At 32.2% G+C, this 72,089-nt stretch overlaps 1 protein-coding gene and 3 long non-coding RNA genes across 4 annotated transcripts; 1 reads left to right on the top strand and 3 right to left on the bottom strand.

The window, feature by feature from the left end:
* Window positions 1-36,138: 36,138 nt before the first annotated feature.
* LOC134706313 (uncharacterized) lies at window positions 36,139-42,084 on the top strand. Its single transcript, XM_063565145.1, has 4 exons — window positions 36,139-36,249; window positions 36,929-36,994; window positions 40,928-41,110; window positions 41,915-42,084. Exons 2-4 carry the CDS (start codon window positions 36,937-36,939, stop codon window positions 42,076-42,078), a joined length of 405 nt encoding a protein of 134 aa, XP_063421215.1. The 5' UTR covers window positions 36,139-36,249; window positions 36,929-36,936; the 3' UTR covers window positions 42,079-42,084.
* Window positions 42,085-42,768: 684 nt separating this feature from the next.
* Window positions 42,769-47,073, bottom strand: LOC134706315 (uncharacterized). The gene is made up of 2 exons (XR_010105609.1): window positions 44,055-47,073; window positions 42,769-43,120 (listed from the first exon to the last, which is right to left on the bottom strand). It is a non-coding gene; the product is annotated as an uncharacterized LOC134706315 (long non-coding RNA).
* A 7-nt stretch (window positions 47,074-47,080) lies between these two features.
* LOC134706314 (uncharacterized) lies at window positions 47,081-49,518 on the bottom strand. Its single transcript, XR_010105608.1, has 2 exons — window positions 49,342-49,518; window positions 47,081-47,433 (listed from the first exon to the last, which is right to left on the bottom strand). It is a non-coding gene; the product is annotated as an uncharacterized LOC134706314 (long non-coding RNA).
* An 8,426-nt stretch (window positions 49,519-57,944) lies between these two features.
* Window positions 57,945-60,517, bottom strand: LOC134704861 (uncharacterized). The gene is made up of 2 exons (XR_010105423.1): window positions 60,378-60,517; window positions 57,945-58,333 (listed from the first exon to the last, which is right to left on the bottom strand). It is a non-coding gene; the product is annotated as an uncharacterized LOC134704861 (long non-coding RNA).
* Between the last annotated feature and the right edge of the window lie 11,572 nt (window positions 60,518-72,089).

Raw genomic sequence — 72,089 nt, 5'->3', positions numbered from 1 at the left:
AATCGGGGTAACAAACTAAAACTGAGGGAAACGCATTAAATATAAGAGGAGAACAATGACACAACACTGAAACGCAACACACACAGAAACGGATCAAGCATCAGACAAAATCCCACGAGAATAACACATATAACATCTAAACCAAATACATGAATTTTGGATAAACAAGTACCGTGCCACGTCTTATCTTAATATCTCAAAAATAAGAGAAAACAAACGACACAACATTAAAATGCAACAAACACAGAAGCGAACAATAATATTACAATGGCCATCTTCCTGACTTGGTACAGGACATACAAATGGTGGGTTGAACCTGGTTTTGTGGCATGCCAAACCTCGCACTTTAATGGCCAAGTTAAATATGACATTGACATGACAACATAATATTACAGGACTACAATACAAATAAATAGGTTATCAATATTATTAAAGAACAAGGTTATTAATGTCTAAAAAAAAAGAGGCAACAGTAGTATACCGCTGTTTATTAATCGATTGAGAAATAAAAAAATCCGGGCTACAAACTAAACCCGAGGAAACGCATCAAATATAAGAGGAGAACAACGACAAAACAGAAACACGGCATTGAAAAGAAACACACACAGAACCGAACTATAATGTAACAATGGCCATTTTCTAAAAACACTTTTACCACAGATGCAAATGTTAAATGTTGCTACATAGAGATGGAAAGTCCGCAACTGGGAAGCTGAAATCATCTCTTTTGTCGCAAAGTTGTTTTGTCCTCAACCGATCTTCATTGTCAATATATTACTCTTTTATGGAACAGTTATTCAAAAGGCAAATAATATCATATAAACGACAATACGCAACAACAACAAAATATATTAACGATTTGAACAGTTTAAGTAAAGGGAGGAGTTTGATAAGAGCCATTAGTTTGCCCCTTAAGGTGCTTAATAGTACAAATATTCAAGCATTTTAAAACGATATTAATATTTTGGGTTTTTTTTCAACAAAAATTGATACATGTATAGACCAATTTTATCTGGACATCATAGTGCTGAAAGATCAATTTTGTGTAACAAATATTCTTTTTTTTTTTTTTTTAACATAAATTGATATTTAGACATGAACAACAGGTTTACCCTCAAAGATATTATACTACTATAAAAAAAATACAGATGCATTTTCAAAAGATAATAGTAAGACATTTACTCATATATAGAATCCGTCCATTATGAGTTCCATAAAGGCCCAATTATTAAGTTCAATGTTACAAAATACAAAATGCTTTAAATTGACTTAAAGACATGTTAGAATTTTATATAGAACTATTTCTATCAAAGTTTTTTTCTAAAGCGTTCATTTTTACATCCCAATAAGGTCAACATAAGGGATTTGAGCGATATTTGACAAAATCAGACAGATTTCAGCCAAATATAACAAAATATCATTACACACATTATTTTCCAAGATCTTGCCTTGCGGTCATAAAACTTTCGAGCACGATTTTTGTACTCAGACTCGGAAATCAACCAATCAAAATACTGAATTCGGTGTTTCGAGCACTATTTTTGTACTCTGAGTTCTGAGTAAAGTTTTATGACCGAGGACCCTGTTTTGTCGACGTATGCGTTTTAGCCATTTCCATTGTTTTTTCTTGGAAAATCAAAACAAGTGCTTATTCTTACGTCATAAATAAAACGTAAGTTGTCAACAAATAGACCTAGTTATACCTATGTAGTCATTGTATCAGCTATGATTCATTGTAATATTGGTCATAGAATCTAATTAAAAATTTAGCTAAATAAGGGGTCCATTTTAGAGTCTTATCGATCCAATGCCTTTATCATTTCATCACAAATATGGCAATTTCATCATATAATTGTTTAAACTACGAGATATAGATTGCCTAAGAATTTGTTTTGTATCATTGTTTTTTAATGTAAAATTTTTTGTTGTTGTAATTTGTATTTGATTTCGGAATTCCAACTGTTGATTCAAGGATCACTGACGAGTCTCATGCAGACGAAACTGCTTTTTTTTTATTCAACAACAGTATTGCTCGCTGTTAACAACTACTCCACTGACACAGCTATCTCAGTGAAGGTCCCTGTTTCATTAGTACCAGAAGTTCAGGGATTCTTCAGGTAGATAAACTGCATAATGTTAGTCTTTACAAAATATTATAAATATTACATCAAAAGATAAATAATGCTATTCTAACTATATTAAAATATCTATATCATCTGGCGTTATTTTCGGAATTTCATAGTTCATCCGAGTTTGGGATAACTTCTATCAAGTTCCATGTGTTTCCGGATAACGTTTTTTTTCAATCAATATCGAAACGAGTGTTATTATCTTTTATCTACATCATTATTCAGGTAATTTAGAAGTATAATAGTCGTACGTAATCAAAGAACAACTATGCTGTGGTTTTTTTTTGTAATGTATAATGCCTCGTACCAGATTATAATATGAATATTGTAATTAATGTCTATCAAGCATCATAAATAAATACAAAATTAGACAAAAAATTAATTAATACACAATGAAAATGTTACTAACCATGTTATCATTTCAAACAATTCAAATACAACTAAATATTTTTCCTAATATTCCTCTTCTTTCAACAATTTGTTTTGAAGAACAAACCTATTTCTAGGCTCAGTTTTGAATACAGAAAATACATTTATATTCTTTGTTCTAAACTCTGACAGATAGTGTTTTTAGTGAATTGAAAATATGATAACTGTAAAAAAAAAAATAATATCATAAAATGCTGTTCTTAGTCAAACGTACATTATAATAGTTGGTAGGTAAGTTCGAAACAACACATCATATTTACTTGATATGTTATATGTCATTTATTCATGTCCACGCTCTAGTTGTCATGCTTGTACAAAATGAAAAGAAATGTTAAAATAAATAGTCTTATTCGGTAGGTCACATTCATGAAAGGGAAGGGGATTGTAGTTACGACGTAAGGAACATATCCGATAGACAACTGTTGTTCTTAATGTCACAAATCAATCAGGAAAATACAGTTAAAAGCAAAGACCGAGGAGACCAAAGGGACCTCAAAAGGCCCGATGCTGTGTGCGAAGACATAGCAAGCAAACATAACAAGCTACCGATACAATTAAGTCGGCCTCATATCTTGGCTTACATCTAGAAATTGACAATGAGGGTCGGTTGAAAACAAAACTTTACAACAAAAGAGATGATTTCGGCTTTCCTATAGTGAACTCTATTTCTGAGTAGCTACATTCCAGCAGCACCTGCATACGGGGTATATATCTTCCAATTGATACGATATTCCCGTGCTTGCATTTCCAATCACGATTTTCTTGATAGAGGGTTGCTGCTTACAAGGAAGCTATTAAACCAAGAGTTACAAATGGTGAAGTTGAAATCATCCCTTGGTAAATTTTACAGACGCCATGACGAGTTGTTTGACCGTTATGGAATAGCCGTTTCACAAATGATATCGGATATGTTTCTTACGTCGTTACTACAATTCCCTTCCTTTTCATGAATGTGACCTACCACATTATACTGAAACACACATAATATATTAAATGTTCATTTATTTATGAGTTATTAACTTATTATAGAAACCTGGATTAACAATCGTGATTTCTAAACATTTTAGTCTTTTGCAGACTTTGATGTTTGTGAACATGTCTGTGTATGTTATTATTTAGAAATAAACCCAAATCAGGTTTACCATTAGATCAGACTTTGTTTTCTGATATTTCTGTACGAATGCACTTTTAAGATAGCACCTTCTAAAATAAATTGTTTTACAAAATGCTTAATTAGAGGAAAACAAAATAAAAAGAACAAAAGTTGCAATGCTACATAAACAAAACATTTTTCAAGAGTACTTTACTGTTTCAAATTGTACTTGTATCGTGCGTTGACAAATTAACTATCAAGATTTCATAATGATGTTTTAATATTCTCTAACAAGCTAATTCAACTTGACATGCAAATATGTGTATAAAAGTAGGCATAGGTTCACTCTTATAGCATCTGTATCAACGCAAATGTATTTACTGCATGTTGCAAGTTTAAAATGTTGATAAGTTATAAGAACATACATGTCAAAATGTCAAACAGCTTTGTAGATATATTACTCATGGATAAAGGGCGTTATTTCAGAGATAACCTAATTTCATTAGGATAAAGTTTTGAAACTTATTAAATGGTGTACTTTCCTTTGAAACACAAAAGACACCTTTATTGAGAGTTTCGTACATTTGATTGTGTCTCACTGCGTAGATTACCGTATTTTCCTCCATTCTTACATTTTTATTTATAGTTTATCGACTTTTTTTTTATTTTAAGTTCCTGGACATCACACATATTTGGCTATCCAGACTGTACGTTTTAACTGCATGTATATAATAGCTTTTTTTTTCTATCACTGGGTTTGGTACTGCATATGTTTGACTATTATTCTTCAACACTACAACCCGACAAGGAGTTATACGTATAACGTTGACTGGTCTGATTTAAATCATTAATATTGCATAACAAAAAATGATATGAACAATTCAACTTTTAAACAATTTGTATTGTAATTATCATGTATATGCTACCAAGATATTTTGTATGTCTAATGTTCAGTATTCCACAATCATTATACATTGTTCATATAAGAACCCTTATACAAGATATCAGTTTGTTTAAGACTTTTGAATGATTTAAATCATAACATTACCCATAACATTACAAAACTAAATATGTCGGAACGACACGATTGGCCCCGTTTCAAAAAGTTGAAAAAAATCTGCTATTTCACAAACAGCTCTCAAGACCAATATACTTGTTTGATGAAACATTTCCTTGATCAATAAGTAGTTTAATTTCAAACGTTTAGCAAATAGGAAGTGGATGTACTGCAGATATAACAAGTTGGTTGAAAAGAGTTGAAAATCAGCATAGCAGAACCAACCATAAACAATATCTGTAACTCAACAAGGTAGACTCGAATGTATTATGTATATAAAAAGGTACAAAATCTGAAGGTATATAGAAAAATAAGTCTGTATCATGTAAAATATTATGTTAAATACTCGAGCGTCACTGATGAGTCTATTGTAGATGAATTGCGCGTTTTACACAAATATAAAATTTCAATCCTGGTTTCTACGAGTTTATTACAACTACTTGTTCGATGCCACTGCTGGTGGAGTTTTAGTTCCCCGACGGTTTCACTAGCATAGTAGTCAGAACTTCTCTGTTGACTTGAGTTATCATTGAAATGTTCATAATTATAAATTAAAAAAATTAAATAAAAATTTTTGAAAAAAAACTAAGGCTATTCTACTTCAGGAATATTTTACGGATTTGGCTATACTTTTAGGACCTTTTGGATTATAGCTCTTCAACTTTTATATAAGCTTTGGATTTCAAAAATTTTGGCCACGTCATTGAAGAGACATGTATTGTCGAAATGCGCATCTGGTGCAAGAAAATTGGTACCGTTAATTTTATTCTGTTAGCTGTATTTGGCAAAACAATTTTGAAATTTTCGTTCCTAATAGCTCTTCAACTTCGTGCTTTATTTGGCCTTTTTAATTTGTTTTGAATCGACCCTTCACTGTTGATTCCTTTGTAGACGAAACGCACGTCTGGCTCAAATATGAAATTTCAATCCTGGTTTCTATGATGAGTTTATTTACTATGATTTTCAACAATTTTCAAAACAATACTTCGCAAAAACATCAACAGAGCCAATCGAAATTTTTACTTGATCAGTAACTCATCATGGTAGACTCACACACAAAAAAAACAGCCAAATATCTAAAGGCGTAGAACAGTCAGCCTAACTATGGGTTCAATCAATTAAGTCCAAAGCCCGTAATTTTAGCAAAAATATCAGAGCGGAACGAAACGTACACTTCATCTTTAACTTATCATGGTTAACTAACATACCAAAAACCAGCTCAACATCTGAAGGCGTTTAGTAAAAAAGTCCTTATAACCGTAATTTTCAACAATTCCTCTAAGTCCGAGGCCGATAATTGCAACAAAAATAAGCAGTCAAATATAAAAACTTTTTATTCATTCGATGATCCTGAGACATTTTGCACTTATAAAAATAATAAAACTGGGATTAAGTAAAGCAGACAATATCCAGACACTTTTTAAAAATGGCAAAAATTCACGTTTAGGCGTATTACAAAATGCATGTCAACCTTTGACTGATAAATAAAAGGGCATTGTAGTAACTAATACTGTTGTAAACCTTTTAGTGATTAAAAAAAAAAGAATTAAAGAATTGAGTAAATATAAAGTAGAACTAAAATTTTCTAAAAAAATCAAATATAACTAGTCCTTGTACGTGAAATAAAGGATATTATATCCCAGGCGCAAAATATCAAGAAACATGTATGAAAAAAGTAAAATCACAAAAATACTGAACTCGGAGGAAAATCAATTTGGAAAGTCCATAATCACATGGCAAAATCAAAAAACAAAACGCATCAAAAACGAATGGACAAGAACTGTCATATTCCTGACTTGGTACAGGCATTTTCAAATGTAGAAAATGGTGGATTAAACCTGGTTCTATAGCGCTTACCCTCTCACTTTAATAACAGTCATACCACATCTTCGTTTTTATATCAAAAATTCAAATATGATAGTTGGGATTTATATATACTAGTATGTTCTAGTCTTACCCATATTTTAAGCCATGTGTTCCAAGGAGTAGCGCCCTATCTTATGCGCATTCATTTTTTTTCAAAATAACATAAGCCCTTCTTATTGTGTCGTACCTTGTAAAATGAATACTGTAGTTCTAGTTTAAAACAGAGGAACTTATAAATCCTTGGAATTTAAACCCGTCATAACAAAGTTTGTATATCTGTTTTAAATTGATGTTCCATTGACAATTTCACTGTGCAGTTAATGGTTGTGTAATCATGCAGTATTTGATTTTTAAAATGTTTTTAACGAGTTAAAATCAGCATGTCCTTCTAACGATTCCGATTTCTGATGTAAAGTGCATAATCCTCACTCATATCGTCCTTATCAGAGAACATCTTGAAATACATATTTATAATACAAGGTTTTTTATTCTATATTTTTAGTTAAGTAATTTCACAAGTTTTATTTTTTTATACATATAAATTATATAGATGCAATCATATGAATTAGGGCGTAAATCCTACAAAAGATAACCTAGTTTTAACGAATCAAAACTGTGTTATTGTTGAAGTCTCGATTGTGACAAACTTTTAACACTTTTTCAAGAAAAAAACATCAAAGCTACCAGAAATATCATTTTGTACGCAATTCGCGCGTTTGGTCGACAAAAGACTTATCAGTGATGTTTGAATAAAAAACAAACACATAAATACACGGTCGAAGAGAATTTACGACCCAAGTTCCGGAAGGTTTTGTTACTGAACTTATTTTGTATGGGTCTTTTAAGATGAGATCCCCCTGACCCTTTAATTTTGGCACAAACGATACATTTATGAATACGTTCGTACTTTCATTCATGTTCCACTACATAGTTGAAATGATTTGCCTCGACTCTAACAGGTGTTAAATTTTATGCTCCTAGACGACGTTTGAAATTGGCTCTCAAACTTTTCTTTTCGATTGTATGTATATATTAGCTTGAATTTTCAATCACTGGTTGGATACTTCAGCTTTTAGTCTTCAAGGTTACAACAAAACGCTACGAAATTCCTTTTAAAAAATTATAACAGCACGTTTAATAATTACATGCGTCCGTAGCTCTTGTCTCGATTTACTTTCCTCAGGATCACTCAAAGCTAAATATTTGAAAGCCGAGGATGTATAAGTACCGAACCCGTTGCAGAGCTATATGACAAAAATACCAAAAACAAATAGCCAAATTGATCTTAAGTCAAGTTTGCCTAAGGGAGCTTAAAAATTAAATTCGAAATTATTCAAATATTTAGAAACGGACAATTTAAGAAAAGTTTTTTAAATTATGTTTGGAGTATAAATAATTGCTACATTGTATGGAAAAAAAAAAAAAAAAAAAATTTAAAGGGGCACTAGCTGTCAAATTCATGGTCACCGATTTGTTTCAAATTCTCATGTTTCATTTATAACAAAACGTAAAACATTTATCCAAACAACCAAAAGTCTCACAAATAAACAGTTTACAGAGCATGGGGTAGATAATATATAGGTTAGTTTCGTATGTATTTTAGTCCAGACGCCATCTAGTTAATTATCGATTTTTACCTCAGATGACCATATAAGCGATGTAAACATAATAAAGAAATGAATAGATAAAACCAACACATGCAATTGGATTTTTATAGGTCTGTTTGAGTTTATTTTATATATTAAACATATATGTTTCTCATTGTTTTTAACCATGTAAGAATGATTGTATATGGATCGAATCAGTAATCAAATCAATGACCGTATTTTCACTTTCATTGCTGACATTACTTTTCTTTAAATATCCAGTACATGTACAATGCATGCGTTGCCACTCTCTAGCTATAGGTTAAATTAAAGTTCACACGAATACGTATTTAATGAGGTCGGCTTATTCACTTGCAAGTGAATCAGTAATTATCAATGTTTCTTCGCTTAATTTGACAAAATTAAACTATTTTGGCTGCTAAAAGCGAACTTGTAGTTCACTATTTCACTTTCATTATTGATTGAACAAAACAAAAAAAAATCTTACATTAGAATATATCTCGTAGCTAGTGCCCCTTTAACTTATCATCTTTGAATTGTAATACAATTATATAATTAATCATGTATCTGCTTAAACGACTTTTGGTATGTGCGATATTGATTATTTAAAAAAAATTAATAATAATATTTTCTCGCGGTTCGAAGTAAAGCGGGAAAATATTGTAATGACGTTATGGGTAATATGCGTATGGTCCAATCAGAGGGGTTGATTTAGATCCGGGTATGTTGGTATGTTTGATTTGTTTGTCACTTTCTAGCCGCCGTTCGTACGTGCAATACTTAAAATGGACGCCGACATCAGAGAAATTATCCAAGCCGAAGTACAAAGTGCCATAGTAGGAACTCAAGATAAAATGTTAAACAGCTTTACTTCACTGCTCGACACACGGTTAAATGGTTTCCAGCAAAACTTCCAGGATAACCAGAAGGCATTGTCCGAGTCACAGATAGCCAAAATTGACAGTACCATGACAGAGACCTTCAAGTTCCGTAAAAGGGGAAATGAAGAACAGTATAAACACAACAAGAAGGTTTTCGTGAAGGTTCTCGAAGCTAGCAGCCAGTTAGAATAAGAAAATTTGAATAATGACAACATTCAAACCGCAAAGAGAAAGATTTACGAAGGTATGGAAATGATAAAGTCAAGACAAAAGCTCATAAAGTTAGCAGATTCGTCAGACGCGGGATGGCGAGTTGTCGACGAATATACCACAAATCCTTTGGCAGAAGATTCCGAAGATGAAAAAAGAATATATATAAGGCACAAAGTAGAGCCGAATCAAAGATAAAGAAGGAGATGGCAAAACGCAAGACCGACACTAGGCAAGCACCTTATAAGACTAAACCACTGGCTCCGGAAAATCCGATGCCAGTCAACACAAACAAGATGTTTCGCCCTGGGAGATGTTTCAATTGTAGTGAAACTGGTCATTGGAGGAGAGAGTGTCCTCATGCTACAGTGCAGCATACAAACAAGATAAGTACTAATATGTTTTTATGTAACGTTAGTAGTAGTTCGAGTACACATTTGTATACAAAACAAATGTTACGCAACACAACATTCCTTAGCAATACACATACTACGATTAGTAGTAATCTTGTTCACTCAGGTATATCACCTGTAGGTAGTCTATAAGACAATGTCAATAACTGGACAAAGATAGGCGCTAACGAACACGTTATTAGTGTTATACAGCAGGGGTATGTGATTCCTTTTTTAACAATTCCAGAGAGTGTGGTATTAGAAAATAATAAGTCGGCGTGCAACAGTAAGATTTTTGTTGCGCAAGAAATCGAAAAGTTGTTGAAAAAAGGGTGCATAAGCAAAGCAAATGAACAACCTCATGTTATAAACCCTCTAATAGTAGCTAATAATGGGTCAAAACTAAGATTGGTATTAGACGCCAGACATATAAATCCACATTTATTTAAATTTCGTCACAAATACGAAGACGCGGTCACAGCTAGACAACTGTTTAAAAAAGAGGATTACATTTTTTCATATGACTTGAAAAGTGCATATCACCATATTAAAATTGCACATTCTGACACTACATACCTTGGTTTCAAATGGGGGGAGACATTTTACGTATACAATGTGTTACCATTTGGCTTGGCAACTAGTGGTTATATTTTCAGTAAAGTAGTTCGAGAAGTCGTAAAATACTGGAGAAGTAAAGGGTTAAAAATAGTTATGTATTTAGACGATGGATAAGGGGGAGGCTCTTCTTATTCGGAGGCACTAACCGCTAGTGATGCGATTAGGAATGGTTTAGATCATTTTGGTTTCGAAATAGCACATGAAAAGTGTAATTGGTCTCCAGTACAAAAACTGGAGTGGTTAGGTTTTTGTTGGTGTTTAGAACAGGTTGTACTGAAAATCACTGAAAAAAGATTGAGCAAGTTAAAAAGCGCCTTGAGTGATCTGTTACAGCAATATGAAAAGGGAATAAAATATTTCAAAGTAAGGTCACTTGCTTGTATTGTTGGACAGATCATCTCAACTCAGGCTGTTTCAGGGGATCTTGCACGTTTAAGATCTAGATTCATGTATGATTGCATACTTTTTATTTGGTCGGGTTGTTGTCTCTTTGACACATTCCCCATTTCCATTCTCAATTTTATTTTTTACAGAGTTTGTCTTTAGTGCCGTGTGGAGGCAGTAGAGTGCCTCCCCGTGCTTCCATCTTCGCTAGCCAAGGGTTACGATCCACTCCCGCTCTCTTCACCCTTGGCAGATTGAGCCAACATTTGTGATATCAATGTTGCGCCATCTATCGGAAGTTTAAAGTCACGCCCATTCCGAATAAATTATTCTTGACCAATGGTAGCACTTGAACTCTTCAATTTGGAGATAAAAACACGGTAGCGTCTAGATTCTAACCACTTGGTAAAGCCGGAAACGAAAATATATGTCAATATTCATGCATTTGTGCATGAAACATACACAGAAACTTCTATAAGTTAATTAAAAACATTCAAGTTGTCACTAAATATAGTCCTATGTTTAGTAATGTAAAGACTTGTTGCACAATAAACACGTGGCAATTGTTTACAAACACTTTCAACATTTACACGTGATGATGTAATAGGCGCTCTTTGATTGGATGCAGCGAGTATCTACTGCAACCAATAAAAATCCTTACCTTGTGTCTCCGAAATATTATCTCAATCCGCCAAGGGTGAAGAGAGCGGGAGTGGATCGTAACCCTTGGCTAGCGAAGATGCGTGCTTCAGGTTCATGCTCTTATAATATACTAGATTATGGAATGTGTGTCCGAGCGAGAACTGCTCTAGTTCATTGATATACACTATCTTTTTCGGGTAATTTATACTGATAGCGTTTGACATTTTCAGCCGAACAAAAACTTATCAATTTTACATAACTTTAATTATTGTATGCTGGTTCATATTCTGGACGCCAATCTTTGCTCCTTTATTATGTAATTCACTAACAAAACAATTATGAAGCTTAGAAACGGAAAAATACTAAAAACTAAACTTGTTCAAAGGGTATCTACACGTCTCAATCTTCAAAATCGGTTATCTAAAAATACTACCATCGCTAACATTTTTAACAATAAAAATCGTGGTTACCCTTCTATCGATAAGTGTCATGCCAAAAAATGACTTACATGTCCCCGTCTTTCCACCAACAATACGTTAAGGTCCACGTTTAATGGTCGCACATTTTCTTTAAATTTTGAAACTGATATAACTTAAAAAACAAACAGTATTATTTATTTACTCACATGAAACAAACCGGCGTGTGGTATTCAGTACGTAGGAGAAACTGGACGATATTTATCTAAACGCACTCAAGAACATCTGTATCGTTTTAAAAGACCAAATAAATTCAAAAGTATCATTTACCAACACCTTAAGAAGCACAACCATCCGTTTAAATATTTAGCAGTTCAACCTTTAAAAGTAGGTAATAAGCAGCCTGGTGAATCGCATTCAAAGTTTGTACGATCACGGAAAATAATTGAATTAAATTGGATTAAAAAATTACAAACAGTTTACCCTCTCGGTCTAAATGATAATATCATGGGAATTGCTTATATATCTAGAACCAATTCCGTTAACATTTTGGATATAGTTTCTAAAACTGTTCGTAAAAACCGTTCTCACGGTCGTAGAACAAATCGCAATCAAAGAAAATTTCGGGCCAATCATACCAATATTTCGGACCTAATTTCTATTTCAAAAAACAACGGCAGACATTATCTGTTAACAAAACTCTGTTCGTTACCGGTTAATAAGTTAAATAAAATTTTGGAGGATTGCAACATAATTTCATATAGCAGTCCTAAGTATGAAATTGTTCAAATTATTATGGCATATTGTTATTCTAAATTATTTCCCAAAATTGATCGCCCTGAAGATCATAAAAAACATTTTATTAAAATTAAGTATGTCAATAAAGGCTTTGATTTTGTAAATATTGCCGGTATATTTAACGACCATTCTGTTAAAGAACAAATTCCTGGTTATTTTGACAATACTGAGCTACCTCTTATTTGTTATATTTACAAGAAATCTACCCGGAAATTTGTGTTTAATTATAGTCAATTGTGTAAAGATGTTAATATCAGTGATAATACACCTACTTCGTTTAATTGCAATAATTCCGCATATATTTATGGACCCATTGCCCATGTTATAACAGGAGATCTTAACATCGTTCAAGACCGAGAGTTAAAATCGTTCCTCAGTAAAGGACCTAAATATCGTCCCCCGTCAATCATTAATTGGAATGAGTGTCGTAATATCATCCACGACTCACTCCATACATACTGTATGAAATGGATAAAACGGGAAAAAGCTGACAAAAAATCTTTGGACTCTTTTTTAATTCAGTAATGAAGATAGTTGATATACGTATTCAACATTTTAAAGAACATTTTACTATTAACAATAACCACAATAAACCTATTTCTCGTATCAAACATAAATTTATATAGATTAGACCGTTGGTTTTCCCGTTTGAATGGTTTTACACTAGTAATTTTGGGGCCCTTTATAGCTTGTTGTTCGGTGTGAGCCAAGGCTCCGTGTTGAAGGCCGTACTTTAACCTATAATGGTTTAATTTTTAAATTGTTATTTGGATGGAGAGTTGTCTCATTGGCACTCACACCACATCTTCCTATATCTATATAGCCAAGGAATTTGTTTTTGTCCCGGCCGATAAAGCTGCTAATAATATTATTATTGTTTGACTTAAATTTTACATTGAGGTTCTGAAAAAGGAAATCACCAATTCACCAACATTCCAACTGACTCCATTTTCAGAAAACGAAATCTGTGACAAACATAAACTTTTAGCCACCGCTTTACAAGCAGAGCAAAATACAATGAAAGTCCCAACTATGTATTGGCTTCCGAAGCTACACAAAACCCCTTACAAATATAGATTTATTTCGTCTTCAAGCCATTGTTCAACTACTAAATTGTCTATTCTTCCTACCAGCACACTTGGTACAATTAAAAACCTTATAATAAATTGTTCAAATAAGGCCTTCGAAAATAGTGGAATAAATTACTTTTGGAGTGTCAAGAACTCGTTGGAAGTACTTGATAAATTGCATGCTCATATTGGTGATTTTGAATCTGTTCAAAGTTTTGATTTTTCTACCCTGTATACCACATTGCCTCACATTCTCATTAAGTAAAAATTCACACACCTAATTAAATGGGCATTCAAAAAATCAGAATGTGAATATATATGTTCAAACTTTTTTAGGTCATTTTTTAGTAGCAATAAACAAAAAAACTATGTTAATTGGACATGTTTTGATACTATATATGCCCTTGAATTTTTACTAGATAACATTTTTGTTCGCTTTGGGGATTCCGTATATCGTCAGATTATCGGAATTCCAATGGGGACTAACTGTGCACCACTTATTGCGGACCTCTTTTTGTATTGTTATGAGTTACAATTTATGACAAAAATAAGCAAAGACCCATCAAAACAACATCTGATAAACAAATTTAATAATACTTTTAGATATTTGGATGATATAATGACGACTTCAGTATGTATATTAATGAAATTTATCCTGCTGAACTTACTTTAAATAAAGCTAATACTAATAATGACCACTGCCCTTTCCTCGATCTTGATATCTATATCACTAACGGAAAGCTGAATACTAAAATTTATGATAATCGTTAATTATCCGTTTTTAGATGGTGACGTTCCCTTGTCACCATCTTACGGTGTTTATATATCTCAACTTGTACGATTCGCTCGTGTTTGTAACAATGTTTTAGATTTTAACGAGAGAAATTTATGTATTACTGAAAAATTATTACACCAGGGTTTTCGATATCACAAACTAGTCAAAACTTTTACTAAATTTTATCATCGGTATAAAGACATCATTCGTAAATATAGCTTAACATGCAGACTTTTTATACGTTCAGGTATTTCACATCCTATTTTTTATGGAAATATTCTTTATAAAGCAGAAAGGTGTCAGTATTCACCTCAGAAACTTGCAAAACCTTTAAATAGACTGATTAAGAAGGGATATAAATACGATACTGTTGTCAAGTCATTAAAGATTGCATATTTTGGCATTAATATTGAGTCACTGATAAGGTCTTTGCGTCGGAACTAAAGACATTTATTCTAAAAACTGTTGTTGGCATGGCACGGGTTATGTTCTTCTCATATATGTTATGATGGTATGATACTAAACCCCTAACGGGAAGGATTGTGCCTGATGTTCATATGATGAAATCATAATCTTTCAGTCAGTTTAATTGAAGTCTGGAGCTGGCATGTCAGTTAACTGCTAGTAGTCTGTTGTTATTTATGTATTATTGTCATTTTTTTTATTTTCTTTAGTTACATCTTCTGACATCAGACTCGGACTTCTCTTGAACTGAATTTTAATGTGCGTATTGTTATGCGTTTATTTTTCTACATTGGTTAGAGGTATAGGGGGAGGGTTGAGATCTCACAAACATGTTTAACCCCGCCGCATTTTTGCGCCTGTCCCAAGTCAGGAGCCTCTGGCCTTTGTAAGTCTTGTATTATTTTTATATTAGTTTCATGTGTACAATTTGGAAATTAGTATGGCGTTCATTATCACTGAACTAGTATATATTTGTTTAGGGGCCAGCTGAAGGACGCCTCCGGGTGCGGGAATTTCTCGCTACATTGAAGACCTATTGGTGACCTTCTGCTGTTGTTTTTTATTTGGTCGGGTTGTTGTCTCTTTGACACATTCCCCATTTCCATTCTCAATTTTATTACAAGAGAATGCTGGAATTCCAGCGTAGTGTTTAGTCTCGAAGCTGTAAATGAATGCAGGTTTTGGTTAGATTATATAGAAAAAATAAATGAGATAGGATCTCAGTTATGTCAGTTGACATACAATGAAGTACAAGACTTTCACGTCTTTTGTGACACTTCAGAAACAGGTTTCGGGGGTCATTTGACCACAGGTTCAGAGGACGAACCGATAGAGATATATGGAAGTTGGTCTTCCACTGAAAGAGTAAACAGCTCTAAATGGAGAGATCTTGAATCAGTAAAAAGGGTTTTAAGAAATCTTGTGATCAAATTGCACGGTGCGAGTATTAGAGTTTACACAGACAATAAAAATGTACCACACATTATGAAAGTCGGTAGTAAGAAAAAAGAATTACACAGAAGCGTTATGTCTGTTCATAAAATTTGTCAAGATAACAAGATCAAACTAAATTTAGTATGGATACCACGCGAGCATAACGATAAAGCAGAGAGTCTTAGTAGAAAATCAGATTGTGATGATTGGGAAATCGATGATTGGATTTTTAGTTATCTGAATAAGTTATGGGGTCCATATACTTTTGACCGCTTTGCACAAGATTACAATGCAAAATGCGACAAATTCAATTCGAAATTCTGGTGCACAGGAACATCAGGCATTAATGCTTTTTCTGTGTCATGGGATGGCGAGAATAATTGGTTAGTTCCACCACCTCGTTTGGTCCCACAGACAATTAACAAAATGATACAGGATAAAGGTAGTCATACTTTGATTGTTCCTGAGTGGACATCTGTCGCTTATTGGCCAATGTTAGTAGACCAAGAAGGTCGGTTTAAATCTTTCATAAGAGATTACAGGTTTTTTCAAGGTGAGAGTCTCACAAAACGAGGAAGGGGTCAAAACGGGATATTTGGCTCGCAGTTCTTAAAATTCAGATTAGTTGCTTTAAATGTTAAATGAAAAACATAGATATTTATAATTTTCATTTTATTAACAGGCATCAGTTTAGATCGTCATGTAAAAGTCGCAATAGAGGATAGTGGAGTAGAAACAGGAAGCCATTTGTATAGTTTATATCCGAAGATGTGTGAGTTATTATTGAGCAGTAAAAGTGACAATACAGTCAAGTCTTATTTCTACGCTTTTAGAAGGTGGAAAAAAATTATTACAGAACATGGACACGATGCTTTACCTGCACAACCGGTACACGTTGCTTTATATTCGACAAATTTATTGAACAATGGATCTCTAGTCATCCCGTTTCCAATGCTTTATACGGTATAAAATGGGCCCATGAAGTGAGTGGGTTACCAGATCCTACTATAAACTCTTTCGTTACTTCCATAGTTGAAGCTTCCAAAAGAACCACAACAAAAACCGCCAACAAAAAAGATCCGGTTTCAGCAGAGATACTAATTGAACTATGTACGCAATTTAAAGATTCAGATGATTTACTCATTATTAGAGATTTGACAATGATATTACTAAATTTTTCTGGTTTTCTAAGATATGATGAAATTAGTTCGTTAAGATTTAAAGATGTAGTTATACATGACAATTATTTGATTTTGTATATTAACAAAAAAACAAAAAACGATCAGTATCGTCAAGGAAACGAAATTCTCATTTCAAAAGGTTTATCCATAGCTTGTCTATATGTTATGCTCATAATGTATTAAGAATTGGCCAATTTTGATTTCGACTCCAATAAATATTTATTTAGACAGATTTGCAGATCAGGCAATAATTGTAAACTTATAGATAAAGATAAAAAGTTAAGCTATACGGCGGCTAGGGAGGCTTTATTAGATTAGTTTCACCAAATTGTAATATAGGCCTACATTCATTCAGAGCCGGTGGTGCAACGGCTGCTGCAAATGCAAACGTAAACGAGAGGTGTTTGAAAAAACACGGCCGGTGGAAGTCAGACTCAAGCAAAGATCGTTACATTGTTGACTCCACAGAGAAACGTTTGCAGGTCTCGAAGAAATTGGGTTTATAATATTTGTTTATCTCTTATAATTTATTCTGGCCCCCGTTCTTTGTGTTAGTTCTATCAAATACGGCGGGCTGACGGCAAATTGATATTTGCGTTTGTGGTGTTTTATGTATAGGCATATATAGTATAGATAATACTAATATTTACTCGCGGTTCGAAGTAAAGCGGGAACATATTGTATTGACGTTATGGGTAATATGCGTAGGGTCCAATCAGAGGGGTTGATTTAGATCCGGGTATGTTGGTATGTTTGATTTGTTTGTCACTTTCTAGCCGCCGTTCGTACGTGCATGACTTAAACTTAAGTCATAATGTATATAATGTATATATATATATATTTGAAGTATTTTATTTTTGTTCAAAATTGTTTGTTCGTCATCTCTCTCGTTATATAAGGTAAGGGCTGGCTACCTTTTTCCTGAGATAGGCTTGGCATTGTTGTCGGATACAGGTTTCCATTTTTAAAAAAATGGTTTTTCCTGGACGGCCTCGAATATCTGTGAGGGAAATGTTTTAGAAAATGCAGTTGCGACATGTTTATTATTTGTTGTTTGAAACAATATTGTATGTGTCATAATAAAATTACATCCGGCGTCCATCAAATACGGCGGGCTGACGGCAAATTGATATTTGCGTTTGTGTTGTTTTATGTATAGGCATATATAGTATAGATAATACTGGACTGTTTATACATAATTCCTTTACATGGTATCAGCATTTTTGAAACTTTTGATTAGGATTAATTTACATGATTTTAAAAATAGCACATTCCACACTCATATGACAAAACTTATCCAACATTTATGGCAAGAATTTACTACTATAGAGACTAATCATTACCACTTTCATAATAAATTGATATGTAACTAGCAAAATATAAAAAAAAAAAACACATTTTAATGTATTGATGATCCTGTGGTATTTCGCACTTTGAACATTAATAATTTGGTAAAAAGTAAATCAAACATCAAGACACTAAAATTGAAAAAAAAATCAAGTGTAGGCGTAATACAAAGTTCCTTTGACAGATGAATAAAAATGTCATTGTAGTAACTATGGTATTGTTGTGAACCTGATTACAAAAAGAGATAAAAAAGCAGAATCAAAGAATCGGTTATATATACTTAAGATTAACTACCTAAATATAGTACTTGTACGTGAACAACAGGATTTAATGTGCATTGCGGAAAATATTAAAAAACATGTAACAAATGATCGAATGGTCCGTGATGAAAAATAGAATTCTTTTCTCGGACCATCGTGATTTTTTTATTTGTATAATGGGTTATGTGACTAGCTGAGCATACAAGTCAATTTAGCAGCTCGATCAGAAAATCCAGCTTCAATCAAAACGTACGATGCCACTGCCTTCTGTACCATAAAAAGACAATATTCTGAAAAGGTAAGAAGAAACCGTCTACAGCAAAACAAAAATAATACTTCATAATAATCGAGACCAATCGAGTGACAATCTAATCTATTGGCAAACTCTATAAGAAACTTAAAAAATAACGAGAGCATTCTGAAGCAACTGTCGAACTCCTATTTACATTGAGCACCTTTAATAATATTCTAAGTGAGTAGTATGGATGATATTAACGTGCTGTCACTTATGAATGACATATAAAATATGAAATATTAGAACAGACGTATCACAAAATTTACCAAATTCATATCTGAGAATTATTTTTGAATCTCCTGATACAAAATCAACATTAAAGGATCTCCATTTTAAGCTGACTTCTCTAAAATGATTCGTTTGTATTTATACATAGAAATAAAGTTAAAATACGAATACGATAGTTTGAATTTAAATACTTGTATATTCTTGGAAATTAACTTCTGTGTTGAGCCTTTTCTTTCTTTCTGTCTTTGTGCAATGCAATGTATTATATTTTAATGCCTACATATTTTTAATTAACACTTCTTAATGTGTCGTGTCGTACCTTTTAAAGTGGTTACTGTAGTCTTGTTTAAAGCGGAAGAAATTATAAATCCTTTCAATCCCTACTGCCAAATGCCAGTCTGTTTATTTGTTTTAAGTTGATGTTCTTATGACAAGATTCACTGTGTTTTCATGCAGTATCTGATTTTCAAATGTTTTAAAGAGTTAAAAACAGCATGTCCTTCCAATATCTATGAAGTTAGTGCATAATTGTAAATTTATCATCCTTATCAAAGAACATTTGAAATGCATATTTATAATATAGTTTTTTTATTCTATATTTTTAGTTTAGTAATTTCATCAGTTTTGAATTGTATACATATGAATGATATCTACATGCTTTATAGATTTTTAATCCTATGATCCAGGGCGTAAATCCTAAATGAGATAACTTACTTTCAACGAATCAAAACTGTGTTATTGTTGATATCTCGATTGTGACAATCTTTTTACACGTTTAAAAGAAAAAAAACATCAAAGATCCCAGGCTTATAATTTTGTACGCAAAATCCGCGTTTAGTCAACACAAGACTCTTCAGTGATGTGGAATAAAACAAAAAAAAACAAGGATCTCAGTCGAAGAGCATTTACGACCAAAATCCGAATTGACGTGTGATTCTTAGGAGCCTTTAACTATGGCTCTTTTTCAACTGATATCACCCCCAGTTTATGGTGGGGTTGGTGTTACTTATTCTTTGGTTTTCTATGTTGTGTCATGTGAACTATTGTTTGTCTTTTTGTCTTTTTCATGTTTATCCATGGTGTTTCATTTATGAGTTAAACTGTCCCTGTTATATTTCGTCCCTCTTTCAATGAATGGACGACCAGGCAATATTGATGTGACTTAATATAAAATGCGACAACTAATTTTGTAATCAAAATGTATTCAAACAACTATACTGATGCGTCTTGTAATGAATTAATGAATGAATCAATAAATAAATAAATAAATAAATTACACCAGAATCAAAATAGTTGACATTCTATAGTTTTACCACAAATATATATTAATAGTTACAGTCTAGATAGTTGTGCAATGAAAGTAACGTTATCGTTTTGATGTTGTACAACATCTGATATTCTGGTGTTTGAAATATTATGTAATTTTGCTTAAAGAAGTTTGTTTATGGTTATTATCAGATTCTGTGATGTTTTATTTGTCCCACAAAACGTAACATGATAAGATATGAAACCGTTTGAACTTGGTTTAAGAAGTATAATTTTACTCTGTGATATACTGAAAACATCACACGTGTGCTACAGGTGGAACTAAGGATGATCTTTTCTTATCTTGATATAGATCTTCCTTCAACGTTTGCACAAAAATTAAAACATAGATTTATTGTTGTAATCTTATTTGCATAAGGGATTTTCATTCAGACTCAATATTTTTGTATTGAAAAAATGACAATCTATAAAAAAAAAATAGCAATTATATTTGTATATCAACTTATACAGTACAATTTGATGTTTCAAAATGTTATAACATGTGTATTGGCTAGAATTTGTCTCCAGATTGTTTAAATATCTACAAGGTGACAGCATATCTTAACAACATAGTCTTCATAAAGCTAAGGAAAACAAGGGGATACAAGGAGACACAAGTTGAATCCGGACGAAATTACTTTACTTTGAAACAAGAAATAAACATTGATTGTCATTCATTACAATCTTTAAAAGGAATTGGTCAATGTTCATCATAATATTTTCGTAAATTTGGTCGTATTTACATCACACATTTCACCGTTATAACATTCAAACCTATGTAGCTTAAAAATGAGCATTGCTGGACCTAGATAAATAAAATTTAAATGGTTTTTTTTTAAATGATTCAGAATAATTACTTGATTACTAGATTTTGCTAATCATTTGTTTTCTTTTCTGCAGAAGGTGCAAAACATAAACTATTTTTGGGAAACAGGGTTAAGAAGCTCCCTTAACATGATACATGTTACATATTGTGAGCTGTATTGACTTAATTGAACAAAGGACATATCCAAACAACATTTGATTTCAACTATGTAACTGAGTTGACCGTATTAAATGAAACTCGGGTGTTAAGTTTATTTCGCTATTTTCTACAAACTGGAAGAAAAATGCACGTGGTAAATTTTTCATTTTTTGAAACATAAATCACAGATAAATTTTGTATATCTATGTCCAGCCAGACCTACAATCTTTGCTTGATGCATTGGTTTGTCTGTACTAAGAGTTAATTTTGTGATATAAATACGGCCATTTTTTTCATTCCTTTAGATAAACCTTGGGTACATAGTAATATCTTTATTTAACCAATGTGCCCATGTGTACCAAATGTATGCCAACTACTTTTTTCATTGGAACCTTGTCATCAAAATACTAAAGGTTTTTATGGTACTTTAACTATATTTAATGACAAGCAAATGTTACTGCGTGTGGATGTTCAACTGGTACAACCACAGTTTGTACATGTACTAAAGTAAGTGAAACTAACTGGACGATGAGATGTGCTTTGTTATCTTTCTGTTCAACATTTTTTTCTTCAAGGAGTCAGGATGTTAATGGTGTACATGGTCTGTTGGACCTTTTAGTATTTTAAGAAATTTATTTATTTTAAAATCTTTAAAAAAAGAAAATCAAAATAGGGCTCATATTTCTTTAACCAAATACTGTAAAAAATTGTAAGATAAAACAAAAACATTGCACTTTGGTCAGTTATTATTCTACCACATTGTCAAAAGTCTAGAATGAGTGAAAGGATTTAGAAGCAAAAGGAACATGTCTTTAAGGAATCAAACATTGTCTTAAAATTGATTGAAGCAAACTTGGTTATATAAGGATTCACTGGCATGGATAGACAGGTACTATGAAATATCACCTATTGACAGTCTTGTAAAACAATTAGATGGCATTAACAACAATACAAATTGTAATAAACTCAATGTATAAAACAGGTTTAATATAGATACATGTATGTATAATAATTATCAAAGGTACCAGGATATATTTTAATACGCCAGACGCGCGTTTCGTCTGCAGAAATTGAACCAGTGTCGCTTACATCAAATTAGATATAAAACCAACAAGTTATTTGAATGGAGAGTTGTCTCATTGGCACTCACACCACATCTTCCTATATCTAAGTACAAAGTTGGAAAGCATTGAAGACCTAAAATTCCAAAATATTTTGCTAAATACGGCTTATGTAATCTATTCCTTAGTGTTTCAAAAGGCAAAAAGTTTTAAAAAATATAAATCTTCTACGTAATGGCAACACATAAACTGATAACAATGATGTATAAACTCATAAATCCATGGACAAAAAACAAAATCGGGGCAAAAAAACAAAACCGAGGGAAACGCATTAAATATAAAGGGAGAACAACGACACAACAACGAAACGCAACAGTACACAGAAACGGACCAAGCAACAGACAATACACCACGAGAATAACAAATATAACATCAAAACCAAATGCATGAATATGGGATAGACAAGTACCGTGCCACGTCTTATCTCAAAAATAAGAGAAAACAGAAACGACTCAACGTTAAAATGCAACACACACACAGAAACGAACAATATTATAACAATGGCCATCTTCCTGACTTGGTACAGGACACTTTTAAAGGGGAATAAAAGTGGTGGGTTGAACCTGGTTTTAAGGCATGCCAAACCTCGCACTTTAATGGCACAGTTAAATATAACATTGAAATGAAAACAAAATATTACAGGACTACAATACAAATAAAAAGCAGAACATATTAGACAAAGGAAAGCATGATTAATAGATAACAAAAAGCATCACGCCAAAAACGCGTCTAGTCCACACGAGACTCACCAGTGATGAAAAAAATACAAAATTGTACAGCACTGAAGATCAAAAGTTGAAAAGGTTTTGCCAAATACGGCATTGTTTGTATGCCCAGGATAAGAACATTCATATTATATAAAACAATTCACACTATTGTAAACAGTAAATTTTAACAAATGAATATGAAAGAGATATACATAATGAAACTGAAGTAAAAACTAATTACAGAAAACTGAACCCGAATACATAACGCCCAGATATACAAGATCGAAAGTGAAAAAAGTACAAAGTTGTACAGCACTGAAGATCAAAAGTTGAAAAGGTTTTGCTAAATACGGCATTGTATTATGCCCGGGATAAGAACACTATTATAAAGAACGATTCATGCCATTGCAAACAGTAAATCCCAACAAATGAATGTGAAAGATATATTCATAATGAAACTAAAGTATTAACTTATTACAGAAAACTAAACCCGAATACATGATGCCAAGTTCAATACAGCATAGACACACCAGAATCAGTCCAGGCGTTAACGCAATTAAAAAAAATGACGTCACATACGATGGCGAAAAGGCAAACGTTATGCTACATTTGAATTTATAAAATTCAGAAACAGCATGACGTCACACATGAATCCTGGTACTTTTGATAACTATGAAAAACTATAATTTAAAAGTGAGCTAGAATTAGGATTGCTTTAAGATTATATTAAATTATATGTATAACTCTTCATAACATGATTTAAAAAAATATGCAAAAAATAAAATGTGCTAAAATATGTTTCAAATTTGAGGTAACAAATATTGTCGTCATAATCATGAAACAGCTTGCAATTTATATTTTTTGAAAAAACTAAACAACATTTTTTTTAAATACATATAAAGAGAGTGTGAGAATTTTCTAAAAGAAGAATAAATATCAAAACTAAACTGATAAATAATAAATGTACAGATCTAACATGTATAGCAACACATATAACAACAACAGTTTATATTCTGGGTATTGACGTTGTTTATAATCTTAATAACATGTATTAGTATTCTTAAATTTGTTTTAATGACAGTCTCTTTTACTGTTTATAGATATAGGAAGATGTGGTGTGAGTGCCAATGAGACAACTCTCCATCCAAATAACAATTTAAAAATTAAACCATTATAGGTTAAAGTACGGCCTTCAACACGGAGCCTTGGCTCACACCGAACAACAAGCTATAAAGGGCCCCAAAATTACTAGTGTAAAACCATTCAAACGGGAAAACCAACGGTCTAATCTATATAAACAAAACGAGAAACGAGAAACACGTATATATTACATAAACAAACGACAACTACTGTACATCAGATTCCTGACTTAGGACAGGTGCAAACATTTGCAGCGGGATTAAACGTTTTAATGGGCCCAAACCTTCTCCCTTTTTCTGAAACAATAGCATAACATCACAACATATAAAAACATACGATAAAATACCAATTAGCAGACTTAACTCAATCAAAAAACGTATGATTACACAAAGAACGAATAAATTTGATCTGCGATATCTGAATACAAATGCACAGTTAATTAAATATTAGAGACAAACAGTCATGACCAAAAGGCTATCAAACAAATTCAAACACACTGAGAAATATTTAACCAATCAATGTTCACTTTAGAAAAAAACCGTTTTTTTATAATCTTGAAGTTTATACAAATGTTGTAAGAATAAGTGAAAAATTGAAGATATTACAAATAATCAAAGCTGGTATACAGCCAAGATCCATATAAATAAAAATGACAAAAAAGCATTATAAACAGTATCAACAGGTCGAATTAACAAGAAAATACGATTTGAGAGTACTCGCAGTTACTGACAGCTAGTTAAAAGCCAAAACCAATTAATAGTAAAAAATCATGCATCAGAGACTAAAATCGACTAAAACACATCACAGGGATTTAGTATTTTAACGTCATTAATAGTCAAAGAAGACATGACTTGTGCAATGCCAAAAATAAATGTATCGACAGGTAGTAGTATAGTGAAGAGCGACTTCTATAGAAATAAAAGTTAACGTGGCTGTGTCCCCTATACATCTCGCCTCAAAAGATAATGAAATTTAGTTATGTTTTAATTTGCTAATGACAAAATCAATATTAGTGCCAATGTGAACTATATTCAGAGATCTAATTACAATATTGGTACGATAACCCTTACTTATAAGTTTGTTTAAAGGTTCGATGAGTTTACAAGGATCACATAGTGATTTCCTCGCTTTAAGTACTATATTACCATAAAATTTAGGATGAGAAATACCATTTTTAATAAGCTTTCTACAGGTATAGCCAAATTTACTAATCAAATCTTTGTATCTATGAAAGAATTTAGTAAAAGTTTTAAGTAATTTATGGTATCGAAATCCCTGACACAACAATTTACCAGTGATGCATTGATTACGTTCGTTAAAATCTATGACATCAGAACACACACGGGCAAACCGAACGAGTTGCGATATATAAACACCGTATGATGGAGCCAAAGGCACATCGCCGTCTAAAAAAGGAAAATTAACAATAGGAAATGAAAAATCGTCTCTTTTGTCGTAAATTTTAGTGTGAAGTTTCCCGTTTGAAATTGAAATGTCTAAATCTAGAAAAGGACAACTGCTGCTGTTTATGTTAGATTTAGTTAAAGTAAGTTCGTTTGGGTAAATTTCTGAAGTATATTTAGAGAACTCTGGATTATTCAACGAAGAAATATCATCCAGATTAGTCTGTTTTTGGTGATATTCATTTGACATTGCTCTGTACTTTCCGTCATTGTGTTATTGTTCTATGAAAATTTGGGTATTCATGTCTTTCATATTTGCATATGTGATTTGTCTGTATATAGAACAGAAGATGTGGTATGATTGCAAATGAAACAACTCTCTAAAAGAGACCAAATGACACAGACATTAATAACAAAAGGTCATCGTGCTTCAAAAATGAGCAAAGCCTATACTGAATATTCAGCTATAAAAGTCTCCGAAATGACAAGTATAAAACAATTAAAACGAGAAAACTAATGGCCTAATACATGTACAATAAATGAACGAAATACAAATATTGACCACACATTAACAAACGACTACCACTGAATCACAGGCTCCTAACTTGAGACTGGCACATACAACCCTACACCTAACCTTGGACAGTGGTGTAACAGTAAAACATAAGAGAGAACTAATTTTTGTTTGATTTATAACCAGTTGAAGAAGGCTAAACTCGTCACAGGATGCAAATAGTAATACATATAACAAATACACAGAGTAGACGTGAATACTTTAATATCCCAACAATCAAACGGCACTAAGACCTGATTTGAGAATACTGCCTTTCGCTGACTGCTAGTTCAAAGCATCTATCAACTAATAAAATATTCAAGCATCTAAGACTAAATGATCAATCACTACATATCCAACATCCAAAGGATTTAGTGTAAAGACACCATAAACAGTCAGGGAAAACATGACCTTGTTCAATGTCACGATACAGTTATATTCCTGTTTGAGTTTCTTTTGACACATATGACGTGGCTCTGTACCTGTCATTGTGTTAAGGTGCTGTTGTGATTATTTGTGTTCTTGTCTTTTATTTCTGCTAATGTGCTTTATATGCCTTTTTGTGCGTTTTTTTTTGCATATGATTATTACACAATTTTGACTGCTGTACCTTTTTTCATTGGACATTATTACCTATTCTGTCTTTTTGTTTTGTTCACACGTCGTTGTCAATATAATGGAATTTATGCTAATATCATACGATTGAGAGGTTAAGCTAGCTATAAAACCAGGTTTAATCCACCATTTTCTGAAAATGTCTGTACCAAGTCAGAAATAAGACATTTGTTATCCTTTCGTTTGATGTGTTTAAGCTTTTAGTTTTGCCTTTTGATAACATCTTCGCTAGCCAAGGGTTACGATCCACTCCCGCTCTCTTCACCCTTGGCGGATTGAGCCAACATTTGTGATTACAATGTTGCGCCATCTATCGGAAGATAAAAACCACGCCAATTCCGAATACATTAGTCTTGACCAATGGTAGCACTTGAACTCTTCAGCTTGGAGGTAAAAACACGGTAGCGTCTAGATGCTACACACTTGGTAAAGCCGGAAATGAAAGCATACGTCAACATTCATGCATTTGTGCATGAAACATACACAGGAACTTCCATTTGTTGATTAAAAACATTCAAGTTTTCACTAAATGTAGTCGTATGTTTAGGGATGTAAAGGCTTGTTGCACAAAAAACACGTGGCAATTGTTTACAAACACTTTCTACATTTACACGTGATCATGTTACAGGCGCATTTTGATTGGATGCAGCGAGTTTTGACTGCAACCAATAAAAATCCTTACCTTGTGTCTCCGAAATTTTATCTCAATCCGCCAAGGGTGAAGAGAGCGGGAGTGGATCGTAACCCTTGGCTAGCGAAGATGTTTGATAAGGGACCTACCGTTTTGAATTTTCGTCGGTGTTAAGTACAAGTGAGATATTCCTTTTTAAATTACACACACAATGAAATAACTCAGATTAAACAACATCATGATTCTGTGTTGGATATTTAATGCTTTATAACAAGATTATAAAAAAATATGCAAAATTTGTGCAAAAATATGAATAAAATTTAAGGTAACAAATAATGGTCGTCATCTTAACTGAACATCATTCACATGTATATTGACTGTAAAACTATACTAAATTGCTGTAAATATATTTTGCAGAAAAAATGACAATCTAGGTCAATTTACAATTCAATGAATTAAGATATGAGTCAACCACAAAAGTCACCAGTATGGTTCGATCTCACAACATCAGTGTTGACAGAGTATCTATTCAAACCCCTATAGGCCACTTAGTCCGTGAATTACATAATGAAAATATCACACATATATTATGTTGGTGAAATGAGTAGATGTCAATTATAAGCTTCAATATTGTATATATTTGTTGAATTTATAGGTTTGGTCTTCTAACTGAATGGGTACCAATTGCGCTCCTCTACTTGCAGATTTGTTTTTATATTCCTAAGAAGCAGAATTTATCAGAGGGCTTGTACAGAAAGGAGAAAAGAAATTAGCCCAGTCTTTTAATTCCACCTTTCGGTATGTTGATGATGTTCTGTCTCTTAATAATAATAGATTCAGTGATCACTTACATTTGAACTTGAAATTAAAGATACTACCGACACAGATAAATCTGCTTCATATTTAGACCTTTTTCTCGCAATAACTACTGATGGTAGGTTGAATACCAAAATTTATGACATCGGCGATGATTTTAATTTTCCTAAAGACAACTTTCCATTTCTGTGTAGCAACATCCCAGCGTCACCGGCATATGGAGTATATGTTTTTCAATTGATACGTTAATCTAGAGTTAGCTAGCTCAAAGTATGTTGATTTCGTTGAATGAGGAATACTGATTTCTCAAAAGTTGCTAAGACAGGGATATAAATCAATCAAATTAAGGTCATCACTCAAGAAATTTTACGATCGCTATCATGAACTGATTGGCCATTATGACAAAAGTGTGTCAGAAATCATATCTGATATTCTTCCTCAGCCATTATTTGCATCTTTATCGAACTGAACAAAGAAATAACACTACGGGTGCCGTATACGGTACAGGAAATAATTACCCTTCCGGAGCACCTGAATTCACTTCAGGTTTTTAGGGGAGTTCGTGTTGTTTCTTATTTATTATATATAACTCTTGATGTTAATGTCCTTTGGTTTTATGAGTCCTTGTTTACTCCATGGTTTTGATTGTTATTGTCTTGAAAAAAATCAAATAATAATATTTTAATATACGGGGCTTTGCTACGATTATCAATCACTCAACTAGTAAATCTAGTTTATGAGAGGCAGATGCAAGCAACTTAAGGTAACTTTATTGTCTCCAATATAAGGCAAAATCCGTACTATATAGTCGGTTATAAAAGGTCTCGATATAACCAAATGTAATGGCCTGATATATTCTAGAAACACTTACAGAACAATCAAAGGGTTTGTAAGCAATGAAGGGTAAATATTACTCTAATTTATCAGTGGGATGTAAAATAGGATATTGCATTGATTCAACTACAGTACTGGATAAAGGAAGATAACTCCCATTCTTAAAGATGACATCGGTGGTTTTTGCACCATGTTAAAGTTCATTACAAGCATTACATATTTTTTTTACCTGGATATCTGAGCATATATTTCATTTATATATGTCATGGATAGAATGTATAGAATGTTATAATCAATGCGTTATGTTTTCTGTGTCTCAAATGTAGACTAAGTGATAAAACTTGGAATTTTTGTAAAATATCTAGTCACCAACATATGGTTTTGGTAGCATTTCATGCAATCTTTATGGTGACTACCAACTCAAAAAAGCAGACAGCATGCAAGGACAAATTGTGGAATAATTCATTAAATCTGAGTAAAACCCAATAACTTGGTTCAGCACATCACAATAAACACAATCAAGTCAAAATGAAGAAATTCTGTACAGTTTGAAAACATTGTAAAAGTTCCAAAAAAGAGATCACAAATATCATAATATATGTATATAAAATCAAGAAAAAAATATAGACAGAAACTTACTTATTGGACAATACAATCTGTATAAACTGCAACAAAAGGTTTACTTTTATAGATAGAGTTATATAATTGGCACTCATATCACATCTTCTTTTATATCTACGACATGGTAGAAAGATTAACTTCAAAATACTAAAAACAAATAGTTTTTACATGTTTTGAAGGTGCATATGTTTATTTATAACATATCATAATTCTGGGCTTTCTCATGTTTATAAATGTACCTCTGCTCTGTGTCAACTCAATAGTTTTCTTTCACAGCTGAACGATTGTGTGTATCACCACTACAGTAAATGAGCCGTCGCATAGACCTGACCAGCCTCTTTATCTTAAAAGACCGCTCGTGGAATTAGTCATTCTAGCTTTTAACAATGAATAATAAATTTGCATCAGAATAAGTTGTTAAATATTTTATCTACCTCGAATCGTATTGGAAATAAATGTTCAAGCTAAAAGATTTAAAACCTATCAGCTGTTTAATACATAAATTATATCGCGCTGTATAGCACGCGACAGTACAAGTGATGACAATGAGGATGAAATATTGAAATTGTTTGCGTCAGGCGATAAAACCGATGGTTCGTTTTCTAGAGTCAAACAAATTCAGAATATTGATCCGGGTTTTAAAAAACCGGACGCTCAAGTAATCATATCTAATGACAGGTGCAAACAAAAATAGAGAATGAAAATTCAACTATATAACGTAAGAAGATGATCTGTATAACTCCATTATGGTATCAACAGTTATTAAATGCATTCAAATAATTACCTGTTAAATGCATCAGTTGTCAATCTTGCTAATTCCAGCACACAACAATCAAAGTCATACAATGAACACAAGTAAATGTGTCTTATCGCCGGTCTTGCTGAACATCTCCTAAATCATGGCTTCCAAACAAAACTATAAAAATCTTTCTTTAATCTTGAAGACAGTCAACTAATGATCAGTATAACAGTCTTGAAGAAACTGGGTTTTGTAGTGTACATTGAAACATGATTTTTTTATTAGTTGTTAGTGGCTTTGAACTAGCTGTCAGATAACTGCGAGTACACTCAGATATGTTCATTGTGTCCTTTTGTGTCGGGATGTATAAGTACCCGGCCACGTCCACTTCTATTTTTTGTCTATCTGATGAGTTAAGCCTTTTTCAACTGATTTTTATAGTTTGTTTCTAATGTTGTACTGTTATACCAGTGTCCCATGTTAGGCGGAGGGTTGGGATCCCGCTAACATGTTTAACCCGGCCACATTATTGATGTATGTGTCTGTCCCAAGTCAGGAGCCTTTAATTCAGTGGTTGTCGTTTGTTTATGTGTTACATATTTGTTTTTCGTTCATTTTTTTTACATAAATAAGGCCGTTAGTTTTCTCGTTTGAATTGTTTTACATTGTCTTATCGGGGACTTTTATAGCTGACTATGCGGTATGGGCTTTGCTCATTGTTGAAGGCCGTACGGTGACCTATAGTTGTTATTGTTTGTGTCATTTTGGTCTTTTGTGGATAGTTGTCTCATTGGCAATCATACAACATTTTCTTTTTTATATAGTCCACAATATCTGTAAACTTACTCCTAGATTATTTGTCTATATTGTTTCCAAAAGGATGATCTCATAGCTGTATAAATAAACAATAAGCACAAACCAGCAAAATGTCAATTTTAACAGTACTAGTAATATTCAGATTTTGTTTGAAAGGTGTGTTACATTGTAGAGCACAAAAACAAGACACTTGTTAACTTGTTATAAAGGTAAATTAATCTTCTTTTGAAGTTGCATTTATTGGAGATACAAAGAGTTCACTTACTATCATGAGTAAGCCAAGGATTGTGATGTATAATGTTACCTTATCGAGGGGTAATACTACTAATTCATAGTACGTCTCATCATCGGGAGATGTTTTTTTTTCTAATTCTGAACATTTTTTTCTGAAACTTTCCAAAAAAACGCACACCAATTTCCAGACACAATCAATCGTTGGCCGTTTATAAACTACTTTCACGTACGGAAAATGCGTGTTGTATACCAGACGTTGTGCTCGTAGAGATCATCTTATTTTGTAATGTCTGCTTTACCAAGAAAGTCAATTATTCGTCCAGGAGCTTCGGTTATCGCTGTTTAAAGTTGAGTAAGCTAAGTTAACAATCTTCTTTTATAACTATTAAAGGTGCACTTCTTAGACCAAGTGAATTTTAATTGCATTTCAGAGTATCGATTAATGTTATCTAATTCGCATGCTTGTTGAACCAGAACCTTTTTCTACTAAGGAACTCTTTTTTTCTCACGCCGTGTTGTCAATATAATGGAATGCAATGCGATTGTCCTACGATTGAGAGGTAAAACTAGCTATAAAACTTTTTTTTTCCGCCAAAGTCTGTACAAAGTCAGGAATATGACAGTTGTTCGTGGATATGTTTGAGCTTTGATTTTGCAATTTGATTAGAGATTTGAATTTTCCTAAAAGTTATGATTTTTTGTTTTTTTACTTAACTCAGAAGTTTATCAAATTGCTAAAACTTAAGACAAATTTGATTGGAAAATCATATTTAGAGAAAAATATAAAATAAATTCCCATGACCGTGTAAAATTTATGAAATAACATAAGTTATGTTTGTCTAAAGGTCAATGTCTAGTAGTTCATGAATATTCATGGTGAGAACAAAAATACAATACGTACATGTATATGGTGTTGATTGAGCATCAGCTTAAGAAGAATTACCTGGTCGCTTTTATTCATAGAAATGATATATTAGATATTTAACAGCGCAAAAACGCTTCTGGACAGATGCACTCTTTCACACCTAACTGAAAACGACTCCGCTATCTCAACAAGATTCATACTAGACTCTGTAAAAAGTAAACTTGTAGCAGACTTCAAAGACAAGTTGTTTAACGAAATAAACAATATGCCAACATTGAGAACATATAAACATTTAAAAACCGAATTGTTTGCAAAGCCATACGTACAAAAGCAATTAACAAGGACACAAAGATCTGCAATCGCTAGAATTCGCTGTGGTATTTTCCCACTAGAAGTCGAGCGAGGACGCTATAGAAACATTCCAATCGAACAACGAGTATGTAAAATGTGCAATTCTGGATCTATTGAAGATGAGCATCACTTCATCCAATACTGTGATCGTTACTCTGTTTTGAGAAATAAACTATTTACTTCAATATCACCAGATCCTGCTTATCCTCTACACATAAATGAACTTCCTCCAAATGCTGCCTTAAATGAACTGTTATCTAACAACAACAAAAGTATAGCCATGATAGCTAACTTTATCTTGGACTGTGATCGTATCAGAAGAGAACTTATTTAACTATTTTACTTGAAGTGTTGAATTTTCTAATAATTTAGACCATCGTCCAAAACTATGTGTTATCTATTTTTCAAGATTTTGAACTTTAATTTGTCAGTGCATCGTAAGCCTATATGGCTGGCTGTAATGTAATATTGTATTGATATGTATCTATTGTATATATACAGGTTGCACAATAATAAATCATTCATTTATATTGTATTGATATTTTTTCTGTGAACTCAATCATAGGTATGTGTATGTCAATCAAATTGTCAACCGTTTTACAGCTGATCTATATTAAACACATATTTGTACATGTAACAGCTTGTCTGTATCTAATTTGATGAGGTTATCCGCCATATTTGTCCACAGCAGTGACTGAAAATATCTATATCTACAATATAATGATGATCATATTTGTTACTCATATTATTTTTCAATGGTGCTTCTTAATAAAAAATATACAATGCTTTCGCATCGCCATTCTGACAAATATGTAATTATAAAATGTTTTGCTGTCAAAAGTTAGCATATTATACACACTTAGAAAGTAAGGGATCAGCACGTTTACTTAACTTTAAAAAATAAAATAAGGCAAAATAATACGCAATTAAAGATACAAATTATCATTGCTACATCTTAAATGTTCATTTAATGCATCAATGAATGGATAACCCTTGCTTTGTACAATAATTGTTCAAATGACAATAAAAGGAAAAGAATGACAAAAATACGGAACTCCAATTTAAATTTAAAAATGATAGCCCATTAAAAGTAGTAATCAAATGATATATCTTATCAACCTACTGAAAGAATGAGAAACAACTGTCGTATATTTTACATGATAACCACATTTTTCGAAGAAAAGGGGTTGATTAGGAAAGGATAATAGCTCGATTAACCTCCCTCTTGTATGATAATAAAATCGAGAGTATCATACAGTACTTGTACAAGAAGCAATTCTATTCATTTAGTGAGTATAGAAATATGTCATAGTTATCAGTTTGTGTGAGTATAATAGAAGATCCAAATATAACCATTTTGGGTAAATGAGTTATTGTTTTATTCTTTACAATGTCTTCTTTTTCGGTCCAATATTTGTGACCTTCAGAGCAGATGGCGCTGACTTTTCCTCACGAGCCTGTTCCCTGTCAGATCTCACTTTGTGGCATATAAGTTATAGTTAACTATTGACACAGCATTAAATCTGATAATAAGGTAATTGCACTTTAATTCAATCTAGTGGAAAAGGCCTGAAAATAGTCGTAAAACTGATATTAACTGATAGTTATCAAACTCCGTACAAACTATCAGTGATTTATCATTAGAAATAAACTTATCATATATACCAGGACTAAATTTAGTATATATATACGCCAGACGCGCGTTTCGTTTACAAAAGACCTATCAGTGACGCTCGAATAAAAAAAGTTAAGTTTGCAAATACAGCTAAGGTAATCTATGCCTGAGGTAGAAAAGCCTTAGTTTTTCAAAAAAATAAAAAAATTGTAAACAGTAAATTTATGAATATAACCATATCAATGACAATATTTTTTTCAAACTAAGTTAGGCCGACAACTTAACAGATGTTGAAGCCGTCGCCATTGTCGCCAGATAAACAATTCCTTGGTATGACTATCTATAATATTCAGACCCAAAAAATGTAATCACGACTTGAAAGATATTAACCATTGTAGTACTAAATAATACATTTAGGAAGTATTCAAAAATTAAAAAAAGAAAAACAAACCAGAAACAACTAATAAATAAATACGAAATAATTTATAAAATTTGTTTGTTTTCTTTAATTTGCATTAGAAGAGTTGAAAGCTGACATAAATTTATGATAATGCGGAACATCCATACCTTTTTAGAAAGGTTAACGTTCAACTTGTATCTCTTGGTATTTCCAAAAGTTTACCATACCTTTTCAGAAAGATCTGCGTTGAAGCTATTGTTGATAGTTATATAAATTAACGTAGTCATTTTTACTGAAGAACAAAACATAAAAAAGGGAAAGAGAAGCGTAGCAACATGTCGTTTTTCTATTATGCACAATAAAGTAAAATAAAACACAGTTTTCTGGCTCAACGTTTTTAATGTGTATATTCTGATGGAGCGAATGGTACACTACGGTGAGATAAACAGTACGGCACATAGTAAATAAGTTGAAATCGTATCACGAGATGAGAACTCATTGCATCGCTTTTGGTTCTGTTGTTTCAGACGGAATTGTCTCAAGTATGGTGTTCCTCAAGGATCGTTCTTGGGACCAAACCTTAATTGAATTTCTTTTATTTTTTTTATTGCTAACTAAATTTTATTTGTACGTTTTTTATTGTTGAAGTTTTATTTTATCATGCCGATTTTTTTAAATTTTGTTGTTTATTAGTAAATATAATAGAATAGTTGTATGCAATATATATTTTAAATCAAATATTAATTTATTAATATTTATAGTCAACATATCTTTTTTCTTTTTTAAAAGTTATAATTGATTCTTTTTTATTTGCTGATATTTAAACATGGGCTTTCATAATTTATTGTAAAAACTAAGAAATGTGAATTATTGTATGTTGTAAATCGCTTCGGACGACTTTTATTATAGAAATTAAATGCTCTGTCATAAATATAATAAAATAGTTGTATGCAATATATTTTAAATCAAATATTTATCAATATTTATAGTCAACATATCTTTTTCCTATTTTCAAAGTTATAAGTGATTCTTTTTTATTTGCTGATATTTAAACATGGGCTTTCATAATTTATTATAAATACTAATAAATGTGAATTATTATATGTTGTAAATCGCTTCGGACGATTTTATTATAGAATTAAATGCTCTGTAATAAATACTGTCTGATATCTGGGACTTTTATGCTGTCAGTATAATGTCCCAGATGATACTTATAAAAATAATATGTTGGGCTTTCGAATATTTTGAGCACAAACAGTGCATTTGTTTTTGAATTTAATTAACTTCAATCTAATACACAGATGTATATGATAGGTTATAAATAACCCTTTGTTTTGAATTGGAACATGCAATATGTTGTTAACGTTACAGGCTATATGGCCATAGTATAAACAGGCACTACACAGTCCAGGAACATGTAGTTTATATTGGTTGCAATAACAGGTAAGTTTTGAGAAACAAAATATTTTGAAGGTCGTATGGTGACATGTTGTTACTAATATTAACATCATTTGGTCTCAGTTAGAAAATTTGTCTCATTGGCAATCGTACCAAATCATATTACACTAAGAACTGATATTTTTAAGTATATGGAATAACGAGTAGATAAAATAAGATATGAAAAGACATGCATGTTCAATGTTAATTGACTTTCGATAAATACAATGAATAGTTCAGATAATTTATACAAGATTATCAAAGGTTAATAATACAAATCGACAAAGAAATACTAAAAAAATGTAATAAATTGTTAATTTACTTTCTTCCTGAATATGAATTGAAATATTTTCCACTGAGCTTTGACCAAGCAATAACCAATCTAGCAATTATTATTATGATAAGTTAAGTAAATGAAGTGATGCTGATAGTGCCAGCATTAATATATTATGTTCATTGACTAGAAGATACACATGTATCAACTGATGTTTTCTGACTTGGAACAAAGTAATTTTATGAATTATATAGAGTTGGCTTATAATAAGGTAACAATTTTCTTCTTACTTTCTATGAAATTATGCAATTCTACATAAACAAATATTAAAGAGGTTATTTTGTCTTCTTTTTAACCATAAAAATTGAACTTTATTCTAAGAAAAAGTACATTTGTTTTTGTTATGTTTAGAAAAAAATATGCAGTTCAAGCTTACAACATTGGTGCTATTCCAGCTGCTTATAGTTGACAGCACATGTAAGTAATAATCAGTTTTATTTTAATTGAATCGTTTTAATATGATCTTTTCCAATTATGATATATTTAAATATACATTAAAGTAACAAGAACCAAACGCGTAATATTGTTTGTTCTGTGCAGAATATTTATGTACTTACAAATGTTTAAGGTATACACATGGAAAAAGTATTGCAACACCTAGATTTTTCAAAACTTGAAAGCCAGCCTCTTTTGTTTGGATGATATATAATAAGATATTTGTATAATATTATTGAAACATAGTTTATGATAACATTGACATTGAAACGAACAAAAAATGTTTAAAAAAAAAGATTTACATAACCACAATTTTAATAACAAAATGAAGTATTTTTTGTACAAAAAAATGCATTTTACAACTATGACTGTGGTCGAACTTTACAATGTCAGACATTTCAAAAATAATCTTCAGATGACTGTTCACATCATGGTTGATCGTTATACGCCAAAGAATTAGTACTTTGTGCTCAGCCTCCATTCAAACGGATAACCGCATCTTAACGTCTTCTGATTCCTGCCAAAAACTCGACCAATTTGTTGCTAAGGTAGCAGCAACCATTTCTGATGAAGGGCATTGTTTATTTCATGATGTGTTTAAACTGGGGTGTCCTTTCATGCACTTCCCGCCCAATAGTGTCCCATATATGCTCTATATGGTTCAAATCTGGGCTACAATCCGTCCAAGGAAGATGACTCGAATTCCATTTGAACAATGAATCTTCCTCCACGATGCTAATTTTCAACTTAAACGAGCTCTGCACTACATTGGATACGGAAAACTGTGTGTCTGGTGGTAAGCAAAGGTCTCCGAAATGGTCTTATCGCACGATAACCAGTAGCGATGATTCGATCTCGAACAGTTCTTGTTAAAAGGCTCCTGTATGCCCACCACTCTCTTTTTGGGATTGTATTGTATGCAATGGGTTTCCTTCTGACCAACCTTTATTATGCTTGATTTTTCCTAGCAAATGGTATAGGGGGTCTTCTTTATCTCGGAAGGTCTTTAACATCGTTTAGTGCCATTTTTTATTCTCAAAACGACTTATAGTGGAATGGTGATGACCAACAATACGTGCAGTTGTTACAGCGACTTCCCTGCTTCTCTCATGCTGATAATCAGTCATCTTGCTGCAGTTTAGAGTTGTCGAGGACCCATTACAAGGTGTCAATCACATAACTTTAAAAATTTGGTTATTTAAAGTGTTGAAAACAATGAGGATGAAAACATCTGTTTTGCTCTTTACGGGTACAGTAGCTGCATGTGCAGATAAAAACTTACCGAGTCGATATTTATTGATTAAACTCAGGTGATACTTAAATAATGTTTCAGTAGTTCTATTTTACCAAATTACATCACAAAAAAATAAAAAGTGTGTTTTTAATTTCAATTTCAGTTTGGTGTTGCAATACTTTTTTCCATGTGTATATTTCTTTCTGAAATTTTGGTCTAGTACATACCTGTTGAAAGTTATTCCAGGCACCTTTCTGGTGTGTAAGATATTCTAGTCATCAACAAACTGTATTCCTATAAAGGCAGTTATTCTCATTTGACAGCTTACATCTGCCTATCCTTTATGAGACACAGTTACATAAACTTTACTAAATACGATTATTTTATGATCAATACAATTGTCTTTCGATAGTTATGTGGGTAACAATATATAAAAGTAAAACAACAAATGTACCGAAATCCGAAAATTCGAAACGGAAAGTCCATAGCAAATGACAAAATCAAAAGCTCAAACACACCATATGAGTGAACAACAACTTTCAAATTCCTCATTTAATACACCATTTCCTTATGTAGAAAATGTTGGTATAAAACCTTGCTTTATAGCTAGCTTCACCTCTAATATGTATTACAGTTGCAGTATAATTTCATTATATTGACAACGATTTGTGATCAAAATAAACAGACATTGTATGTAAAATGTCTTAAATAGGAGTACCCCTTTATGTTTTAAAATTTACGAATAGTATACAAGATATCAAGAGAATAAAAAACCTAAAAGATACCGGTTAATAATTTTGAAATAAGCTTTGCTTTTCATTTTGGTTTTTGGTAATATCTCCGTATTTCTTTATGACAATAAATTAAAATCGAGGTAGTTGATATTGCGATTTGAATTATCTGTTTATCGTGTTGCAAACTTGTTCCTACATTGCAACAATACCTGGCTAGGTATGACTATATATGATATTCAGACCTCAAAAATGTAAATACGACTTGAGAGATATTAACCATCGTAGTGATTGTATGGTCACTTCTCTGATCCTGTCATGTTTTTTTCCTACATAATATTAGTTATAAAAAGAAAATTTCTTTCCACTTGCATTTTTTTAAATAGTATTCGTTATTGATGGGAACAAAGTATAAGGAAATTGTTTTCTAACAAAGATAATATACATGGAAAAGAAGATGTGTTATGATTGCGGATGAGACAACTCTCCACAAGAGACCACATGATATAGAAATTAAAAACTATAGGTCATCATTTGGCTTTTAAAATGAGCCAAGGCCATACCACATAGTCAGCTATAGAAGGCCCCGAAATAACAAATGTTAAATAATTCAAAGAAGAAAACTAACGACCTAACTTATGTACAAACCAATGAACGAAAGACAAATATGTAACACATCAGCAAACTGTACAGACATTGTTTATAAAAAACATTCCAAATGAACTTTAGATAGAATGAACAAATAAACGTCGAAAACTATCTGTGGAATTAAAAAAATAACTTGTACAACTGAAATATTACACAAGTATAAATACCGGGAACTATTTCTGTGTTGAGTTAATTTTCAACGTAGCAGTTTACATTACATATTCAATTCAATGTAATTCAAAGTTTTATTTAAATTTGATATTCAATAAACTATATAAACACTAGTTATGAAGAGCTTTTGTAATTGACTGAAAAACAAAATATATACAAACATACGCAAGGTTGCTATTTCCTCTTGACTGTTTTTGACGTCATTCACTAAGTCAATTGGATGATGGATGCATGTGTACGCAGATTGATAATTTAGTCTGAGATGCATGATTTTATCTATTAGTTTGTATTGGCTTTGATCAAGATGTCAGTAACTGCAAGTACTCTTAGATCTGTTCTTTGTGTCTTTTTGTTGTTGGGAAGTACATGTACCCAGCCACGTCCAGTCTGCGATTTGGTAGATGTATTTCTATTTGTATCATCTGGTTAGTGAAGCCTTTTTCAACTGACGTATAGTTCTTTGTTATGTTGTACTGTTACACCAATGTCCCAGGTTGAGGGTGTCCCATTAACATGTCTAGCCCCGCCACATATGTATGAATGTGCCTGTCGCAAGTTAGGAGCCAGCTGTTATTCAGTTGTTGTTGTTTGTTTCTGTGTTATATATTTGTTTTCTATCATTTTGTTGCATATAAGTTAGGCCGTTAGTTTTCCCATTTGAATTGTTTTACATTTATGATTTCGGGGCCTTTTAAAGGTTATTATATGGTATATGATTTGTACATTGTTGAAGGCCGTACGATAACTTTTAGTAGTAAACTTCTGGATCAGTTGGTCTCTCCGAAATTACATAAAATATATTCAAGCGTGAGACTTTGCAATACAAAGCAGTCAGGTTGAGGTCATGCATCATTAGAACAAAAGATAATGCATTTAAAGATAAAAACAAAAAAATGTAAAATAGCCTAAACAATAGGAATGATTTTTTGTCTCACATATCAATACTTGATCATATACAACCTGCACAAAACCAACTACTACTCTTAAATGTGCCAGAAATAGAAACAGTTTAATGCTCTTGAGTCAACAACTCTGTGTTACTGTCACACATCTAGGTCAAGATGTATTTAAAACAATTTACATATGCTTCCAGCTGGTAATCATATCACACTTATGTTTAAAAAAAAATAGATGCAAGTGAAGAGTATGGTATTTGTAAAGTATATGGTACTGATGACAACCTTCCAGAGATCGTTGATGGTCACAGAGAATGTATAAAATCTGAGATGAGCACCTTCTGCATTGAATGGACTTGTCCTGACCCAGAATGTGACAACCCTACAAAACCAGAGACAGGATGCCCCTTCTGTCAAGGTATTAAAGGAAATCGTAATTTATCATATATGCAAATCAGACACATATGTCTTCCTATTCGACAATGACGCCGATGTATACTTTTTATTTAATGCTTTATTACAACAAAGGATGAAGAGCTTCATAACCCAATGTTGTGTACCAATTCTTTATGCTTTAAAATATTTAACTAGCCTTTTCCCCGTGTTTTTAAGGTAAACAATAATTTTTACAGTATTTCATAATTATTGTTCAACGTAAACATTTGTGAATAGGTAGGTTTTTATACGTTTTTGTTTAGGGGCCAGCTGAAGTACGTTTCAGGTTGTGGGAGTTTCTCGTTGTATTGGAAACTCATTGGTGACCTTCGGCTGTTGTTTGCTCTTTGGTGAGTTGCTGTCTCTTTGACACATTCTCCATTTTCATTCTGAATTTTATTATTACAGTTGTTATAAATTTTAAATAATTTGTTTGTGGTACATAGAAGGATTGCAAGTTAAAGATGTCCGTATGTCACGATTGTCATGACCTTCATTTCATTTTATTGTTCATTGGACAATAGAGCGTTAAGTTCTATCTACTACAAGTATATTTAATCTATAGATTCGTTGGTGTGTCCACATTACCGTCAACTATATTCAAAATTAAATGCATCGGCTAATGTATAATAGTTCTGTCTGGAACTGATCACCTGACCTCACCTCATTTTTAGTTGCTACATTGTACATATATATGTTTTCAAATATATCTTTTGTTTTAACTTTTCGCTTTATATATATACATAATGGTGAAAGAGTTAGTGCTTATCATGCTTCCTTTTTTTAGGAGACTGCAGTTATGGCGGTAAAATATACAAAGAGAGAGAATCCTTCCAATGCGTGGACAATGTCAATACCTGTCATTGTCTGGCAGGGGGTGTTATTGGATCGTCGTTAATTGCAGTAAATCCAGAATATATGTGTACCGCAAAGTTAGATAAATTATCATAAGTTTTATTGAATTTTTCTTGTTTTTTTTCACAGTAAAATACAAATGATAATGGCATATTATCACGCAGAATTTTTTGTTGCTTTTAATATTACCGAACAATAACGAATAGAGTATGACCCAACTCCCTCAAGCAATATTGACCCCAGTTCTGATATTAGTTTAAAGTCCTTTATAGTCATAAAGCTCTTCATACGTTTCTGATCTTATAGAATTGGTAAATATTTTGGCTTTGAGCGTTTCTGATGACAGTAAATCACGAAGCGTTTCAGACGCATAACATTTATTAAGTGTTATTTTCATTTTATAAAGAAATACTTTGCATGTTTCAAACAATATACCATTTTATTAATTGCTATTAAATTGGTCATGATTTCGAAATTTAAAATACACAATTTGAAGTGAATGCATAATATCAATTCATCAATATGCATTGACACTCGCTTCTGAACTTTTTGTAAATTTTTGGAGATATCGTCTTGATCATATCGAAAGCTAGCTGTTTAAAAAAACTGTGCAAAGAAAAGTGTACATGCAATTTTTGTTAAGAATACTAGTTTATTTTTTTTCTGTAAAAATGACGTACACATGTGTAAATATCAGAAAAACCTTTAGCTTTCACAATTCGAATTTTCTTCGAATCAAACAGATAGTTGCCAAATACTTAGACTGATACGATTGAGAATAATATGACAACTTACATATTTATTCAAACAATCAAACTTGTAAAACTATTTAATTTGACACTAAATAGCCATGCACTCGAGGCAACATTTGTTCTTGACGGGTTGTAATTGTGTTCCATTAGGACATTTTATGTATGGACAATCTACCGTATTGCACCCAGCTCTTGTTGGACGGTCCTTTGGATCCCCACCTTCATAGCACCAACAAAAATAACATGGATCGAACCACATCTCTCTTCCAAACTGGATATATTTATATTCTCCGTTAAACTTTGTCCAGCAATATTCAATGACTGGTTCAGCATGTATTGCATATGTTGTGATCGTTATAACTAACAAATGTAGCAGTTTCATATTCCTTGAAGATAAAATAAAAACATATATAAATAAGGCAGATGATTAAACACATCAAATATGAGAAGAAAACAACGAACCAACACAAACACTAACGTGCAACAACAAAAACGACAATGCAACACACACACACACACACACAGATAGGAACTATATGATAACAATTGCCAGTTCCTAACTTGCAACAGGACATTTAAAAAAAGATGCTCGGTTGAACCTGGTTTTGTGGCTAGCCAAAACGCCTACCTTTATGAAATGTTAAATATAACACTAAAATGACAACATTGCATGAAAGGTCTACAATACAAATAAATGGGAGACTATTTAGGACAGATAAATACAAAAATTAACAATACAATAGATCATTACGACATGATTATATATTGTAGTTATGTCATTCACCATGCAAACACTTTGTGGCCAATATTAATGTTCACAATGATGGCTATGTAACAACAGATCTGCACAAATCTGAAAAGTTAAATTACAAAAATACTGAAATCCGTGGAAAAATCAAAACGGAAAGTCCCCAAGCAAATGTCAAAATCAAATGATAAAACACATCAAACGAACGCACATCAACTGTCATTTTTCTGACTTAATATAGGCATTTTCAAATAAAGAAAAGTATTGATTGAACCTGGTTTTATAGCGCCAAACCTCTCACGTATATGACAGTCTCATCAAACCCGTTATTTGTACAACGATTTGTGAACGAAACAGACATAATCGGTAAAATAGTCAAAATATGGTTACAGGAGTCATCACTGTGTTACAATTTTAAAACATTTACAAAAAAATACAAAAAAGCATATATCAAATTAAAAAAAACACATTCATTGTTTCGTGTGTTGTTGTTATTTTCGTGCATGAAAATTGCAAACGTATTTGGCCATGATTGTGTTAAAATATGATAAATAAAAAATTTCAAATCATACCTTGAATTGAATAACACAGGTTTTTCCAAATTTGATGATATCAAAAGAAATAAAACATTTAGTACGAGTTATGAATATCAAATATACATGTAATTACATATCTATAGACACAATTATTGGTGATAACGAATGACATTTATATATATAATTAACTGACTTTTTTGTACTGCTTGTATTTTTAAATGTCAAGTTACTTAATATTTCTGATATTTTCATATTTCAACTTAACCACTAAATGTCCCGATTAAATATTACAAATTATTTTTAAAATAGATTTTGTTTTACGCGCTTTTACGTTTCACTAAGTGGAACAAATTTTATCTCAGGAAAAACCATACAATAAACAATAAACAATATATATATAATATATGATACACTAAAGATTGCGTTTCACAAATATCGTTGAAATCAACAAACTGAAGTTTCCAGTGCCTAAAAGAAAATAAGTTTGACACTACAGACAGTGCAAAAATATATTGACTACAATGTATGAAAATAACAGACATAAAAGGTGAAAATATCAAAATTAGGGGTTCAAAATTCAGCATCGTGTTATAATATTTTAATCACTGTAAAAACAAACAAATATGTGAATTAAGAAAAAAATGGCATATGAACAAAACACATTAGCAAATACGAAAAAGGGCTACCATAAATGACCACAAAACAATTACACAATGGCGAAATGAATATTAAGCAATGAACCACGCAAACAGGATATTATCAAAAATAGACTAAACAGGAAATGGTACAAATCAAAACGGGCAAGTACAAGAATACTATGACATGTAATCAAGATGATGAACAACGTCAGTACCTAAAATCTATACTTCAAGTTCATCATGCATTATTTGTTAAGTTGATACGGAAAACTTATCACCAAGGTCTTGGTATTTTCCGAGGAGCTTTTTAAAAAAGGACAAGACGTTCTTTGACATAACCTTGGTTCAACATTATTCTGCTAAAACAACCAACATGAACCCCATTACAAAATACATCCTACATGTTGAAAAAATAAGTCTTAAAAATGAATGTTTTTTGTTGTTTAAAATCATTCAATGGAGATAAAGCAGATGTGGAACAATGTTACCTTAAGATGCTTATTTGTTAGCATGAACGATATCAAATGTACCAAACATGAACACTCATTGACTAATGTTGTGTCTGATAGAAGAAGCTTTCACAAAAGAAATAACTGATAAACAGACATAATACATGTATCATTACTTGGTTGACCGTTATAGACACGTTACAGATAATATGTTTCACTTATGACCAAGTATCAGATCTATTTATCATAGCCACTATTCCATTCTCTTTTTAAATCTTTTGGTAAAGAACTGTAACGCGAATAAGCATCAGTGTGTGTACATGGTGTATCGGGCTGAGTCGGAAATGTCTCCTTTCCTGAACACATAAATTCATCTCTGTTTAATAGGATTCGTGTGGCCTTTTTTTTAGTTTATAGCATAGTGTTATGTCACAGGACGTTCGTATTAATTTTATTTCTGATTAGTATTGCTTCTTGGGTATCTTTTACTATTGATTTGAAAATTCCAGTTGCTCAAAAGTTTTCAGAGATACAATGACATATGGATTTTCACCCTTAAAATCTAATGTACAAATAGATTTATTTCGATTAGCATGTACAGCTTGTATGATAATCTCTAAATCAGATCTGATCTACAATAGTTATCAAGGTACCAGGATTATAATTTATTACGTCAGACGCGCGTATCGTTTACATAAGACTCATCAGTGACGCTCAGATTAAAAAAGTTATAAAGCCAAACAAGAAGAGAGTTGAAGAGCATTGAGGTCCAAAAATTCCAAAAAGTTGTGCCAAATACGGCTAAGGTAATCTGTTCCTGGGATTAGAAAATCCATTGTTTTTCGAAAAATTCAAAGTTTGGTATTTACACTTGGATCAGTGTAAACAAACTTGTCACATGTTTGTGTAAGGGATATATTTGCCTGTCACAGACCTGTGGCGTGTTACATTTGCTTTCACGGACTTGTATAGTTTAACCTTTTGCATTGATGTAAAGGTTAAATATGTGTAACAACATCAGTATTGAATTCACTTAAAGTATCTCTTTGATAACTAAATATGAAAATCCTTGTCTGATTACGTTGAATACATCTATCCCTTCGAACCTAAGATAAAGAATACAATAGATACAGTTAAGTTTACCTCATATCTTGACTTATATTATATTTAGAAATTGACAATGAGGGTTAGGTGAAAACAAAAATTTACGACAAAAGAGATGGTTATAGCTTCCCAATTGTGAAACTTTATCATATGATCCGCTACTGACCCCCTACGGATCCATAGAGGATTAATAAAATCCATAGGAAATGAGGCCAGAGTTGTTTACCGTATAACGAATTTATCGCTCGCTGTACCTTTTCTGCTGCGTTTTGTTAAAAAAAACCAGTAAAACACAACAAAATATATGACGTCAACATCAGTAGACGTGACGTCACGAAACCCCTATATTGCTCAAAATGAAACTATTGAGGCAACGGTTCCCAGTGTTGAATTTCAGGTCAAGTTTTATGGACGCCATCGCCAGTGAGTTGACCGTAATTGAATATCAGTTTCAAAAATGATAACAAATATGTTCCTTTTTTCGTTACTACAATCCGTACCATCTACACGAATGTGACCTACCGAATTAAACTTATTACCGAATTCATAATAATATGAGCAACACAACGGGTGATACACGTGGAGCAGGATTTGCTGCTTATCCTTCTGGAGCACCTGAGATTATCCCCAGTTTTAAATGTGGTTCGTTTTGCTCAGTCTTTAGTTTTCTATGTTGTTTGTCTATTGGTCTTTTTCTTTTTTAGCCATGGCCATGAATATTTATTTTCGACACATGAGTTTTAATGTCCCTATGGTATATTTCGCCCCTTTTTTGTTTTTGTAATGGGAGACTTTGTTTTTAACCAAGTAATCTATGTATTTGTAAATCTTTGATATGTACTCTTTCCTATTATGAGTAAAACAAGTAAAAGAAAGTAAAATACTTTAATTGCCAACTCAAAGCTAACTGTTATATGATATAAACGCTATAAAATCACTGATCATTTGGAAGACAAGATGGACAACATTGTCCGTCCAGATATGTCAGTTGGAGGCCGTCATCACAACTCCATGTCGGACAGTCTACAGTATTACATACGGCTTCTTTGGTAACTTCATAGCACCAACAAAAAAGGCATGGGTTCAGCCAAACTGTATCGCCATTATTAATTTCTACTTCTTTGTTCTCAAATGTAGTTTTACATGTACCTCCGTCTGAATTTACAAGATTCGAATAAGTAGAGATAACAACAAGAGCAAACAAAATATTTCTCAAAGCCATTTCTGAAAAATAAAATAAACCTTCAGAGTCTATCCTTAAAAATAAAAATAAAAACATTAAAGCCAATCATTAAGTAACCAACACAAAATTATTTGGAAACAACATTAGTAAATAATATTCGTATTAAATCCTTTCAAAAAATAAAAACAAAATGTACAGTCGTTCCTAAACAAAAAAACCTAAAGACCAAATAATCTTCTGAGCTATTCCTAAAAATCAAAAGTAAGCAAATAATGTTCAAAATAATTCATTGAAAAACTAAAAAATATATTTATTTAGAGCAGTTCATAACAAGAGTGCACTCGTTGAAGTGACTCTCCTTTCTTACTTATCGTTGAATATATGTTGAAAGTTTGTAACATGAGGGGTTTACTAAAATTATTGCTTAAACTTAACATTAGCAATGTTTTGAGATAATGAGGTCATGGTCAAATGAAACAATCCAGACAGATGTACACCTAAATACCATACAATACACCAATTATAGTTAATCTGTTGCTAAAAGTATCTAACGGAATGAAGAAAAATTTAGGAAAACTTATCATTGACCAAGGTCAGATAATACCTGTCAAATAGACATTTTCCCGTTTTAATGGTTTTACACTAGTAATTTTGAGGCCCTTTATAGCTTGTTGTTCGGTGTGAGCCAAGGCTCCGTATTGAAGGCCGTACTTTAACCTATAATGGTTTACTTTTTAAATTGTTATTTGGATGAAGAGTTGTCTCATTGGCACTCACACCACATCTTCCTATATCTATTTACAAAATGTAATTGTCCCGTACACCAAAAGAAGCTGACCTATTGCTTTTAGTATGCGAAAAACAACCACAGCACAAAAAAAATGAGCATTGACCAATGAACCATGAAAATGACTTCAGGGACATATGATACCGGCAAGACGAACATGTACACTTTACGATAATTCCATACACCAAATATATTTGACATAGTTTGATTATAGTACTCACAAACAGACCAAACACAAAAATCGTAACATTGACCAATGAACCATGAAAATTGAGGTCAAGGTCAGATAAAACCTGTCAGACTGACATGTACCCTATAACAATAATTCCATACTGCATATATAGTTGTCCTGCTGCTTATAGTAATCCTTTCTGACGAACATGTTGGCGTTCAATTGAACCCATATACCAAAAACTCATAAGTGGGATATTCGCATGACAAAATGAACATTTGTTTTAAACACTCGCTGACCCATGAAAATGAGGTCGAAGACAATGAATATATGACAGACCGATACTTCGTAACATAAGGTATTGTTTTACAAGTATAAAGCATTCAGGTATTTTTACTTTCTGAATTATAAAGCTTTACAGACATAGTTTACGATGCTGCCACCGAATATTAACACTTATGACCCGCACTACAGGCGAGACAAATTAAAAATAATAATTCTAAACAATTTCTAAAAAAAAACAAGCAAAATAATCATCAGAGCAATTCATAAAAAGAACAAAGTTTAAAGTAAATCATTCTTCAAAGCACTTTATAAATAAACAAAAGCCAAATGATCTTCAGAGCTAACATTAAAAAAGTCAAATTAGTCTCCAATTCTGAAAACACAAAATCAACAATACTCTTCTTTGAAACACAAAATCAACAATACTCTTCCGTGAGATACAAAATCAAAATAATTCAGAAACAAAATTAAAACACAAACAATATAATCCTAAGAGGCATTCCTTTAAAAAAGTATAAAATAATCTTCAGAGCCAATTCTAAAACACAATAACAGAGTAGTCGACAGAGGAATAAAAACAAATTATGCAAAATAGTTCTTGAAAAAATTAAACGAACTTATTGATCTTCAAATCATATTTCTTATTTCTAATAGCATCTAAAGAGAAGAACAAATAGTAATTTGCATACTATATAGAAAACTTACCATACAATAAGCAGTGATTGTAAACACGTAACTTGCACAAAAAGTATTATACAAATAGTAGTATACAGAAGTGTTATCAGTTAAGTTTACTTGCACCTCTTCCGTCCAACGGAAGTACTTGGTTAATCTGTCAGCGAACAGCATCAGCAAAATTGTTGTATATGTTCACATCCTTTATCAAACAATGTTGCTTTTGTTGTAAAAAAAAAACCCACCTAAATGATTCAAAATTAACAAAAAAAAATGACGACGCCCGCCTTGCCGCCTTTATGTTTAAATATATTGGTTAAATGAATTCTATTTGTGTATGAATTACTTACGAAATACGAAATATGTTATTAAAGAAAGCTCAATTATGAACATAATCATTAATAGCATAGATAAAGCAAAGAATAACATTTAAAAAATCTTAACTAAAATTAATACTACACAAGTATCAAAGTATTTAGACCCGTCATGAAGTAGGCAAAGAGAAATTAAATCTGAATACAATTATTTTGAAAAATTGTGTTACATTTATTTAATTATTAGGTCTTTCCACTTTTCGTGGAAAGACCTATTGCTTTTCTTCTGATTATTAGGTCTTTCCACTTTTCAGTGGAATGACCTATTGGTTTTCTTCTGATTATTATTATTATTTTTTTTCTTCCGCCAACTTTTTGTTCCTTCGCAATTTTTTTGTTTCGCAAGATGTCGCTTAGATATATGGTATATGATATCAAGCAATTAATACGCTTTTGAAACTGACACCGCGTAACCAAAATCTTTTCAATGTAAGAGTTATCTCCGTGAACACTGTTTGTCTTGTGATCGCTTAATATTCGCAACCGTATAAGAAACCGACAAATTTATTTTACCAAATTGCTCGTTATATCCTCAAGATGATTTGATTTATTTTGACCGAAGCTATCCGGAGACTCCATATGAGAGTTATTTCCCCTTTTATATTTGATATAAGTGATATGCATTTTTAACTGGAAAACCATAAGTGTTAGAGGCCTAGGGTCTTTTGTTTTGAGGTCCTTGGTTAAAAAAATTGAAAATGAGGTCAAGGTCAAAGGTCAAGGTCATGATTAAAATTTTGATTTTGGCTTTTTATCTCTTATTTTCAGAAATCATATAAGTTATTGACAACATATTTTCATAAAATTGTTAGTTACGACATTTAGTAACACATAAATTTTAGTCGACAGGGTACGTAGACATTTGACGCGAGTTTTCCCCCTTTTTATGTCTAATATCATATGTATGGTAATATAACTCATAAACAATATAAAGTAGAGGACTAAAGTCTTTTGATATGAGGTCCTTGGATGATGACCTTGAAATTGAGCTCAAGGTCATTGGCAAAATTAACGTTCTAGATTTTGACCTTTGCTTTTACCTCATATGTATACATGATAAAGACATGGGACTTTTTGCAATAGGTTGCAAGCAATGTGACCTTGTAAAAGCCAACCGGAAGTGACCTTTTGTTTACCGGAAGTAGCTATTTTTTGTTCTAAATAAATGTAAAAGTATATAGAACCATATATTTTTGGAATCAGTGTCAATTAAACTATCAAACTTTACCGAAAATTACATCGTTTGAACCGGAAGTAAACAATTATCCCCCTTATCTATATCTTTTTCCATAGAAACCATACATTTTTGGAATCAACGTTCAATAAGCTGTCATTTGACGGTTCAATTGACATTTAAAACCAAATTTTTAATATTTTCATAAAAAAATATCCTTACTGGTGGAAAGACCATCAATGGTTCTCTGAACAATTGGTTTTTAATTTTTTTTTTTTTTTTTTTTTTTTTTTTTCTTCTGCCGTCTTGGATGCTTTTTTGTTTTACAACATATCGAATGGATGTTTGGCCAATGATGTTGTTCAGTAATGGAGGTTTCAAAACTCACCCTGTGTGACCGAACACTTATTCTTATAGGAGTTATCTCCCCGCGTCCACTTTTTCTTGTTATCGCTATATCTCAAAAACGGTATAAGATTTTAACAAACTGTTTTCACCTAATTGTTCGTCTACTCTTAAGAATGATTTGTTTTACTTTGACTGGGGTGATCAGAAGACATCTTGTGGGAGTTATTTCCCTTTGAAAATTTTAAATAAACGATATATTGGGTTAATTCATACAGTATAAGTTGTAGAGTCCTATAGTCTTTTGATATGAAGTCCTTGGTCCTTACAAAGGAAATTGAGGTCAAGGTTAAAGGTCAAGGTCATGTTATAAATTTTGAATTTTGCTTGTTATCGTTATTCAAAAGAAACTGTAACAGTTGATGATATGATATGTTTGCAAAATCACTGCTTACAATAAGGCGCAACTTCAACTTATTCAGTCGAAGTGTTTTGGTTAACCCTTATAGGAGTTTTCTCCCCTTATGTATTTGAAATCGTTATTTCTCCACAACCATACAAGTGATTGACCTCGGACCTTCTTATTTGAGTTCACTGATCCATGACCTTGAAATTGAGGTCAAGGTCATATTATAAATTTTGAATTTTGCTTGTTATCGTTATTCAAAAGAAACTGTAACAGTTAATGATACGATGTGTTTGCCTAATTACTGTCTTCACTAAGGGGCAACTTCAACCCATTTAAGTCGAAGTGTTTTGGTCAACCTTTTTAGGAGTTTTCTCCCCTTTTGTTTTTGAAATCGATATTTCTCTACAACCATACAAGTGATTGACCTGGGGTGTTTTGATTTGAGATCACTGACCTATGACCTTGAAATTGAGGTCAAGGTCAACTTGACGTTCTAGATTTTGACCTTTGCTTCAAATTTGTTTTTGTTCATTATAAAACAATTAAATCTTCTGTATATACCTATTAATCTTATTTTTCTATATCAGTTGAGGTACCAAAATAATTCAACAAGGAGTGACCCTTTCTAACTTTTTTTTCTTCTAAATTTCGTTCTAATTATCGAGGTGGAAAGACCTTCAATTGTTCTCTGAAGAATTGGTTTTTAATTATTTGTGGCTTTCTTTTACTTTATAGGAAAGTTAAGTTTTCTATTGGGGCTTTGTTACAGATAGGTCCTGTACAAAGTCAGGAATATGACAGTTGTTATCAAATAGTCTGATCAGTTTTATGTATGTTGGCGTTTGTTTTTGTAACAGTTCAGATGTTTCATTGTTTTCCTTTTATAGTTGATGTGTTTCAATCTGATTTTAGTTTGTAAACCCGGAAAAGTTTTCTCTTACTCGATTTTTAACAGCGGTATACTACTTTTGCCTTTATTAAGGTTTACTGTCAGAGAAAGTAATATATTTAGTGTAAGAATTAGTGTGTAAGAGTTATGTTAGTGTTAGGTTATTAGGAAGGGCTAGTCTGCTTATTGAATTGTTCCCGCATAAACTGTTTCCTGTAATATATTTGATCCGAATGTATATAATTTCTTCCATCTCAAACCATATTCTGAGTTGTTTTGGTCTGTCAAAACAAATGTGTACCTCTATAGATTTTTGGAGAGCAAGGATTACTATTAACATTGAAGTAAATGATAAAGGTAAAATGCACATCAAGTCATCAATTGTCAAAATCCAGGCTTTTTCATGGAGCAATTTTCGTTCTAGAGACAACAAAAAGTCTTCAACTATAGGCAGATATGTGAACAGTGGGCCGATATGTGGAAGTTCCATCACTGATTTCACATGTTGTAAAGGCTATTTTTTGACAAGCTTATCTCTTAGTCTGTGATTTTGTTTGACTGTCCGTTGTACCGTGAGTCAGTATTGCTCAATCAATTTTCATAATATTTATGCGGAAATTTTTCCCTGGTGTCAAATGACTGTGAAAAGGGAAACCTAAAAAACAAATATCTTTTGTACTTTTTATTTAATATTTTTTTATGTATCGTTCAAATATTCTATTCTAACTTGTTTCTAGGGCCAAAACTTATCCATCGCCATCAAATGCTTTTGAATGTCTGCAAAATTTAAACGCAACTTGATACTTTCACTGAAATAATTCTTTGATTCAGAAAAAAGATATGCAGAAGATACCATATGGACATTAAACCGATATTTTTCAAAAGTGATTATTGTTAAATATTTCGCGGTGGTGTCTTGTCATGGCTTTGTTTGGACTTGTTTGTTTGCTTTTTGGCCAAATTGTTTGTCCCTACTATTTGATAAACTATGTATCTGCATTCACGTATTGCAGATAAAATCAAATTTATTCGTTCATAGTGTGTTATTTCATTTTTTTGATTGAGTTAAGCCTTCCGATTAATATTTTATCGTGTGTTTTTATATGTTGTGATGTTATGCTATACTATACTACAGAAAAAAGGGAGAAGGTTTGGTAATTTATACGTGTTTCTCGTATTTGGATGTAGAGTTGTCTCATTGGCACTCACACCACATCCTCCTATATATCTGTTCAATTTTCAGACGTCAAAGAGAAACTAGTTCGCCAAGGCAATACACAACGATAAAGACAAACAACAATATACAAATAATTATTCTAAACAACAAACTGAGCAACACGAACTAGCTTATTTACGAAATTTGATTACATTAAACATTCTTTTTTAATTGCAATAGTATTTTAAACAATTTTAGTACTAGTATTTGCCTCACACGTAATCTTAAAAATGGGACTCTTATTGATTTCTTCGCCTTAGTATGAACTTTGCCCTCTAGTGTTTGTATAGACATATGTGTGCATTTATTATCCATAATTTGTTTAGTTTTTATTTGAGGTAAATACTAAAAAAGATGTTCTGATATTGTTAAACTACTATTAAAGAGATATTTTTTATATAAGCCTACTCGTTAGCCGATCTCAAAGACCATTGCACTTTTACCTATTGATACTTCATCATAACCCCTGCAGATAGCGTGTAAGATCATTAACAATTTCAAACCGATTACCAACATGTTCTTATTGGAATTGACATCGATGGGGAAAAGGTGTCCATGTTACTTTATGCCGATGATTTAGTGTTGTTATCAAACACAGAAACAGAGCTACAAACATTACTTGATGCATTAGATTTATGGTGTACCGATAACAAGATGACAATAAATGATAACAAGTCAAATATAGTTCACTTTCGACCAAATTCGTTCCCGAGAAGTCAAACAACCTTTCATTGCGGAAACCACATTTTACAGACAGTAGAACGTTACACATATTTAGGCTTAGTTTTTACAGAACACTTGGACTATAACGTCATGGCAAAGTATATTGCAGCAGCAGCTAGTCGAGCACTTGGACTTGTAATATCGAAATACAAGGGACTAGGAGGTTTACCTTTTGGAACTTTTACAAAGCTGTACGACTCTATGGTTTGGAGTACTATTAGTTACGGTGCTGCAGTATGGGGAGATAAGTCATTCTCGTGTATAAATGCCGTTCAAAACAAAGCCATTCGTTTTTTCATGGGAGTTGGTCGTTATACCCCAAACGTTGCAGTAAATGGAGATTCGGGATGGACACCACCGTCTGTGAAACAATGGCGGGTAATCATAAACTATTGGAATCGGTTACGATATATGGATGAAAATAGAATAAATAAGAAAATAGACATTTGGGCAGAGCAGAATTTCAGGCGTCATCGAGTGTGCAAAAACTCAAACTTTAGAATTTATAGTCTTTTCGAATCATGTGGTATAGCGAACTGGTTTGATGACACTGATATTGATAAGCAGCAACTTAACAATGCTATACACGTAAAACTTATGTCTGACTTTAAACAGAAATGGAATGAAGATCTGCATAAAGACACTTCTAGACGAAATGGACCAGGAGGTAACAAACTACGTACATATAGAACATTTAAACAGGATGTATATACAGAACTTTACCTAGATAAGCTTATTATACCTTCACACAGAAGAGCTTACTCTCAGTTTCGCTGTGGTGTTGCCCCAATACGTGTAGAGACAGGACGCTACGAGAGTCTTCCAGTAGATCAAAGAACTTGTTTTGTTTGTGACAATAAAATTGAAAACGAGGAGCATGTATTGACTGAATGTCCGTTATACGACGATTTAAGAGACGAACTGTATAAGATTTTAAACTTTGAATACGAACATTTTAGTCTATTGCCGAATTTTTTGAAACTTTCATTTATTTTAGCGAGTGATAATATTAATGTGATACAAAAAAGTGCCAAAACCTGCAAGCTTATTTTAGACCGTAGAAGACGTTTTTTATACCGATAATTGATGTAAATATGTTTTATCATTTAACTTTTGTTTTATAATTGCTTTTTGAAAATTTGTAAATACTAGTTCCTTTTAATCCGTCTCTCATAATTCTTTTAGAATGGCATTAATAATTTTAAAAAGGTTTACTTTTATAATGTGAAATGTTTATACTGTATTATTGATGGTGAGACGTTAATAAAATATTATTGTTGTATATTGTATATTGTTCTCTGTAGTAATATAATCGGTTTCAATTAAAGTAGCATGTGTCTCACTGATTTTTGTAACCATAAATGACTTCAAACCTTTACTAAATTCTTTCATCCTAGGTACGGTGATGTTGTTTATAGAGCCCGTAAATTAGATGCAATCCATGTAATTGTGTAGTTCCTTAAAAAGAAATCATTTAAAAAATATATATTATACACTTTGATAATATCTTCGGAGTATTGTTTAACGGTACAGACATTGATCTGATAATTGATAAATAAAAAAATACTTAAATATTTATACATGTACAATGCTACATTCTGACCATACTTATATTTTGGCATAGTAAAAACCACGCTTTCCTAGACGGTTTGTGACGTCTTTACGCTAAATCCATTGGATGTGCACTGATTGATAGGTTTGTCTTGGATACGCGATTTTTATTAGTTGGGTTATGTTTTGAACTAGGTTTCATCAATCTCAGAACGATACTTTGTGTGTGAAATAATGACTAATATTGTGAGTCATTCGTTGTTGTTTGTATAATGTCAATCTCACGAGACAAGTAATTTTCAACTGATTTTCATAAGTTGTTCTTATGTTTTACTATTTCAACTTTTTTGTACGTTAAAGAGAGGGTTTTGCACCCACACACATGTGAATGGGAGAAATGGACCATAGGCATAAAAAAATCGTCTCTGTCAAACAGACCAGACATAGGTCTTGTCCGGATGTGCAAAAAGCACACGTGATCATTAACCAGTTGCGGATTCAGAGGGAAGCACACATATATTGTTAATGCATAGTACTTTTAACAAGTCCTACTCCTCACGTTTTCTTGCCGCTGCCATCTTCCAAAATCCTGGATCCGAACCTGTAATCTAGTAACACATTTACAGATATCCTTTGCATTTATGTTTAAAATGATTCTATGAAAATCATTGGAAAATACCAATTGCAAGATGTTATCAAATCATAAAATCACTGGACAAAACAACCAAGTTATGGCCAATAGAAAACTGACACATGCAACATTTAACGAATATCAAATCACATAAAATAAATACGCAACCAACAACTATCAAAATGGAGGTCGAAGATATTTATTGTAGTTTCTTTGGAATTGTTACATGTATTTTTCTCTACTTCCTTATACAGGAAAATGATCGAATTTGACCGCTGTTTACAGTGAAAATATTACAAAGCTTGATTGTAAAAGACTATGCTATGGAAAAATTTACATTTTTTATTTGGAATGCTAAAGCTATGAGACAGAGTTTTGCTTCATGTTTTCATATCTGAACATGCACTCTTTATAAAAATGAGGAAGGGAGATTAACTTCCTTGACTACCCATGTTGGTCTAGTAATGGTTGATACTCTTAATGACATAGCTGTATTTAATCTATTCTTAGAAAGTAGAGTATAAGTAGATGTTCAAAGGAACACATATTGCCCGCCTACCGTTTTTGTACAAAATTGATATAATGCTATCTCATTTTCTACATTTTCTAGCATCAAGAAACATGTGGATAAAAATCATCATTCAAGGACAATAAAACTCATTTCTGTAGTCAAATTAGGATATATTTTTTTTATTTCAAGATTGCATTTTGTTGTTCATGTGTGACATTTTAAAATGTAATCTCTACTATACGTTCAGGAAATAAAATAAAAGGCATGAACTTGACATTTATTGACGTCTATCTGGCTTATTTGTATATCTGTTTGGCTGTTTTGGGGTTTCCTCGTTTCTTCCAAATGCAAAACTGTCTTTGTGTCATATTAGCACACATGTTACCAACATGGTCGCTAACATAAAGGTGTATTTTACGGAAACTAATTTTAAAGTAAAAACAGATAAACTGTGAATAGCAAAATTATTCAGCAATATTAGATCTGTAACAGTACATTTTTGTATCCCTTCTTTATTTATCAATACGTGACCATAATTATCAGTCGACATTTTTAAAAAAGCCAACGGATGACGGAGGACCAGTAACGAATAATTGCAACGGAGAATTTAAAGAAGGTGTGTTAACAACAAAGTCCAAAACATACTAGTGTTTCGAGTATCCAAAAGAAATGAAAAAAAAATAATGAGAAAATCGAATTCATCTTTCTTTTATCCCTTCACCCCAAATCAAATAATCTCATTTTCTTCTATTAAATCGAGATTCCGTTTTCTTTTGTATGTGATGCTTATAAATAAATCTTGAACAAGCATTCATTCATATAGTATTTTATTGAAAGTGAAAAAAGGTGAAACATTTTAATGCAAATTCATGCAGTCATAATATCTTGTCAATTATAACATAAATAAAATCACTGGTCAGTTGGAAGACAAGATGGACAACATTGTCCGTCCAGATATGTCAGTTGGAGGCCGCCATCACAACTCCATGTCGGACAGTCTACAGTGTTACATCCGGCTTCCTTGGTGTCTTGATAGCACCAACAAAACAGGCAGGGGTTCAGCCAAACTGTATCTCCATATTTAATCTCAACTTCTTTACCTTCGAAAGTCGTTGAGCATGTTGCTTCTTCTGAACTTACAAGATTCAAGTAAGCGAAGGTTACAGCAAGGGTAAACAAAATAATCTTCATAGCCATTCCTAAAAAAATATATTTAAAAACAATGAAATAATACTATTAGATCTGTTAGCCCCGTATATTGTATACGTACATGTACATTTTTATTTTATCACTTAATTTTTTTTTTATGTAAGGCAGCAGAATATCTGGAAACCGTACAAAAAATAACGGTGGTCAAGTATTTTGTTTTGATTGCGAAAGATTTTGGACCAGATCGTGAAAGCAATTCAATTCAACGTCACGAAAAATGTTTAGATTACTAGTATTAAAGGTGGAAATAAGTCTGTTCAAGTGATTAATATTCCCCCCATTACATTGTTCACTTAGGTAAGGTAGAAATGCATAAATTTGTTTAGAAAATTCAAAAGGCGACACACTATCCTATGCTAAGCCTATCACAGACATGTGATTCTCAAAATTTGTGAATTTTTTTTGTTATATTAAAAAACGCAGTTTTCCCGCTTTTATAATAGTATAATAGCATAATATACATTGTACCTATTTCAGTTTCTTTCAATCCTTGAAAAGATTTTTTTTTGAATTTGTAGTATTTACTATCAACAACAATTTTTAACCCAAATATTTTTCTAGATAAACCGTATGACAGCCAAAAATTTGCATGGTCAAAAAAGATATAATAATATTGATGATTATTATAGTATTAATGTATGGACTTTTTCATATTGGCCCTGTTACATGCCCGAGGTGTTAATAATGGCCAAGGATGGTTGTAATGGCCCTGAGGCAACGCCGAGGGCCATTACAACAGTCCGAGGCCATTATTAATATCAAGGGCATGTTACAGGGCCAATATGAAAAAGTCCATGTATTGATACTTTTATTAACCAACTTTAAAGGCAACTTCATTCAAGAACAGTCTTCGAGTCTCGGATCCAAAATTATACAGCTATCCACACACTACAACAGGAAAGCCCGTTTCATAACATTTCTATTTTAAAAAATGGCTGAACTTCAACTTGTCTTTTCGCATTCAATTTCGCATGGAACTTTAGTCAACATTGTGACTGTCAGATGTAATTTCTGATTTCTCATCCAAGTACTTAATTTTATGCTATTAAATTTCATTTCATCTAGCAAATAAAAAGTAGCTGGGAAGAATAAATCAGACAGTTTAACTATTCTAAAGTCTGCATTCTGAGGATTGTACAACGGAAATGAAACAGTGATAATAATCGAAAGTCGTACTCGAAAAAGGCTGTGAAATATTTCCGTTTCAAGTCGTTACAAAACAATGTCAATGAATATTATTTAAACTTGTTTTTTATGATATTAATTTAAAAAAGAATAGAAAAATGTCACACTTATTTAAAGAAATAAAACGACATTTTGATTTAATCGATGTCCCGTTTCATCTGTTCCTAATGCATGACTGTGATTTCGTAATGCACGGGTATGATTTCGTAATGCATGACTGAGATCTCGTAATGACTGGCTGTAGCAATTTCTCCGTTCATAATGACCAGATGTCGAAATTTTCCTTTTATAAAGCATGGGCATTTCTATACATATTGTAGTAAGTTGGTTAATAAAAAAAATTAAATGATATCAGGGATCAGGTTGTACTCGCGCTTACAGTCGATTTTTACAGTCTCATAAATTTAGGTGAACATTAATTGACTGAATGATTGATGTTTGATAAACGTCAAGCGACAAATAAAACATTATAGTCAGAATGATACCATGTCAAAGTAATAATCGAATCGTATATTTGTCAGAATAGAAATATGAACCTGAAAGAATAACGGTGGTCAAATATTGCGATCGGATAGTTAAAGACCATGAAATCAATCAAGTGCAATTCAGCTTTAAAATCTGAGTAAAAGTCCAGAATATTATCAAAGAGTAGAACATAGTCTGTCAAAATGGTAATATTTTAATCAGTTTGTGAGACTGATTTCAAAATTTTAAAGTTCATCGCTTTTACAATAGTCAGATTGCTCATCAACATTTTAGTGACATTAAAAACGTAAACTTATATCACAGTCCCACTAGGCCACGACGATGGCACGGTTCTTGAAAATAATATATATAAAAAAAACTTACTGTGGTTCGTATTGCTGTAGTAATAATTCCAATTTATCTTTTTTTTTGTATGAATGGAGTTGTGTGACAAAGTTACAATTTATATACCGGGTATATTAGTGTGAGGAACATCTGTTCAAAGCATATGCTGCCTGTCCAAATGTATGTACATAGCTAGGGGACGTGTTGTTTTGTGTTTAATTAAACAATATCAAAGTAACTGTCAATTGCATCTGATACAGGGGTTTTGCCTTGAACATTTGAACATTTATTGGGTGAAACTATTTCAAATGTTTCAAAATGAATTGGTGTTATCAGAAAAAAAAATCAAATATAATGAATTGTGATGAATAAGAATGAAAAGTTCGAATAACAACACTTCAAATATAAAAAAAATATAAAACTTACACATAAATATTATTTATAAAAAAATAAATCATAAAAAGTTAATAGCGGGATATACATGATATACTACAATGTGGAAGTCAACAAAAATACGATACATCGTTACAGTTTGTGTCGAATCTAAGAAAACGAATTAATATGAAATCCAAGAAACTTGCACTTGTTCTTCGTTAGATGGTATATGCAGATGTGCACCTTCTATATACAAATGAATTGGAGTGCATTTGTTTCTTTGTTTTTTTTTTGGTTTTTTTTGCAAAGGGGGGGGGGGGGGGGCAATAATTAAAAAAAAAAACACAAATGACTTTGCAATTTATAATTTAGTTTTTTTTGGAGTCGGAAATCAAAATTCCAAGTTTATGTGAATAGTGACAATATCTATAAATCATTTTGTGCCCTTTTTAACTTAGTGGTCAGAATGAAGTAATTATATGATCCATCGCCCGTAAGATTTATCGTTGACCATTTATTCAGTCATTTTATATATGTATTTCATCTACAACAATAACACCGTAAAAAACGCCACATGCGAGTGTTGGTTATGTTTGAAACGGGGTATATAGCGTTTTTGAAGCGGTGAAATCACGATCAAATTACATGTAAGTAAAGTATTTGAATTAGTTTTTTTTAGAACAGCTAGCACCAAGTAATGTATTGCATGGAAGTAACCAAACCATAATACGAGGTTACTAATTTATATATGCCATCGAATTTAGTTAAATGCTAGATCCTTAGTCAAAGATATTGGTTTTAAAGTTAACTTTATAAATTTTCATCGAAATTTAATGTGTCGCACGGGGTGTCAGATATGCGTTTCAATGGACTGAGGCTTTTATCAAAACAAGGGTATTATTCGCTCATACTTCAGTATTAGATTTGTAATTCAAGTAAACCTACTTTGTTATAGTGACTAATCGCGAACTTAAAATATTTTATTTGACCCATATTAAGTGTTTTCAGTTTTGTGCATTTTTTATTTTAGAAACAGAAAAAAAAGCCAATAAGTTTTTTGTTTTATACCTAAACATGATATACTTTCCTTTTCATTTACAATCATGGTCAGAATGAAGTTACGGCTATGGCTTAATGATGAAACAAATAGATAAGACCTCAGTATAAGATTTGCCCGAAACCATACACACTTTAAACTTTATTAAACTTCAGGTTCCTCTACAAAACACACATTTCGCGCCGCTAAAAGAGCTCACTCCGAAATGTAGTCGTATATACTGTTTTTTTTTTTATTTTACAAGTTAATCATCATAGAATATATCCTAAAGTTATAACAACAAAACAGTGTCCTAATCATATGAGATTCCTCGACGTTTCCTAAGTTAAGGAAATGTTTGATAAACCCACTAAGGACATATCTACTAAGAACACATATATGTGTCTTTAGATGATCTAAAGTCATGACCTATTCCCAAGAGCGCTCAGATGTGCTTAAATGTTCTCAATGAAGGTTATGCAACATGATATTTTATATTAAAACAATTTCTTAACGAAAATTGTATATATGTTTTATTTTTATTTTTTGGGTCATGATTGTTGTATATAAATAATAATAAAAAAGTAATAGAATCATATATTACCTTCAGTTTCACAGATCGCTGCAACTATGATGATACAAAAATGAAACTGAATTTACTACAAATTATGAATAACAACTATTTATATCCATTATATAGACATCATTATTGGATAATATGAATTATTTTTTATTTCTATTATATGTTGTATTAATTTATAATGAAGTGACTCATAAATAATTGTACTGGTTTCTTTGTTTTGCCTATATTTCTAATTGTCTAGTTACTGATAATTTCTGATATTTGCATATTTAAACGCTACCGCTAAATGTCACGCATGATTATTTTAAAATGTTTACAGTTACTTTCTACGCACTTTTAATACTTAACTAAAATGAACCAATTCTTTTATATCATGATGAAACACGCAATTAAAATACAGATGAGACATACATGTACTTTATCAAAGAATGTGTTCCACAACATATGATTATTATTTTGAACATTGAATGTTCATACAATCTTAATTTTTCATTTGAAGTATTCTCATTAAATAGATTTGCTTCATATCCAGAGACCCTTTAGTGCAAAATATGAAATGAATAATATTTGTGCGAACAATTTTCAATCTTTTTCGCACTTCTTTTTACAAGTTGTGTGTTCAACATGTTAATGGTGCACACACACACACCTTTTGGTATTGTGCACACACACACACCTTTTGGTATTGTGCACACACTTTTTAATCTTGTTGGTACAACTCTTAATATGTGCGCAGAACTTGTAAAAAGTAGTGCGATTTTTTTTTTAAATTGTTGGCAAAATATTAAAAATTTTGCGTACAAGATTTAAATTTTAGCGGAACAAGATATAAGGTGTGTGCAGAAAATTTAGGGTCGATCACACAAAATATCATACATTTCCGTAGGGGTTCCGTTGCTTTACGACACTGTTACGTCTCCATTTGGTTTATACATATATTTGCGGTCTGGAGCTGGCATGTAAGTAACTGCTGTTAGTATTCCTTTGGTAATTTATGTATCCTTTTGCTTAGTTTCCTTTGTTAATTTTCTTTATACAGAGAGATAAAAAAGGGAAAGAGAAATTTATTATTATTTCATTTGCGGATTTGATATCACATAAGCAACACGACGGGTGCCACATGTGGAGCAGGATCTGCTTACCCTTCCGGAGCAGCTGAGATAACCCCTAGTTTTTGGTGAGGTTCGTGTTGTGTCATGTATACTATTGTTCGTTTGTTTGTCTTTTTCATTTTTAGCTATGACGTTGTCAGTTTGTTTTAGATTAATGAGTTTGACTGTCCCTTTGGTATCGTTAGTCCCTCTTTTGCGACTGTCCCAAGACTTAAACCTCTAGCTTGTCTAGTCTCGTGTTAAAAATGAGAATGGTAAATGGGTAATGTATAAAAATAAAAAGACTACAAAGAGCAAAAGGACACCAATAGGTCTTCAACACCGCGAGAAAATCGTGCCTTCAAATGCGTGCTTCAGCTGGGCCCTACACAAAAATATTTACTTATTCAGTGATAAAAATGTGACTGAGTTAAACACATTTTTGTGAGATCTCAACCCTCCCCCTATACCTCTAGCTTATGTAGAAAAATAAACACACATCAATGCATAAAGTAAAACTCTATTTAAAAGAAGTCCGAGTCCGATGTCAGAAGAGGTAACAAAATAAACTAAGTAAAATGACAATAATAAATAAATTAACAAAGGACTACTAGTTACTGGCATGCCAGCCCCAGACTTAAATAAACTGATTGAAAGATCACCATCATCATACAAAAATTAAGCACAATCCATTTCGTAAGTGGCTTGGTACTATACCATTATTATAATATACGAGAAGAACATAACCAATCAGGTGAATGCCGACATATTTGTGCTTTGTAAAGAATATTGATGTGAAAATACCTGACCGATAAGATGTCTGCATATTAATTTATAATAACGAATGATGTGCTTGTACCAATGAAAAAAATAGTACATGTTTTGACTAGTTTGTGATACACTGGTGTAATAATTGTTCATTTATACATAGATTTCTTTCGTTAAAATCAAATACGTTGTTACATACACGAGCGAGTCGAACAAGTTGAAATATATAAACACCGTAAGATGGTGACAAGGAAACGTCACCATCTAAAAATGGATAGTTAACAATAGGAAATGAAAAATCATCTCTTTCATTAAAGTTTTGTGTTGATCTTTCCGATACAGACACTTATATCAAGATTCGGGAAAAGGCAGTGTTCATTAGGTATTACCTTTATTATTTTATTTTTTAATCTTGGTTTATTTGTTTGCTTCGGAGTTTAGTGCGGCGTCCATTTCTCTAAACTATTAGGTACCAGGTGCATGGGGCCGCATCCTGTGCTAAAGATCCATTTGTGGCCTTATCCTTTCACACTGCTTTTTAGTTGGGTTGTTGTCTCACTGGCAGATTTCCCGTTTCCACCTTCTAATATATGACTAAAAAGGCCATCATATTAATTTGATCCAAAGTTATTGCAGTTGCCTCTTGTAATTTAGAGGGTTTTGTCAATATACATTATTGTTTCTGACAATCTAATTAAAACCCGATCCTTCATCGCTCTCATATTTCGTGTGAAATCGGGTTTTAATAATACGAATATAGCAATAACAAGCAAAGGTAAAAAGGTAGAACATAAAGTTGATAGTTGACCTTTATTGACAACAAGGATTTCAAAATCAATTCCAGCTTAATTGACAAGTAAAGGTTGAAAGACCTTATTTTACAACGTATTCATTCAGACCAATGAAATTGATAAGACTATGATCCTGATATTGATAGAACTATATTCATGATAGCCAGAATTAGATCATTCTGATTATTACAGTCTGTCACCATGATCTATTGTTTTGATGTATCAAAATCTCTTCAAAGCGAAATAATTACAATAAAAAACCAATAAATTGAAATAATGATTACAGAGCTAGAGGCTTTAATTGTACACGTGGCGGTATAAACAACCCTTCAATTATTTGTCTAACATTTTAATCTGCATTAGTATGTGTTCATTCCTTTAGATGTAAATTCCGGAAAGTTGATCAGAAGCACCAACTTTCATTTAGTAAAGTATTTACTTTTCATCAAATATACTTTAATTTTCGTTGGACTTAACTTCGTTCTTACTTTTCAGTGAAAATACCCGCCAGTCTTTTTTTGTTGTTGATTTTTCGTTTTAACTACTTGATTTTTTTTTGCCGTTGTATTTCTTTTCTCATTTTATGGAGTAGATGTCTGAAACCATAAAAACAATTCATAATTAACAAGAATGTGTTCCCAGTACACAGATGCCCCATCCGCACTATCATTTTCTATGTTCAGTGGACAGTGAAAATGGGGGGAAATCTCAAACTTGGCTTTAAAATTAGAAAGATCATATCATAGGGTACATGTGTGCTTAAGATTGTACTTCAACTTCATCAAAAACTACCTCGATCAAACCTAGAAAGGATACACAGTTCCTTGTTGTTTCGTATTTCGTATTCACTTCGCAAATAATACACGATGGTAAACAAATATAGTTTACTTACGTGTTAAAGTGTTCCTTTATTTGTCCTTGTAAATTATAACTTTTATTGTTGTGTGTTATTTTGGTAATGTCCGTTTGACGTGGCTCGGTATTTATTCATCCGTCATCGTGTTATTGTGCTATGGTAAAAATTTTGTATTCTTGTCTTTCATTTGTGCTAATGTGATTTGTATGTTTCCATTTTTGTCTTTCTTTATTGACATATTTGTTTGTTTTTATAGTTAGTTAGTTGACCTTTTATGTCCGTTTGATTTTTGATTTTACCATTTAATTAGAAAGTGTTCTTGTAATATTTTTAATGTTACTTCTTTCCGATAGGTTAAACCAAATTTCTATGTGACATTTTTCCATATGTGGTTAAATTTTCGGGGTACGAAGTGTGATTCATTTTTCCATAATTTAGCAAACCCCGAGTATCCTTTTGCGATGTGGCTCCTCATGGTAAAAAATCCCATTTTTAACACAATAAGTTCTTCGAAATTTTAATACTTTGAACACATTTAATAGCTCCATGGTTTTTACACATTTATTCTGTGTTCCCTTACTTTCTAAATTAACACTAATGGTTCAGCTTAGTCATTTGTTTATCATAGAAATGTGTCAAATATCACTACACAGAGATTTTTTGTTTACACGTGACTTTTGTCATTCCTCATTTCAAGGCGCATTAGGGGTATTGTCCCAATTATAGCCTATATAAAAAAGAAGATGTGGTATGATTGCCGATGAGACAACTATCCACAAAAGACCAAAATGACACAGACATTAACAACTATAGGTAACCGTATGGCCTTCAACAATGGGCAAAGCATATACCGCATAGTCAGCTATAAAGGGGCCCCGATAAGACAATGTATTTAACAATTCAAAAAACGAGAAAATTTACGGCCTTATTTATGTCAAAAAATGAACGAAAAAAAAATATGCAACACATAAACAAACGACAACTACTGAATTACAGGCTCCTTTCTTGGGACAGGAACATACATAAATAATGTGGCGGAGTTAAAATCGTTTTGTCAATTTTAAATTTTGCAGTGAAAAAAAAGATGGTAGATATTTAGCGAAAAATGATTGTTTCATCGACGAAATTTGTAAACAATGTTAACAAAACAAGTAGCATAGAATCAATATATGCACCAGCACTGATCCATACCAAATCACAAGTATTTTATATATTTTTTTTTCATTTTTCTTTATTTTTTATTTGTTTTGTTTTGTCTATGTCTATTTATTTGTATCCATCTGATTAGTTAAGCCTTTTTTCAACTGATTTTTATAGTTTGTTCTTTTGTTGTACTGTTACACCATTGTCCCAGGTTAGCATCCCACTTATAGGTTTAATCCGCCACATTCTGTATATATGTGCCTGTCCAAAGCCAGGAGCCTGTAATTCAGTGGATATGTTTTTTTTTGCTGTGTTACATATTTGTTTTTCGTTCAATATTTGTACATAAAATATGTCGTTAGTTTTCTAGCCCCTTAGTTTTCTAGCCCTTCCATAGCTGACTTTGCTGTGTGGGCTTGGCTCATTGTTGAAGGCTGCACGACGATTTAATACAATTGTTAATTTCTGTGTCATTTGCTCTCTTGTGACGAGTTGTCTCAATGGTAATCATACCACATCTTTTTTATATTCATCCAGACTAAGATATGTGTACATAAAATCTAAAAAAAGATTTGAAATTGCAATAAAAAGACTTCTATTTTTTCTCTTTTTAAAATCTATGATAACAAATGAAATGAAATTTCGACTATAGAACTACTTGATTAAACATTTATCTTTCTAGATAATTCATCACAACTATGCTTTATATAATTGACCCGAATACCAAAATGACTGACTGATAGATGAATTTCACCTTATGGGACTGAAGTCTACAAGCAGTAGTACCAACCCAGTGACAGGTTTGATATTAATGCTAGGGCTACATTTGTATTTGTTTACAGTAACACTGTGAACATGATTTCAGTGATTTACGATAACTGCTGTGAAATAGCATGGTGAATATCATTTCGTCATCACTTGATTGACCGTAAGGGAATATCTATGACATTGATCATTAATTGGAACATCCGATCATTGTACGTTATACATTTATGAATTGGTTTGTCCTTTCACAGAACATAGCTGATGAAATGTGTTGATCAGATATTAATATCGATGAAAATTCAACAATGGATTTCTAAAAGTCTTAATTCCTATAGCTTCTGCCTTCTGGTCAGCATCCCACACTATTTACACTGAAAGAACTGACTGTCAATATCTAAATATCATTATAGATATATTCAAGTTAATAATAGAAGCAATGTATCAATTTAGCAAATACTGTTGTCTAAAGTTTGTTTTATCATCATAAAGTAGATAAGCAAACACGTGTAGGTGGTTTGTCATCCTAGATCAGATAAGCCAGTATGTATAGGTGTTTTGTTATCGTAAAGCAGATAAGCCAGAATGGAACGTAGGTGTACTTGTTTTGTAATCACAAAGTATATAAGCCTGTAATCATAAAGCAGATAGGCAAGATTGTGTAGGTTTTTTGTAATCATAAGCAGATAGGCAAGATTTTGTAGGTGTTTTGTTATCGTAAAGTATAATAGACAGATTGTGTAGGTGTTTTGTTATCGTAAAGTAGAATAGACAGATTGTGTAGGTGTTTTGTTATCGTAAAGTATAATAGACAGATTGTGTAGGTGTTTTGTTATCGTAAAGTAGAATAGACAGATTGTGTAGGTGTTTTGTTATCGTAAAGTATAATAGACAGATTGTGTAGGTGTTTTGTTATCGTAAAGTAGAATAGACAGATTGTGTAGGTGTTTTGTTTTCATAAAGCAGATAAGCCAGAATGAGTAGGTGATTTGTAATCGTAAAGCAGATAGGCAAGATTGTGTAGGTTTTTTTGTAATCATACGCAGATAGACAAGATTGTGTAGGTGTTTTGTTATCGTAAAGTAGAATAGACAGATTGTGTAGGTGTTTTGTTATCGTAAAGTAGAATAGACAGATTGTGTAGGTGTTTTGTTATCGTAAAGTATAATAGACAGATTGTGTAGGTGTTTTGTTATCGTAAAGTAGAATAGACAGATTGGGTAGGTGTTTTGTTATCGTAAAGTAGAATAGACAGATTGGGTAGGTGTTTTGTTATCGTAAAGTAGAATAGACAGATAGTGTAGGTGTTTTGTTTTCATAAAGCAGATAAGCCAGAATGAGTAGGTGATTTGTAATCGTAAAGTTGGGTAGGTGTTTTGTTATCGTAAAGTAGAATAGACAGATTGGGTAGGTGTTTTGTTATCGTAAAGTAGAATAGACAGATTGTGTAGGTGTTTTGTTTTCATAAAGCAGATAAGCCAGAATGAGTAGGTGATTTGTAATCGTAAAGTAGAATAGACAGATTGGGTAGGTGTTTTGTTATCGTAAAGTAGAATAGACAGATTGTGTAGGTGTTTTGTTTTCATAAAGCAGATAGGCAAGATTGTGTAGGTGTTTTGTTATCGTAAAGTAGAATAGACAGATTGTGTAGGTCTTTTGTTATCGTTAAGTAGTTAAGTAGAATAGACAGATTGTGTAGGTGTTTTGTTATCGTTAAGTAGTTAAGTAGAATAGACAGATTGTGTAGGTGTTTTGTTATCGTAAAGTATAATAGACATATTGTGTCGGTGTTTTGTTATCGTAAAGTAGAATAGACATATTGTGTAGGTGTTTTGTTATCGTAAAGTAGAATAGACAGATTGTGTAGGTGTTTTGTTATTGTAAAGTAGAATAGACATATTGTGTAGGTGTTTTGTTATCGTAAAGTAGAATAGACAGATTGTGTAGGTGTTTTGTTATCATAAAGCAGATAAGCCAGAATGAGTAGGTGATTTGTAATCGTAAAGCAGATGGGCAAGATTGTGTAGGTGTTTTGTAATTATTCAGCAGATAAATTAGAATGTTTAGGTGTTTTGTTATCCTATGGTAGATGAACCAGGAGATGTAAGTGTTTTGTTATTTATTATAAATGAGATCAGCCAGAATGAGTATGTGTTTTGTAATCATAAAGTTGATAAGCCGGAATGTGTAGGTGTTTTGTAATTATTCAGCAGATAAATTAGAATGTTTAGGTGTTTTGTTATTCTAGGGTAGATGAGCCAGGAGATGTAAGTGTTTTGTTATCCTAGGGTAGATGAGCCAGGAGATGTAAGTGTTTTGTTATCCTAGGGTAGATGAGCCAGGAGATGTAAGTGTTTTGTTATCCTAGGGTAGATGAGCCAGGAGATGTAAGTGTTTTGTTATCCTAGGGTAGATGAGCCAGGAGATGTAAGTGTTTTGTTATTCTAGGGTAGATGAGCCAGGAGATGTAAGTGGTTTGTTATCCTAGCGTAGATGAGCCAGGAGATGTAAGTGTTTTGTTATTTATTATAAATCAGATAAGGAGAATGTATAGGTGTTTTGTTATCCAAGAAAATAAGCCAGAATGCATTGTGTTCTGGTATGAAACCATAGTCACTCGTTATCTAACATTTAACAGTCCGAAAAAAAACCAATTAGAAATATTTTGCCTTTAAGATTGAACTCTTAAAATGATCTCCATTTTTGAAAGTTTTTTACGTTTTAGAACTAGTAGCAAATTAGCAATATAGATGGTACCAAAGCTTCCATCATCTTGCATATATAATAGAGAAAACTATATATATTCCTCACCTTGAATTTTATGGTAAGAAATATTCCAGACTTGGCAATCTCTGTCGAGTTTGGAGTCGTCGTACAGGAAATCTAATAGTCTATGCTATCTTAGTTTTTTTTTGTTATAATACGTTTCGTCTTATACTTCCCTGTATCACAGCTCGAATACCTCATTAATAACCTTTTATACTGCATCTTGAACTCTGCCTGTACTCTCTTTCATACTTCAGCTAGAGCACCCCTGGTTCTCAATATTTATCAAATGTTATAACTACGGATATTTTGTTCAAAGTCGATTTCATGCGGATTCATTAAGGGTTGGGGGTATTATAGTGTTAACATTTTCATAGATATAATTGCTGCATTTTTTAGCTGCAGTATAAAAAAATAGTAGGTATGAAAAATATAAACTTTTTTTATCTCCGTTCCCAGTTTCTATTTATAAAGCCTTATACAAAAAAGGTATATCTATTCTCAATCAATTCTGTTGTTTACTCCCTTTATGTTTTATTTTCCTTTCGAAACATTAATCATGTCGGGGACCAAAAAGAACATATAAAAACTCCGTAACTTCCAAAAGAAGAATATATTCCAAATAGATAACAAAAGAATATAAATAACATTCAACGTTCCTGACTTACTTTCAAAATATAAAATATAAGTAAAAAATAGAAAAAAAGAATTGTTTACAAAAGCTATACTACGTACTCGAATGTAAACAAAAAAGGTCTACAAAACTCAAACGAAAATCAGTCGAATTATTAACTTGCATAATTGAATAATTCATCAGAGATGTTTCTTCGTTTTTTTTCACAATCACTTCGCCATTGGAAAGACTAATAGATCAGCCTCTGAATAGTCGGTACAATTTCAAACAAATAGACAGCAAGTAATGATAATATTTCTTGATGAACATAATAGCGTTTCAGTTTAAACTTTTTACCTGTCTTATTGTGGATCATAATTATGCAGCAAATGCGCTTCGATTTGCATCGAAGTAAACGATTTATTTTACGTTTTATCTTAACTAAAACGGCACTAGCTGTCAAATTCAAGTTCCCGATTTTACTTAAATATTCATATTTGATTTATAACACACTAAAACGTTTATCTGTTTAGAAAGTAAAAAATAAGCAATTAACAAAGCATAGGCTCGATAACAAGTGTCAACATTTCGTGAGTATTTTCGCATCGACCTCAGGAGACGGTCTCATAACCCCAAATAAAAATAATTTATTTTCTTTTTTGATCGAATCAGTCAATCAAATGGTTTTCCCTAATTTCACTCTCCGTTTTGACATTATTTTTTTTTTCATTTAAAACTCGAAAATGCATAACTCATTTCTAACAAAGGGATTAAATTGAAGATCACATGAATTGGGATTTAATGAGGTCGAGTTATTAACTTGCAAGTGAATAATTCATCATAGACGTTTCTTAGCTTATTTTGACATTCACTTCGACGTTAGAAAGATTTCTGGATAGTTGGTACAAATTTCAAACAAATAAAAAGCAAGTAATGATATTATTTTAGAAATGAACCAAACTGACTC

Source organism: Mytilus trossulus, chromosome 2, assembly GCF_036588685.1.
Source record: "Mytilus trossulus isolate FHL-02 chromosome 2, PNRI_Mtr1.1.1.hap1, whole genome shotgun sequence".
Lineage (NCBI taxonomy): Eukaryota > Metazoa > Mollusca > Bivalvia > Mytilida > Mytilidae > Mytilus > Mytilus trossulus.
This window is presented reverse-complemented; position numbering and strand designations above follow the sequence as displayed.

Coding starts and splice junctions, on each gene's coding strand:
- LOC134706313 (XM_063565145.1), top strand. CDS start 36,937: ATGCAGTTCAAGCTTACAACATTGGTGCTATTCCAGCTGCTTATAGTT. Junction 36,995..40,927: donor GCTTATAGTTGACAGCACAT/GTAAGTAATAAT, acceptor AAAAAAAAATAG/ATGCAAGTGAAGAGTATGGT. Junction 41,111..41,914: donor AGGATGCCCCTTCTGTCAAG/GTATTAAAGGAA, acceptor TCCTTTTTTTAG/GAGACTGCAGTTATGGCGGT.